Source organism: Schistocerca cancellata, chromosome 9 (genome assembly GCF_023864275.1).
Source record: "Schistocerca cancellata isolate TAMUIC-IGC-003103 chromosome 9, iqSchCanc2.1, whole genome shotgun sequence".
Taxonomy (NCBI): Eukaryota; Metazoa; Arthropoda; class Insecta; order Orthoptera; family Acrididae; genus Schistocerca; species Schistocerca cancellata.
Window position 1 is genome coordinate 38,386,713 of NC_064634.1, and position 72,089 is coordinate 38,458,801.

Here is a 72,089-nt window from a genome sequence, read left to right on the forward strand (position 1 = left end):
TTGGGAATCGTGACTTCTAGGCGCACAAGGCATTTTGGTAATGGATTGGAGGATTTACCGCTTCTCATGAGCGGTTGCGCTAACCACTTGGGCCATCCGGACAATGTCCTTGACTGACAAAGAGTTTCAATTTACAGCAACACAGCGTCTCTCGTCCATTAACCTCTACTCGAAAATTACTGATTCCCGCAGGAGTTCTGACAACATTACCGCATCTGCACTCAAACAAACGTCAAGGAGCCGTCAAGTTTTTACATAAATGTATGTAATTCAATGGTGTCTGTTCTGTAGGATATGTACAAGAGACACCACTCAAATGCACATATCTCGTATACGTCCCTATGATTTATATTGGATCTTATCTCGTTGCCTAGGGATGCCGCTGCCGCCTTCACCATTTTATCTTTTAAAATTACACATTCAACTTTTTTATCTTCCATATATTTCTGTCAGTTGTTGGCTAATGCTCCACTAAAATCCGTGAAAAATCTCTTGTTTCAAATTTTTCATGTCAGATCGACTTAACTTTCTACCTTCTAGAAATTTCTTCAGCTGTACATTGCATTTTCTAACTAGCAAATTGTGGTCACAGTCCACACTTGTTCCTACAACTGTTGCCGTTAAAAATACGGTTTGTAAATCTATTCTTACTGTTATATAAACCACTTAAAACCTTGTGGCGTCTCCAGGTCTTTTTCAAGAACGCAAACTTATTTCACAGATCTAAAACTATGTGTTAGCAATGATTAAATTGTGTTCTTTGCAAAATTCGATTGTGGGGTTTGCCTATTCATTCCTTTCACTCCAGTCTATGTTCACTGTTAGTTTTCTTTGTCTACCTTATCTCACCACACATTTTATAAATGTCTTCATAATCTGTAAAGACAATAGGTGATTAACGTGCAGAATACGGTTGTGGCAGAACCTGGGTTTGTTTCTATAGTACTCTATGAAAATGAAACTGTATCTGCCAAAAGAGATGAACATCGTAAAAATAATAAAACTACAGTGACAAAGTACCAATATTATACAAGCTAACCTAAAAGATGCAGTTGTGAGTCACCAAAAGGCTAAAATATAAGATGACAATGTAAATAACACAATTAAACATTCCCTTAGTTACCGAAACATACTCAGTAGTAGGCGTGCTAATGGATACTTCCATCGCTTCCTAATATCAGTGTTATGCATATGGATGAAAATCAAACGAGTTACCTTTTGTTGCACTAATATTTTTTTCTTTTATTTATCGGTTTTTAGATTGTTAGGTCAACATCGGGTAGAGCTCACTGCTGTCCACAAATATCCTTGAGTCCAAGACCTGAAATGCTGAGATCTTATGAGACTGACGTGTAGTTGCAGCTTAAAGTAAGAATATACTCTCCTGGAAATGGAAAAAAGAACACATTGACACCGGTGTGTCAGACCCACCATACTTGCTCCGGACACTGCGAGAGGGCTGTACAAGCAATGATCACACGCACGGCACAGCGGACACACCAAGAACCGCGGTGTTGGCCGACGAATGGCGCTAGCTGCGCAGCATTTGTGCACCGCCGCCGTCAGTGTCAGCCAGTTTGCCGTGGCATACGGAGCTCCATCGCAGTCTTTAACACTGGTAGCATGCCGCGACAGCGTGGACGTGAACCGTATGTGCAGTTGACGGACTTTGAGCGAGGGCGTATAGTGGGCATGCGGGAGGCCGGGTGGACGTACCGCCGAATTGCTCAACACGTGGGGCGTGAGGTCTCCACAGTACATCGATGTTGTCACCAGTGGTCGGCGGAAGGTGCACGTGCCCGTCGCCCTGGGACCGGACCGCAGCGACGCACGGATGCACGCCAAGACCGTAGGATCCTACGCAGTGCCGTAGGGGACCGCACCGCCACTTCCCAGCAAATTAGGGACACTGTTGCTCCTGGGGTATCGGCGAGGACCATTCGCAACCGTCTCCATGAAGCTGGGCTACGGTCCCGCACACCGTTAGGCCGTCTTCCGCTCACGCCCCAACATCGTGCAGCCCGCCTCCAGTGGTGTCGCGACAGGCGTGAATGGAGGGACGAATGGAGACGTGTCGTCTTCAGCGATGAGAGTCGCTTCTGCCTTGGTGCCAATGATGGTCGTATGCGTGTTTGGCGCCGTGCAGGTGAGCGCCACAATCAGGACTGAATACGACCGAGGCACACAGGGCCAACACCCGGCATCATGGTGTGGGGAGCGATCTCCTACACTGGCCGTACACCACTGGTGATCGTCGAGGGGACACTGAATAGTGCACGGTACATCCAAACCGTCATCGAACCCATCGTTCTACCATTCCTAGACCGGCAAGGGAACTTGCTGTTCCAACAGGACAATGCACGTCCGCATGTATCCCGTGCCACCCAACGTGGTCTAGAAGGTGTAAGTCAACTACCCTGGCCAGCAAGATCTCCGGATCTGTCCCCCATTGAGCATGTTTGGGACTGGATGAAGCGTCGTCTCACGCGGTCTGCACGTCCAGCACGAACGCTGGTCCAACTGAGGCGCCAGGTGGAAATGGCATGGCAAGCCGTTCCACAGGACTACATCCGGCATCTCTACGATCGTCTCCATGGGAGAATAGCAGCCTGCATTGCTGCGAAAGGTGGATATACACTGTACTAGTGCCGACATTGTGCATGCTCTGTTGCCTGTATCTATGTGCCTGTGGTTCTGTCAGTGTGATCATGTGATGTATCTGACGCCAGGAATGTGTCAATAAAGTTTCCCCTTCCTGGGACAATGAATTCACGGTGTTCTTATTTCAATTTCCAAGAGTGTATATGGAGTCAGCATTCAGGTGCGCAGAACATAATTTTTACCGTCAAATTACATTGTCTCGAAAGTCACGTGGCTTTTTGTTACGGCGTAAGGTTTTCCTGTAAGCACTCTGCAGAATTTGTATGACATTGGAACAGTGGTACAGACAACGCTGTTCAAAAGCTTGGAGAATTTTGTAGACATGCTTCTTAATAATCTACAGTCGATATGTGGAATGGACGTGGATTAGACCTTTGAAGAGTTAAATGCATTATTTCTCTTGTTTCTCACAAGCGCAACAGTTCAGGCGCCGTCTTTTCCATCACAGAAAAAAGAAGGGATAACCACCGCTATTTTTAAGCTTGTAATGTTCCCCCACGTGTTAGCGAATTTCGTGACTGTGTTTTCGCGCAGTAGCGCTGAGACGATTTTATCGCTGCTTAATAGACGTTGCGATTACAATAAAACCTCTCTGTAAATTGCAGTATCTATGTAATGATAAATAAACCGGACCGGTAACTTTTTGTTCTCTCTCTTCTTGATCGGCCACTGTCTGGTACGGTCGCAGTTAAGTAGGTATTCTGTTATTTGTCCTCATTTTGCGTAATAATAATAATTATTATTTTATTTAATTGTGTTTGTAATTAAGAATAATCATACCTTTTCTCCTCAGCTGTTTTTTCATGAATTTGAAAAGTAAAAGTGGCTTACTTTGTGTGGGGATGTCTATTGGTGAATGACCGCGTGTTAACGGTACCAAAAAGTGGAATACGACTGGTTTGCTTTCAAAATAGAACCTGCATCTAAAATTTCACTTTTAGCAACACGAAGTCCGATAGCTTTTCGGCGTAAATCACGTCCCAAAATTATACTCGCCAACAGAAAATCCCGGTAGAGAAGCCTAGCTAAAAAAATATGGTGGTAATTAAATTCCAAAATTTCAATATTTAATTTCAAGAAGATAAAAAAAAATAGAAGAAAAATCCGCCACCATAAAAATGGCTCCATAAGTACAGGACTTATTTTTGTATGTATATATGTATGTATATGTGTAAGTAGGCTGTTTATGTTTTCTTATTGGCAACGTTACGTAGCGCTCTGTATGAAAATCACTGGCTGTGCTGTGTTCAGTCTGTGGCTAGTTTGCATTGTTGTCTGCCATTGTAGTGTTGCGCAGCTGGATGTGAACAGCGTGTAGCGTTGCGCAGTTGCAGGTGAGCCGCCAGCAGTGGTGGATGTGGGGAGAGAAATGGCAGAGTTTTGAAATTTGTAAGACTGGATGTCATGAACTGCTATATACGTTATGACTATTAAGGTAAATACATTGTTTGTTCTCTATCAAAATCTTTCATTTGATAACTATGCCTATCAGTGGTTAGTGCCTTCCGTAGTTTGAATCTTTTATTTAGCTGGCAGTAATGGCGCTCGCTGTATTGCAGTAGTTCGAGTAACAAAGATTTTTGTGAGGTAAGTGATTTGTGAAAGGTATAGATTTATGTTAGTCAGGGCCTTTCTTTGTAGCGATTACTGAAAGTCAGATTGCGTTGCGCTAAAAGTATTCTGTGTCACTTTAGTGAATGTTTGAGTACGTTCAGTTTTGTTCAGCTGTTAGAAAAGCAAATAATGGAAGAGTTTTATCAGCACAGTAATTCATAAATTTTTCTAAGGGGACGTTTCATATGTATTATTGTAAATTAGGTATCTAAAAAGAATTGTATATTTCTGTTGTATGAAAAACTACCGTAACGAGATAAGAGACTATTTCAACAAGTTGGGTTATGCGAGACGTGGAGCAAGATTCTGAAAAGAAAAAGCCACGACTATAATTAAAGGCTATGTGTATACATATCCTCAGGGAGTCACACCTAGTGATACGTGGCTGGCGACCACAGGGCCCCGAGCTGAGTCCCGGCATTGCTTCCACTTACTTTCGCCAGGCTCCTCACTTTGGTCTTTCCTACCTGGCCGCCCTCGTCCAGCTCTTGTTCTTTTCCGACCCTGACGCTATTGGGTTTCGAGGGCCAGGGGTCTTTCATTTTCCAACCTATACTTCTCATGCAGCGTCTGAGCCGGAGCGGGCGGCGGCAAAATGCGTCTGTATCCCATGTTAGGGGCGGCATCCAGAACTACGGAAGGCAACGGAATATCACCGCAAATTATCTTCCCTGCATAATACAGTCTCCATTTTATACACAAAAATGCCCTCCACTCATGTTAAATCAGTGTCCGGAGGTAAAATAGTCCCCCCATTTGGATCTCCGGGGGGGGGGGGGGGGACAACTTGAGGCAAAAAATCAAAACGAGAATTGGTACCTGGAATGTTACAACTCTGCTACAAGCAGGAAAACTTGAAAACCTTAAAAGAGACATGGAAAATAACCATATGGACCTCGTAGGAGTTGCTGAGGTAAGATGGAATGGACGTGGAGAGTTACAGTCAGATGAATATGTATTGTACTACTCAGGAGGAGAAGCAAAAGGAATGAATGGAGTAGGAAAGATTATGACAAAGGAATTAGCTAAATGTGTGGAATATGTGGACTATGCAAAGGACTGGGTTATTGGTGTAAGGCTGAAAGGAGCACAACAAGATTTACTGATTGTCCAGGTGTATATGCCAACTACAGAACATGATGACCAAATTGTAGAGGAAACGTACAATATACTAGAGAGAATAATGGATGAAAATAAAAAATGTTGCAAAAGAGCAATGGGAGACTGAAACGTCACTGTGGGAAAACGGAAAGAAAGAATCATAGTAGGCAGTCATGGTCTCGAAAAGAGAAATTATAGAGGAGAATGGATAATTGACTTCTGCAGGGAAAGGCAGCTGATAGAGGCAAACACATGGCTCGAGAACCACAAGAGGAGGCTCTACACTCGGAAATCACCAGGCGATAAATACAGAAACCAAATCGATTTTATACTGCTAGAAGAAAGATACAGGAATGGAATCAAGAAGGTGCACACATTACCAGGTCCAGATATTAACAGCGACCACAATTTACTTATGGCAGAAATAGAAATAAGAATGATAAAACTGAAGATGGCGACCATGGTGAAGAAGTGGCATCTAGAGAAGATAAGATCCAACAAAGAACAAATTACAGAAATACTGTCACGTGAGTTTCTGAACACATTACGAGACAAAGAACCACCTGATAATGTCAGCGAGTACTGTGATATGTTGAAAGAAGGAATTATTAAAGCGGGACAGCAGAACATAGGATATGTAAAAGGAAAAAGGAAAAAAAAAGCCATAGCTCACACAAAAAATGATTTCCAAGATGGAGGAGAGAAGAAAATTTAAAAACAAGAACACTGAAGATGCAAGAAAGATATACCGAAGGTTAAATAATGAACTGCGAAGAGAAACAGAGCAGGCTAGGAGAAAATGGCTAAAAGAGGAATGTGATGCAATTGAAGAACTGGGCAGGAAATGAAGATACGACTCACTATACAACAAAGTAAAGACTATGACATGGGAACAAAACAGAGCAGGAAGTGCTACTATGTAAATTTTGAGTAAAGACTAAGAGGTAGTATACAAAGATCGTGACGATGTCCTCCAGAGATAGGAAGAGTATCTAAAAGAGATATATGACACAAATCGCAAACCAGAAACTCTGGAACTTGAATCACACAACGGTGTAAGTGAAGACGAGAAAGGAGCAACCATCATAATGGAAGAAGTAAAGTCTGCCATAGCTGCAACGAAAAATGGCAAAGCGGTAGGTACAGATACGATACCGGGAGAAATATTAAAATGCTTGAACCAAGATGGAATAAGAGAAATATTGAGGTTATGAAATAAAATATATGACAGTGGTGAATGGCCTGAGGACTTTCTGACAACAGTAATGATTCCATTACCGAAAAAAACAAGGAACCAAGAAATGCAGTGAGCACAGGACAATCTGCCTCATTTCACATGCTGCAAAACTGATATTAAGAATAATTAATAAAAGACTAGAAAAAGTAATGGAGGAGAATCTTAGTGAGGAGCATTTTGGCTGTAGACGGAATACGGGCACCAGAGATGCAGTAGGGCTCCTACGAATCTTGGGAGACAGGTTTATTGAAAAAGGAAGAGATCTATATATGTGCCTCATTGATCTAGAAAAGGCAATTGACAGTATGGTTTGGGACAAGCTGGAGACTATAATGAGGGAAAATAGAGTGGACTGGAAAACCAGAAGACTTGAAAACTCATTATATCTCAATCAAATTGCCTCAGTTAAGGTGGGAGGTGAAAGTACAACCTGGATCGGACTAGAAAAAGGAGTAAGACAAAGATGCTGTCTATCACCTACTCTTTTCAACCTCTACTTCGAAAATATGACTGACCAATGCTCATTAGATGACAAAGGAGTATAAATTGGAGGAAGAAGAGTTGGCTCCTTGAGGTTTCCTGAGGACATGATCCTTCTAGCCACAGGGGAAAAAGAATTACAGGATTTGGTGGACACCATTGAAGTTAACGGAAGAAAAGATGGAATGAAAATTAACACAAAGAAAACGAAAGTATTGGCACTAGGAGAAAATAAAGAAATAAAAATTATGCTTAGCAGGTGCAAATTTTTAAGTATCTTGGAGGCAGGATAGGCACAAACTGGAAGTGCACTACAGAAATTAAAAAAAAGTGTAGCAATGGCAAAAGAGGAATTTTATGAGAAAAGGAGAATTTTCTGTTGCGGTCTGGACAGAGACTCATAAAATGTCTTGTATGGAATGTTTTTCTATATGGCGCTGAAACATGGACTTTGAGGAAGAAAGACAGAGAAAGGATGAAGGACTTTGAGATGTGGACATGGCGGAGAATAGAAAGAATAAGTTGGTTGGACTGAGTAAAAAATGGAGAGGTACTGTGAAGAGTGGGAGAGAAAAGATAGTTACTAGATGTAATAAAAAGAAGAAAAAGAAATTGGTTTGGGCATATATTAAGAAAGAATGACGGACTGATAAAAACAGTTTTAGAAGGTTATGTAGAAGGGAAAAAGGAAGCGAGGAAGGAAGAGATTTCAGATATTGGATGACGTGATGGACGGTACGACATACAGCAGCCTTAAGAAGGAAGCGATGGATCGCTGAAAATGGAGAGTCAAACGACCTGATAATATAGCAGAAAAATGATGATGATGATGATGTATACAATGCAAATAAAGCCTCACGAAACATTTTGCCACTCTACCTATTCTGTCCCGTGGGCCAACAGGGAAGCTGTACCAAATGAAATTCGTCGCATGTTAGAATGGGATAGTATAGGAACAGCCATGTCACCATACAGTAGTCCACTACTTGCAGTGGCTACACCACGTGGACGGGTACGTCTTGTGCTAGATGCAAGAAATGTAAACAAAATTATCGTACACGTACAAACGAGACAAGAGAATTTAGAGCATCAAATTCAGAAATTTTACAGTGTAAATTATCTCACATGAATTGACATGAAATCTTCGAACCAGCAGATGGAGATCTCAGAATGTTCTAGGAAATATGCATCATTCATTTTTGCAGGTAGGAGTTATCAGTTTAATGTACACTCCTGGAAATTGAAATAAGAACACCGTGAATTCATTGTCCCAGGAAGGGGAAACTTTATTGACACATTCATGGGGTCAGATACATCACATGATCACACTGACAGAACCACAGGCACATAGACACAGGCAACAGAGCATGCACAATGTCGGCACTAGTACAGTGTATATCCACCTTTCGCAGCAATGCAGGCTGCTATTCTCCCATGGAGACGATCGTAGAGATGCTGGATGTAGTCCTGTGGAACGGCTTGCCATGCCATTTCCACCTGGCGCCTCAGTTGGACCAGCTTTCGTGCTGGACGTGCAGACCGCGTGAGACGACACTTCATCCAGTCCCAAACATGCTCAATGGGGGACAGATCCGGAGATCTTGCTGGCCAGGGTAATTGACTTACACCTTCTAGAGCACGTTGGGTGGCACGGGATACATGCGGACGTGCATTGTCCTGTTGGAACAGCAAGTTCCCTTGCCGGTCTAGGAATGGTAGAACGATGGGTTCGATGACGGTTTGGATGTACCGTGCACTATTCAGTGTCCCCTCGACGATCACCAGTGGTGTACGGCCAGTGTAGGTGATCGCTCCCCACACCATGATGCCGGGTGTTGGCCCTGTGTGCCTCGGTCGTATGCAGTCCTGATTGTGGCGCTCACCTGCACGGCGCCAAACACGCATACGACCATCATTGGCACCAAGGCAGAAGCGACTCTCATCGCTGAAGACGACACGTCTCCATTCGTCCCTCCATTCACGCCTGTCGCGACACCACTGGAGGCGGGCTGCACGATGTTGGGGCGTGAGCGGAAGACGGCCTAACGGTGTGCGGGACCGTAGCCCAGCTTCATGGAGACGGTTGCGAATGGTCCTCGCCGATACCCCAGGAGCAACAGTGTCCCTAATTTGCTGGGAAGTGGCGGTGCGGTCCCCTACGGCACTGCGTAGGATCCTACGGTCTTGGCGTGCATCCGTGCGTCGCTGCGGTCCGGTCCCAGGTCGACGGGCACGTGCACCTTCCGCCGACCACTGGCGACAACATCGATGTACTGTGGAGACCTCACGCCCCACGTGTTGAGCAATTCGGCGGTACGTCTACCCGGCCTCCCGCATGCCCACTATACGCCCTCGCTCAAAGTCCGTCAACTGCACATACGGTTCACGTCCACGCTGTCGCGGTATGCTACCAGTGTTAAAGACTGCGATGGAGCTCCGTATGCCACGGCAAACTGGCTGACACTGACGGCGGCGGTGCACAAATGCTGCGCAGCTAGCGCCATTCGACGGCCAACACCGCGGTTCCTGGTGTGTCCGCTGTGCTGTGCGTGTGATCATTCCTTGTACAGCCCTCTCGCAGTGTCCGGAGCAAGTATGGTGGGTCTGACACACCGGTGTCAATGTGTTCTTTTTTCCATTTCCAAGAGTGTATTATCATTTGGTCTCAATGTAAGAGCAGGTGTCTTTATTACTGCATTAGATATTGTGTTCGGACCTGATCTGACTAACCGAATCACTATGTATGTAGATGACCTAGTCATCGCTACTGCAACTTGGTTAGAACACAGACAAATATTACAGCAGGGATTAGAAAAATTCAGTAACGTGGGGGTAACCATAAATGTGAAAAAAATCAAAATTTGGTAGAGACATAGTGACGCCTGTAGCCATAGTGCCTGACACTAAGAAAATGGAGGCCTTAAAAACATTTCACCTCCAACGTCAAAAAAGCAATTGCAAGCCTTTTTGGGCCTAGTGTCAATTTCTAGGCATTTCATACCCGGACAGTTGTTTAACAACCTACCGTTGTTAAGCTCACTGAAGAAAAATGTTTTATGGATGTGGACAGCAGAATGTCAGGAAGCTTTTCAGAACATATAGTAAGTATTGTTAGATGCACAGTTATTGCACCACCCAGACACGACCAAAGAATTGTGTTTTGCAGCAGATGCTTTCAGTTACATATTAGGAGCTTGCCTGTTCCAACATTTTGAAGTAGGTGAGAAAACAGGAGTAAGAATCATTGGTTTCGCCAGTCCTACGTTGTCACAATGTGAACGAGTTTACTATGCAATTGAACTTGAGGCATTGGCAGTGGTATGGGCGTTTATTATATTTATGGGCACCATATAAAAGTATATTCTGACCACCAAGCTCCAAGTTTTTTCCTTGGGTGCAAGTTGAACCACAAACGCCTAGCGCTCTGGTCATTTGCTCTACATGAGTATTCCTTCGAGATTATACACGTAAGTGGAAAAGATAACATAATTGCAGATGAACTTTCTCGCCTACCACAAGGGTTGACTGAAACTTCAGATGCTATTGAGGAAACATCAGAATTCAAAATTTTACTAGTGAAAGATCCGACTTATAGAAAGTATTACCGTGACATCTGCAAAAATATGGAGACACTGCAAAACATAGACCCTAGGTTCAGATGGTTCAAATGGCTCTGGGCACTATGGGACTCAACTTCTGAGGTCATTAGTCCCCTAGAACTTAGAACCAGTTAAACCTAACTAACCTAAGGACATCACACACATCCATGCCAGAGGCAGGATTCGAACCTGCGACCGTAGCGGTCTCACGGTTGCAGACTGCAGCGCCTAGAACCGCACGGCCACTTCGGCCGGCAGACCCTAGGTGGAATGAAATAACACAGTTATTGCAGCAAAACACCCTGGTAAAATAGGAACCTATTATAAGTTTACAAGGGAGTACTGTTCCACAGGAGACACCCAATGTCTGACATTTGGTGTGTTCGTATACTAAAAGCCAACCTAAAAACACTTATCTGGCACACACACTTAGTTTGGGGACACTTTGGTATAACAAAATGTTGTGAAAAGGTTAATAGGTATTGCTATTTCCCTAATTTAAGGAGACAGTTACACAAACTGTTAAGAACACGTTTACTATGTCAGAAAGCTAAACCCATGAATCTGAGTTGTCGCCAACCATTACATTCAGTTATTCCTGCCGGCCGCGGTGGTCTAGCGGTTCTGGCGCTGCAGTCCGGAACCGCGGGACTGCTACGGTCGCAGGTTCGAATCCTGCCTCGGGCATGGGTGTGTGTGATGTCCTTAGGTTAGTTAGGTTTAAGTAGTTCTAAGTTCTAGGGGACTTATGACCTAAGATGTTGAGTCCCATAGTGCTCAGAGCCATTTGAATCAGGTATTCCTTGGCAAATACATGATCTAGCATCCATCGATGTAGTAGGACCTCTGTCCATGGAGGAGGAGTAAAGTACATATTAGTATTTCTAGATGTTTTCTCTAAGCATGTAAAACTGTATGACATGAAGTGAATAACATCAGGACCAATCATTACCAGAATCACTAAAGAATACATCCCACAAGTCGGAAATCCTAAAGCCATAGTAACTGATAATGCTTCGAATTTTATAAGCAGAAAGTATAAATCCTTTGTGATTGAAAATAGTATAAAACAAGTTTTCATATCCTCTTTTCATCCCGAATCAAGTCCAGTAGAGAGAACGTTTCGAGAGTTTAACCGTTTTGTGAGAACACATGCTTCTAAACAACAAACTAAATGGGTAGATTTAATTAAAATTTTTGAGGAAGTAGTAAACAACCTACCCCATATGTCAACAAAACATACTCCTAATGAGCTTATGTTTAATGCTGAAGGAAATAATGAATAGCTATCACCATTTCCCTGTATACCAAGAGAAGAATTAAGTTGGAATGAGAAAAAAAGAAATCTGTCATTTATCTAACACATCAGGCACAACTGAGGAAAACTAGATAGGACAAAAAGCTATCAAAAGTACAGACTTATAACGTAGGGGAAGAGGTGAAGCTTAGGGCTCATGTGAAACCCTCACTATTAAAGAAAATAAACAAGAAGTGGCAGATGTTATTTTCTGTACCGTTTAAATAGCAAAACCACATGGTTGCAGATACCTGCTGGCATATGCAGAATAAAACAAAATCAAAGGTTTATATCCACATCAGGATACAAAGAAATATTTTCTAAGTAAACATTTTCTAGAGTGGATGTACCTACGTAAATATTATGAGAATATGTAAATATGTTAGTAAGTGAGACTTTTCACAGTGTACATAGTAGTCTTAAGACAAACATATTTTCTTCATGTGCATAAGTAGATCTTAAGTAAACCTTCTGCTGAACAACAAACTTTTACCTGAGTAGTAGAAGTTCAGAAATAATCTTTTAAGTAAAGTCATTTCATTAATATTATGAAGAGGGAAGTAACAAGACTCTTATTTTGATGGAATCTTAGCACCATTCTCAGGGATGCAATTATTCCATTTCTTTTGCCATGCAATTCTAAGTAAAGAAAGTAAGGCTGAGGCTACGTAGATGATAAAGTTTTTCTATTTGTAGATTTTAAGTTTTGTCCATATGCAACGATTAGTAGGATAAAATAATTTTCTGTTTATGCTTAGCATGTAGTTTGCAGCCGGCCGCAGTGGCCGAGCAGTTCTAGGCGCTACAGTCTGGAACCGCGCGATCGCTACGGTCGCAGGTTCGAATCCTGCTTCGGGCATGGATGTGTGTGATTTCCTTAGGTTAGTTAGGTTTAAGCAGTTCTAAGTTCTAGGGGCCTGATGACCTCAGAAGTTGTCCCATAGCTTTCAGAGCCATTTGAACCATTTTTTTGTAGTTTGCAAACATACCTGTAAACAGCAAGTTACTGTGGGTTGTGTTTTAAAGTGAAGTGATAAAACTATCGAGATTTTAGCCCGATGGTAGTGAAATGGCAACATTGTGCCATACGCAGATTCGTATTCTGCACTAATTCTCGCTACTAATTTAAACGGTACACACCAGTTTGTGTGAGGCGAAAACAGACAGTGATGTGCTTAGCTCCAGTAGTAATGAATAAACTCGCATCACATACTGATAAAACACTGTAAAACTAGGCATCACTACCGTAAACAGGCATACAACAAAATTAATGTGGCGAAGAAATGTAAGAGGAAAAAGTTAGAAAGTTATAGAACACAAACACTATGTGAATGATACAGTTGTTACCAACAACAGAGTACATAGGCTGTGGGATTTTTCTTTCAGCACATTTGTAAGTATCATGACACGAACCGACAGCGCCTGAGTAATAAGATGTCAATGGCAAAAAGATCTGTCAGTGGAATTTGTATTTCACGGGAGGAAATGCAGGAAGATCTGCAGCGGATAGGCACTTGGTGCAGGGAGTGGCAACTGACCCTTAATATAGACAAATGTAATGTATTGCGAATACATAGAAAGAAGGATCCTTTATTGTATGATTATATGATAGCGGAACAAACACTGGTAGCAGTTACTTCTGTAAAATATCTGGGAGTATGCGTGCGGAACGATTTGAAGTGGAATGATCATATAAAATTAATTGTTGGTAAGGCGGGTACCAGGTTGAGATTCATTGGGAGAGTCCTTAGAAAATGTAGTCCATCAACAAAGGAGGTGGCTTACAAAACACTCGTTCGACCTATTCTTGAGTATTGCTCATCAGTGTGGGATCCGTACCAGATCGGGTTGACGGAGGAGATAGAGAAGATCCAAAGAAGAGCGGCGCGTTTCGTCACAGGGTTATTTGGTAACCGTGATAGCGTTACGGAGATGTTTAACAAACTCAAGTGGCAGACTCTGCAAGAGAGGCGCTCTGCATCGCGGTGTAGCTTGCTCGCCAGGTTTCGAGAGGGTGCGTTTCTGGATGAGGTATCGAATATATTGCTTCCCCCTACTTATACCTCCCGAGGAGATCACGAATGTAAAATTAGAGAGATTAGAGCGCGCACAGAGGCTTTCAGACAGTCGTTCTTCCCGCGAACCATACGCGACTGGAACAGGAAAGGGAGATAATGACAGTGGCACGTAAAGTGCCCTCCGCCACACACCGTTGGGTGGCTTGCGGAGTATAAATGTAGATGTAGATGTAGATGTAGAGGACTCTTTATACAAGGGCAAAGAGAAATATGTGTTATCAAGAGACGTTATGTGCCTGATAATACAAATTCGCCTGGTGAAATAAATACAAACACGTTGCACTAATGTCGATTGGACGGCACTCTTAGTGGCAAGTGATCTTAATTTGCGTACTCACCCAGACGACAGCATTGAAGCGATGTGATGATCCACTGAAGTGGAATACAGTGAAGTGTAGTTATTTGGAACTCAGTTAGTGGGTATCGTGCATAAACTGCGGAACAGACTGTAGCGCTGGAACTTTATGAATGTGGCATCACGTGTGACTATTACACGCCGACGCGAATCTAAGCGCTTAAGAAACGAAATCTTTGATAAACATTTTGCAAACATGTGTAATGTACGGTATTCTGCGCACATTGATGAATGTGCGGAAACCGAAACTAACATGAACGTGTTTGTGCAGTAACGGAGTTGATGTCAACTGACAGTAAAGTGCATTAACAAAAACCATACGTTAGACCTTTTGTATCACAATGCAAACACGCATACTATGTAACCCACAGCTATCACCGAACAAACTGATGTACATTAGTGTTGCAAGTGATTACGACTACCTACTAATAAAATTCTTTTATGGAGTGTGCACTAAAAATTTTGTAACTGGCCCCAAATCTCCGAATGTTTCATGTAATTCCGCATCCTGCGCTGACTGGATCCTGTCGAGCACAACCGGTCCAGAACTCCGCATTCTTCTTGTCCATCACAGACAATGCACATCGTCTTAGCACGCACGTATGCAGAATAGACTTGGCCACTGTTTCTATGTTTCGATACAGTGTATCGATACCTGGAACTGTTTCAGTGTTTCGGAACGGCTATGGTTCACTGTTTCGAAACAGTGGTGTTTCATTCCGCCCCTGTCTCGGATCTCGAGCCAGACACAGAAACTGTATCGTTGTTTCAAAATAAGACTGTTTCAGTCCACCTGCGCCTGGAACGGACTAATTGTATCGAAACAGTGATGTTTCATTCCGCTCTGTGTCGGACGAGATTCGGGCTCGGCACAGGTACTGAAACACAACATACCACTTCATGAAACACTTTCAAGGGTGTTAAATCTTTTGATAAGCAATAGCATGAAGCTTAAGATATCCGAAAATAAAGCTTCGTTTCTAGCTGACTGTCCTATTCCTAAATGGCGTAACATCTGCTTTATAAACACTAACCAAACAATAAAACAACGCATACTATTCGCATTCAAAATAATAAATATGTGAAAATCATTCAGTTAAATTACACTTTTTTTATAACATAAGCTTCTCTGTTCATGTACAGTAATCATATTAAGAAACTCAAGTAAGACTACAACATTTTAAATAAAAAAAGGCGTAGAGTGACAGTTATTAGACATGTACATAAATTTGATGTAGGTATAATTGCAAGCAATCTGTTTGACATTTCACTGATAGTGTAATGGTGAACGGGAAGCATCGTAAATTTATAGTAACGGTTCGAAACACCTTGAAACACAAAATTTTTTTCTGTTATATTTTGTTATTTATTCGAATTATTTGGCGTTATTTGTGAGTCTATAGTCACTGTGTCTATTATCCACAATGATTCCCTTTGTGTGCATGGAAATTAGCAGGATGGGTATATTAGCCATACTAATGGAATGTGGGAATCCCAGTAGCATATCTGTTGTTTCTGCAGTTTGCTCCCACCTCCAGTTCCGTTCGTGGTGGTTCATCTGTCTTCAGCTAAGGCTTTCCTCAGCCAATTGAAAAGTATGAAAGTCACATGACACAAAAGCAGCGCATTTGCTGCAGGAAATACGAAACTGCCAAGACGCCTAAGTGATAGTTTCATACTTTCTGCGTTATGATTAGCGCTCTCGCACCTCATTTGTGTTTATATGGATATACTTATACAGTAGACATTCAAGATGATAAAATGTGTAGGTTTATTAGATTATAAAACAAACTGTTTCACTGTTTCGAAACACCGTATCGAAACATTACATTGTACTGTTTCATTTGTTTCGAAACATTGACGTGTTTCAGTTTGCCCATCTCTACTGCAGACGTGTCAACATCGCAAGCACGCTGCTGTGACCGCTCTACACCACAAAAACGGCGGCTGCTGTAGCCCGACTGACTTCGCCTACAATGCGTCCGTCGCCTTTACAACCGTCGAGCAAGAATGAATAATGATCAACTGAGGGATTATTGAAAACTGTTTCAAAAAAAAGCCACGTATTTCTATAACGAAAACTCATACTATGATCCCTAAAAATTACTATCTTAATGTTTTTCACAACGATGTAATTTGTTCATCCTGATTAATTGTACTAAATACCCTGATTTTGTCAATGTGTAACGTTTTTAAATTCTATGTGAAAGTAACTGGATGCCTAAGCGTTTGCTGTCGTTTCGCCAGGTTCCGGCAGGATCGCACCCGAAGGGGGAGGCAAATTACAATCCTGGCAAAGAAAAAACAGGCTCCAGCTCAAACGAATGAAATGAAAAAGAAAAGGACAAGCTAAAGACTAACACTTAATGAACAGATGTAAATTTTGAAACTTCTTACAACTTTTAAAAGTTTTAAAAATTTAGGGGGCTGTGTAATGTTCCCTAAAGTGTTAGCGGATTTCATAAATCTGTGTGTCTTCGCGCAGTAGCGCTGAAATGATTTTATTGCTACTTAATAGACACTGCGATTACAATAAAACCTCTCTGTAAATTACAGTAGCTTGATCAGGCATTGTCTGGTACGGTCGCAGTTAAGCAGAGATTCTGTTGTTTGTGATCATTCTGAGTAATAATAATAATAATTGTTTAATTTCATTGTGTTTGTAATTAAGAATAATCATACCTTTTTTCCTCAGTTTTTTCATGAATTTGAAAAGTAAATGCGGCTAACTTTGTGTGGGGATGTCTGTTGGTGAATTACCGCCTTTTAAAGGCACCAGTCAGTGGAATACGACTGGCTTGCTTTCAAAATAGAACCTGCATCTAAAATTTCACTTTTAGCAAAACGAAGTCCGATAGTTTTTAGGCGTGAATCACATCCCAAAATTATACTAGCCAACAGACAATCCCGGTAGAGAAGCCTAGCTAAAAATATATGGTGGTAATTAAATTCCAAAATTTCAATATTTAATTTCAGAAAGATAAAAGAGGAAAAACTGGCACCATTAGGTTTTGTCCTACACTTCATCATAGTGCCTAGTCTCGGCCCTAATAAAATAACGAATAGAAAAATAGAATAAAGAAGCTTCATGTGCACTAAATACTGATAGAGTTAAAGGTAGTATCAATTTACTTCATCAAAATAACATGGGCGTAAAAAATGAAGTAGGTGAGCTGTTAGTGTGTTTAGATAACCTCAAAAATGAGAATGAGATTGATATACTTCCTCTGTGTGAACACCATGTAACTGCTGGGATGGAATTTGTCAGTATAAATGGGTATAATTTAGCATCTTACACTTGCTGATCTAGCATGGATAAAGGAGGAGTTGCCAGTTACAAAAAACAATGATATTAGCACAAAACGGTAGAAGTAAGCAAATTTTGTGGCGATCATACTTTGAAGTTTATGCAAGTGAACCACAGCTAGATAATGTAGCGTTCATATTAGCAACAGTGTACAGGTCCCCATTAGGAGATTGGGAGCTATTCATAGAAAATTTTTACTTCCTATTATTCAGTCTGTTAGAAAAAAAGAAGTTGTTAATCTTTGGTGATTTCAGTATAAACTTTCTAAACAATTCTGACAGTAAAATTGAACTAGAAGTGTTATTAATGACATAACTTAGAATCTGTGATCAACTTCCCTACAGATGTAGCTCAAGGCACTAGCACTATAACAGATAATGTACAGCTAGAGGATGTAAAACTAACAGATGCCTTCCCTGTGATAAATGGATTATGAGACCACTATGCACAATTGATTAACTTACAAAACCTAGCAGGGCGTACAGTTCAGAAACCGTGAAGTAAAAATGTAGGGCCAGTATCTATAGAGCACTTCAGAGGAAGTTTAAGAAATGTTAATTGGGGAGATGTATATAATGAGGAAAATGCTAACGAGAAATGCAACATATTTATTGATAAATTTATATCCTTTTTTGAACATTGTTGCCCCCCAAAAAATTACTAAATGTAACACCAAGTCATTTGCAAGGAAACCTTGGATTACTACACGTATTAAAGTGTCTTCAGAAAGAAAAAGAAAATTTTAAGAGCCAGCACGAATTAGTAAAGACCCAGAAGCAATTTTACATTATAAAAATTATTGTAACATTCTGAGAAAAGATGTCAGAAAGTCATAAAGTATGTATATCAGAGATGAAATTAACAAAGCAGGCAATAAAACCAAATCAATAGGGAATGTTGTTAGAAGAGAGACAGTAACAGTAACCACTGGGGTAGATAGTATTACTATTAAGGAGAATAAAACCGTATTAACCAACAGTACACAAGTAGCTTACGTATTTGAGAATCGTTTCTTAAGTGTAGGTGAAACAAAAATGGTGAGAACTGTTCAAAAGAAAAAGCCAAGCAGTACATGGAAGAGACAGTTTTGAAAAATCCTTGTCAGATTAATTTTCATCTAACAACCTCTTGTGAAATAAGGAAATATCATTAAATGTTTGAAAAGTAAATGTTCTACGAGAGTAGATGACATATCTAGCAAGATATTAAAACAACATGGAGCAGCTACAGCTGATGTTCTGAGTACATCTGTAATGTGTCACTAAAGTTCTACGAGTCGCCGGTTAAGACGATATTGTCGATGTGCGTATCAGTGCTATGTATGCTATTTCGAACATGTGTTCGAGAACGTTCCAGAATATTTTAGAAAATTCAATAACATTCGTTAACATTCGAGAATATTAGCAAAATCCCGAGAACGTGATAGAAGAATGTCTAATTTTTTTCCCTTGAAAAATACCTTAATGTATGAGACAAACAAAAAATGTAATGGTGGCCACTTAAAACATTCATAGCTCCTAAAAAAAATTAGAATTTCGAGTTATGAATTGCAGCAAATCACCAATTTACCGCACATTGAAATCCTAAAGGGACGAATTTTTTTCCGTTCTTATTTTTTGTTGCCAAATTTTTAATCTTCGTTCATCCTTAGGAAATTAGAACATTAATCACAGATATCCATTCTTCATGTCATGGGAGCCAGTTGTACAGTTTGCTGTTCTGAGTATTTTAGAATAATCATAATGGACTGAAGGTCAATTTAATGTGAAAGAAATGACTGAGCCTGCATTATAAAGGTTATCTGCAGGAAAACATTGCTCAAAATCGACATATGGACAGATATAAAGGTAATTTTCGTTGTACCACAGGGAAGTGTGATAGGGCCGTTATTATTTACAATATATATAAATAATATAGTAGAAAGCCTATGCATTTGAGTGGTACTGACTGCGTGAATGTAATTCCACTTCATTTAACTAAATTGTAGGGTTTTGTTGGTTGGAGATAATGAACTAGCTTTATGACTCATTGCCACTTTTTGGAGTCCTCAGAAGACCATTTTGTTTAACTTTTTGATGGTTTCTGATTAGTTTTGTGTAACTTAACAAAAATCTAAGTGAATTTGAATTTTCTTAACAAGTCTTTCTTATGAGGACGGAAATAAATAAAAAATTGTTATGTGGCCTGAAATTATATCCAGTGTGTTCGCAGATGATTGTCTGTAACAAAGTAGCAATGCCAGAATATATTAACCATTGGCAGAATGACCTCCAGAGAATTGATGAGTGGTTCAGTGTCTGGCAGTTGACCCTGAACCTAAATAAATGTAACTTATTGCGGTACAATGGGAAAAGAAATCCGCCACTGTACAGCTACACTATTGATAGCAAACCGCTGGAAACAACATCGGCCGTAAAATGTCTAGAAATAACTATCGGTAGCGATTAAGTGGAATGACCATATGAGACAAATAGTGGGGAAATCAGATGCCAGACTCAGATTCATAGGAAGAATCTTAAGGAAATGTAACTCGTCCAGAAAAGAATTGGCTTTTAAGGCGCCTTTTCGACCCATTCTTGAGTGTTGCTCGTCTATCTGGGATTCGTACCAGATAGGACTGATAGAAGAGATAGATAAGATCCAACGGAGAACGGTACATTCGTTACGGGATCGTTTAGTTGGCATGCGAACGTTACGGAAGTGCTCAACAAACTTCACTGGAAACGCTAGAAAAGAGGCATTGTGCATCAGGGAGAGGTTTGCCATATAAATTTGGAGAGAGCACTTTCCGGGAAGAGTCGGACAACATATTACTTCTCCCTGCTTACGTCTCGCGTAATGACGATGAGGTGAGAGTTCGAGAAATTAGAGCGAATACAGAGGGTTACCACAATCATTCTTCGACGCACTATTCGCGCGTGGAACGGGCTTGGAGGGCTCAGTTAGTGGTACAAAATGCACCATCCGCCACGCACCATTAGGTGGCTTGCGGAGTATGATGTGGATGTAGAAAATGTGTGAACATACATTCAACAGGCTGACTGACACCACACTCCCTTATTACGTAATTTATACACAACTTGCTGCTTAAATACACAGTCATTGTCTCTTATAAATTAGCTCTGCAACATTAACACTCTATTACAGTGTCTCTCGATGTTTTACAGAAAATAAAGAGCTTTCTACTAGTGTAATCATCGTAATTACACCTTTATGGTATTTAATAATCAAAGAAGTTTTCCTCCTTTGAACTAGGATTAGTATTGACGTATTTCGATTTGCGTCCACAGCTGCAACTATTATTCACGATTGCTGTTATTCATAAATAAATATGTAAAACAGGAAAATACTTTGAATGTACAGGTTTCGGTCTTAGCGCAAAACATAAAACACGTTCTATGAAAGACACGTAAGACGCTTTATAACTGGGATAAAAATGTTTTCGTTCGCAGGCCGTATAGTCCAGCATCGGTATGCCAATCAGGCAAAATCGCCGTGAGCATTGAGACAATCGCCTCATTAACGCATAAGGTTGAAGCTAACCGTTTGGTAAAACACCGTACTTTGCTACGTTAAGAAGTCGGTAACTATATATGTGAAGACAGTAACTGTTCTACCGAGCGAGGTGGCGCAGTGGTTAGCACACTGGACTCGCATTCGGGAGGACGACGGTTCAATCCCGCCTCCGGCCATCCTGATTTAGGTTTTCCGTGATTTCCCTAAATCGTTTCAGGCAAATGCCGGGATGGTTCCTTTGAAAGGGCACGGCCGATTTCCTTCCCAATCCTTCCCTAACCCGAGCTTGCGCTCCGTCTCTAATGACCTCGTTGTCGACGGGACGTTAAACACTAACCGCCACAGTAACTGTTCTCGAAAGAACAGAATACTGTTGATGACCATGCAGCTTCTTCCTGGAATAACTGATGATTAACTGAAACCCTCAGCCGCCGACAGGTGTTGTTGATATACCTCGATGTGGACAGTTGAAAATGTGTGCCCCGACCGGGACTCGAACCCGGGATCTCCTACTTACATGGCAGACGCTCTATCCATCTGAGCCACCGAGGACACAGATGGATAGAGCGTCTGCCATGTAAGCAGGAGATCCCGGGTTCGAGTCACGGTCGGGGCACACATTTTCAACTGTCCACATCGAGGTATATCAACAACACCTGTCGGCAGCTGAGGGTTTCAGTTAATCATCAGTTAAGTCGGTAACTGCCTGCCGCACATCTTCGTTCTTCAGTAGTCGTCGACTAACTTACAAGGCCCTTTATTAAGGGACGGAAGGCGTGATAATCACATTAGTAGAGGTGAGGACTGCAGGGCGGGTGCTCGAGTGCGTCCCACTTGCGATGATGTAACTTCCGCTTTACATTTCCGATATGGGGACGTGCGTTATCATGAAGCCCAGCACAACTGTGGTTTTCAGCAGACAAGCTGCCAGTTCAAGTTTCCGCATTTACCGCACGAACGTCGGAAAGAAACGACTGCCACACTAATCCCTTGGCTACTTCTTGATACGTGTGTACTCGCATCGCTGTCGCGTTGCGTTGCGTATACGATGAGGCAATACCCTCGAACGTAAACTTTTCGATCACCCCCTATAGTTCGATTCTGGCGTCATGCGCAGTGCATTATGCTCTGTCCATAGATATTCCTATGAGTTCACTTCATACTATGTTTTTGTTACTTGTAATTGGGTTGGTGGGTTGTTTTGGAGGAAGAGACCAAACATCGAGGTCATCGATCCCATCGGATTAGGGAAGGACGGGGAAGGAAGTCGGCCGTGCCCTTTCAGAGGAACGATCCTGGCTTTTGCCTGGAGCTATTTAGGGAAATCACAGTAAACCTAAATCAGGATGGGCGGGATTGAACTGTCGTCCTCCCGAATGCGAGTCCAGTGTGTAACCACTGCGCTACCTCGCTCGGTGTTACTTGTAATATCTTAACTTTACATTGTTTGGTTTCCTGCCCACTAATATCTTTCTGGACGATAGTCACCTGCTGCTTGATGATTGTCTAAACTGCTGAAAATTGGTTGGTAATAAATAAATTAATATTAGTGAGACAAGATCTGAGTTCGTTTGCGTTTCACTTTCAAACACTTGTTTGTTCCTTCGACGAATTCGAATAGTGCGATGTAATCAGTTAGCTCAGATCAGAACTATTGTGTTGACATTATATACTATCTACTATTGAGAACTCATCACTGACAGTGACTTTCTCTCATGCCAAACATATAATTTTTCGTGAAGATGAGGGCTAAGAGCAAAATGTTTCATTCTGGGACGTTATTCTGCGTCTGTGTCGGTTTGGAACAAAACGGCAGTTGGACCCTGATAGAGAGCGGAAAGATTACACAACGAGATGAAATCTTATCTGAGAAACCAGTTCCTTAGAAATCCGGCGGCACCTTCAAACATTCCTGGGCGTAACGTGGTTAGATAAGCATGTACCTCTGAAGAATAGCTGCAGCGGGAGATAATTAATTTTCTGGTTTTACAAGTAATCTAAAAGATAAGCGCAGAAAATAAGACTGATCTTCCATTGAAAATGCTAAACTTTGATCCACAGAAGTGTTTCAATATTTTACTGTTATTTTAGTAACTAACAAATGAAGGGATTGCAGATTGTTTCCATGTGATCTTTTAAACTTCAAAATTCTTGCAAACTGTTAAAGAGGGACGGTTTGTTTGAAGCCCGTGTCTTCGCAATTATATCTTCCATTTATTTTTGACTGATTCTTACGGGCTAGTACAGTGGACTCGCATTTGGAAGAACAACGGTTCAAATCCGCGTCCGGCCATCCAGATTTAGGACTTCCGTGATTTCCCTAAATCACTCCAGGCAACTGCCGGGATGGTTCCTTTCAAAGGGCATGGCCGATTTCCTTGCCCATCCTTGACACAGTCCGTCTTTAAAGGTCTCGATGACGACAGGACGTTAAACACAATCTTCCATCCTTCCTTCTTTGATTGTTAGGCGCAGTTATGTATTTGGTGAAGAATATATATATATATATATATATATATATATATATATATATATATATATATATATGTGGTGGCTATAATTTCGCATATACATACATACACACACATATATATATATATATATATGGTGGTTATAATTTCGCACCTTACAAGCACTCGTCTACCTACTTTTCCGTGATTTCCAACCGAAATTAGATATCATTTGATAGGTTGTACATCGTATGTATGAATATTTATAGAAAAAATGACATTGTCACGTACACCTTGTGTGACAGTGTCTTTATTATCAGAACGGCGTGTTGAATGATTGCCTACACTAGTAGAGTTTAGAGCACCAGTGGAAATGAAACGGCAGGCGTAACTCAAGTCCTGGGTGGAAAAGCCTGCCAAGGTGTGTTGGTCCTGCTTGACACAGCAAGTAGCCAAGGCGGACGGGGGGGGGGGGGGGGGGCACCTGAGCGCTGGAGCTCAATACAGCGGCGACCGGCCGGTTTTGTAGCGGGGCCGGAAGGATAACCGGATAATACTACAGAAACCCAGAAAATATTGGACGCAGCAGAGAGGAACGAGGAAGTGTTACCTAGGAAATCACGCAGGCTGGGTTATTTCTGAGGATATTTACTCTGAGAAGCGTACCGCTGTATGCATTCCTAATTAAGGGGGGTAGGTATTTCCTCGCAAACTTTCCGCGCTGGACGGCAAAAGACTAAAATATGGTTGGTCGGCGTTCGGAAGAATCTGTACACAGGGAGAATATTCCGTGGTTTCGAGAATATGATTCGCTTTCTGCAGTTACGAGGGAGGGGAGCCGAGCTTTGCTGGGAAGCCAGTGGTGGAGAGAAAGTAGTCTTCCGTTTAGAGCGGCCGTGCTTGACGGTCGCTCGGTATCTGCTTTTGTTGGTACAGACGGACTGGCTGTCTTTGCTCTCAGGAACGGTTAGGCACTGTACTGTTGCGAACTTACACGATCCTGGACTTAGCCTCCGGGTAGGGAGCCGTCATTGACTATGCAGCGTTCAGTGATTAAGAGCACTTCTTCTGTGTATACTCACGTAGAGACGTTACCTGAATTCCGTCCTTGTGGCTGGGAGTTCGCGTTTCTTGTCTGTAGGACACAGAGAGAAGAAGACAATATTAGAGTATACTAGTCAGAGGACCGCCTTCTGCCATCCTAGTGTTTGGATGAGTTGATTTTGTGTCTGGAGTTCTTCCATCGTCACAGACGTGTACGGGAACCATCACTCCGATGCACCGGACGAAGTACATGCGGTGATATTGCTAACTGCTTCGGCTTATTAGGGCAATAAGGCTAAACAGCTGTGATCACGTAAGTTTTATTTCCACTAAGGTGCACACCACTGTAGATCATCTCTGAAAGTAGTGTCTTCTAGTGTTTGCTACATAGATGACGTCAGTCATTTTGTGTTATTTGTATTAGATTGCGTAGCCATAAAAAAGGCGCAGATTTGGGCAATTGATCAGTAATATTAGTTACGAAATATAAACATTTGTAATATAAAGAGTTTTTTAATCTACAATAAATCTATAAGCAGAAACAATATTTATCATTTAGTAGTTACTAGTTCCCTTAATCATTCATTTATGGCTCTGAGCACTATGCGACTTAACTTCTGAGGTCATCGGTCGCCTAGAACTTAGAACTAATTAAACCTAACTAACCTAAGGACATCACACACAACCAAGCGCGAGGCAGGATTAGAACCTGCGACCGTAGCGGTCACGCGGTTCCAGACTGAAGCGCCTTTAACCGCACGGCCACACCGGCCGGCCTCATTCATTTATGTTTAGGTTGTTTATATATTAGATTAACTGTTATAACCGCAGATATTTTTATGTATGGTACCTTAAGATGTACACTCATCAGTTTCTTCATCCTTTTTCCTCTCTACGTTGAACAGTCTTCCTACAAACATATTACATAGTTTGTTACCTGGTTTTCTGCATGGTCGTACGTGCACCACTCAGTGGACTACGCCTAACGTTAAAGACCAACCGTTTTGCGTCGCAGATCACACTTCAACAACTGACTTTCGGCCCAGGGAAAATTAAGCGCCGACCGGTATGGCCCAGCGGTTCTAGGCGCTTCAGTCTGGAACCGCGCGACCTCTACGGTCGCAGGTTCGAATCCTGCCTCGGGCATGGATGTGTGTGATGTCATTAGGTTAGTTGTCCGCCCCAGGTAGCTGAGTGGTCAGCGCGACAGACTGTCATTCCAAAGGGCCCGGGTTCGATTCCCGGCTGGGTCGGAGATTTTCTCGGCTCAGGAACTGGGTGTTGTGTTGTCCTAATCATCACCATTTCATCCCCATCGACGCGCAAGTCGCCGAAGTGGCGTCAAATCGAAAGACTTGCACCAGGCGAACGGTCTACCCGACGGGAGGACCTCGTCAAACGACTTTTCATATCATTAGGTTAGTTAGGTTAATTAGTTCTAAGTTGTAGGGGAGTAATGACCTCAGATGTTAAGTCCCATAGTGCTCAGAGCCATTTGAACCATTTTTTTAAATTAAGCGTTAATGGCTTGCAATTGCCACATGCACTTGGAGGTAGTAACTGACACAAAACACTATCATTTCTGTGTGGTAGCATTGTGAAATGTGACGTTTTAAGGAAAGTATGCCAATGGAAGCATGGAAGAGGCAGACACTGTAGCCTACAAATGGCAAGTTCACTTACATAAGTGACGCTGACAATGGACACATCGTTATATCCCAGTGCCTGGGATCTAGCAACTCGGAAACATTGAAGATGGTCGACTGTCAGCTGTGGAAATTGGTTGAAGGTCGATGAAACCTTGAGAAGTCGACACGGTGTAGGACACCCATGCCTCATTCGGGAACACTCTTTGAATCAGAATAGGCAGCGGTTTGTGTCCCGTCTGACGACAGAGCACGGAGGTGACGCTGGCCCAACTGTTGAGGAGCACACCGATCAGTATACTTTGTTGAAGACGGAGCTCTGCAGCCAGCATCCTCTGCATGTTCCGAGGTGACCCAACGACATCGCCAGTTACCACTGCAGTAGACACGGGATCATCAAGATTTGACCAGGGGTCGTTGGCAAAGACTGACGAATCATCTTTCCTGTTACACCCGATAGACGATCCTTTGTGGAGAAAGAGTCATCCAGAAAAACGACTGGTCCAAATGTGCTCTGCGCCTCTTCTCAGGACGGTGGAAGCAGTATCATGCTGTAGGTGAGATTCCGTGCGTTACGTTGAAGCAATCAAAGGCGCTGTTACAGCTTTGGACTACTGAATATATCATCTTTCTTCCTGCTTTATGTCTTCCCTGACAGCGATGGCATCTCCCAATAGGACAACTGTCCGTGTCAAACGGCCAGAATCGCGCTACTATGGCGTCATGAGCAAGACAGTGAATTCATGCTGATGTCTTGGCCACCAAATTCGCCTGCTCTGAACTGATGCAAAACATTTGGTACGCCATCGGACGCCAGCTCCGCGACTGGAAATATGTGTCACATACGTCCGAAAACGAACCAAGTACTTGTTGAATCTATTGTATGTCACGCAGAGTCACTGTGTTATTGCGCTCCAGAGGTGGACAAACACGTTTATAAGCTGCAAATCATAGTATTTTCTTTAACCAGTGTACGTGTTCCACGAGGCTTGTGGTAAAATTGTGTTCTCTAGGACATCAGTCCTAAAACTGACTGTAATAATTCATACTATTGATAACTTCTTAGCTTCTCTTTTATATACACTTTTACTGACAATCGAAATTGTCTAGATACATTGCAGTTCCAGAGATGAAGTGTTTACTGCTACGGTTATCCGATTCTGTATGCATGAAACAGTTAAACTACGGAAATAAAGGAAATCAGCTTGTTGTACGTAGCCATAACAGTATCACCACAAACGGTTACTTCTTCAGTAATGTAGTAGGTCTGTATTAATTTACGACGGTAAAAATAATGTGTATTAGTGTATCAGTGAACTACAGTGTTGGGCAAGTTGCCAACTGTGTAGAGGCACCAAGACTTGTGAAACTCAGTTTCATTTAACACTTTGAAATTTCCTTTCACATTGGCTGTGTGGCTCGGCGAGTAACTAAACCGAAAGTACAAGGTATTTTCGCGGGGATAGGTTGCCACATCTGGCGATTACATCTTTTATAGGTCTCTACCGCAACCACAGTGTTGATATGAAGTGTGGAAACTTTGGAACTAAAAACACTGGGGCACGCCATATCACCATCCAGATTAAACCCACTGAAAAGATTATGTCTGACTCCTTAGTTGAAGGTCAGCACATCTGACTAGGATCCAGGATCAGTTTCTTAGCTAGTCGCACCGTATCGGAGTGCAGTCAGCCTCTTGAAGCGATTTAAAGAGCTACTTGAGTGGGAAGCACTTGCTACAAGGTCTGGAAAACTGACACCAAGCCGATTAGAAAAGCATCCTAATAAAGTCATATGGCAAAGGACTGGGACCATTGAGATGCCCTGTGGCGTACACTACAGCAGGTGACACTAAAGGTCTTATGAGTTGCAGCGATGGTCTTCAGCGGGGAGACCACTTTTATAATTCCTAGCTGCGCGTCATGGCATGGGAACAATGAGGCCTTGGCAGGTCGCTGGAGAGATTTGGCACCACATTCGCACACTCAAGCCACCTAATTCCCGTAAAATCTGGGGAGGAGAGCGGTGAGCTCTGACGCCACGTTCAATAACATCCCAGATGTGTTCGATCGATTAGATTCGATGTGGCGAGCTGGGGGCCAAATCATCAGCTGGCACTCGCCACCGTGTTCCTCGAACCACTCCATCACACTCCTGACCTTGTGACATGATGCATTATCTTGAAAAATGCCACTGTCGTCGGCAACCATATTCGTCATTAAGGGGTGTACTTGGTCTGCAACAAGTGTACGATGCCGCTAGGCCATCATGGTGCCTTGCACGAGCTCAACTGGACCCATGGATACCAACGTGAATGTTCCCCACAGCATAATGGAGCCGCCGCCAGCTTCTCTCGGGCCCACTGTATGTACTGTGACGTGCGACACAGGGCCCATCAAGGAGCTGTTTCCCTGGAAGTTGACGGATTCGCGCCCTTCCATCGGTATGATGAAGATGATGTTGGGATTCATCAGACCTTACAACACTCTGCCACTGCGTCCTATTTCAGTAGCAGTTGCCTATGTCATGGTTTTAACGTTGGCACATGCAAGGATCGTCAGCTGTGGAGGCCCATAGTTAGAAGGGTTGGCGCACTTTGTGTTCAGACACACTTGTACTCTGACCATCATTAATGTCTGATGTCAGGGCCACCGCAGCTAGCCACCTGTCCTGTTTTACCAGTCTGCCCAGCCTATGACGTCCGACATCTGTGATGAGGGATGGCCGCCCAAGTTCACGACGTCTGGACACGGTTTGACCGTGGTTTTGTCACGTGTGAAGATACTCACCACAGCACATCTCAAACATTTTCTGAAATGCTCGTGACGAGCCCCTGGGCCATCACAACCTGCCCTTGGTCAAGCTCAGATATGCCGCGCGCCTTCCCCGTTCTACATACGGACAGCACACTCACTGAAACAACAGCACCATACCTGTGCCTGACTAGCCAGGTGACGCTGCTATGGTCTGGATGGGCTTCTATCGATAGTTGGTCGGTGGTCATAATGTTTCTGTAAATCAGTGCGTATGACAAAGTTAAAGACTTTATGGGTACCTTTTCAATGACATAATGATTTCCGGCCTGGCCCCGGACGTAGCCGAGTGTTCGAGATTCGTGTCCGGCAAGGCTATTAATGTGACGTCACAAGTTTTATGGTGGACCGTGTTTCCCGAGGGTCCTGGCAGCTGACAGCCAGTGCCACATGAAGCTTGGGGCCTGATTTCGGAAAAAGTAATAAGAACATAATTGGCATCCAGATCTGCAACAGCAAAACACTTTTCCTAAAACTCAAAGTACGGACCATGAGTCCTCCAAACAATGTAGCTCCGTTTAGCATGCAGATAATATGCGTGGACAGTATTATTTAGAACCAAGCGAAATGAAGAAGGAAGATACGAAATATATCACCGCACACGAAACCATGAAATAGCCCTTACTGCTAACATTGCTGAGGGATCACCTCCTTTCCCAAGCCCCGATCTGCTGAGGTACGGCTACATTAGTTTTTGATTGTTTACAGATTTTCTGTATTATTCTGTTGTTCGCCGTGTTTTCACAGGCACGAGTAGCTTACATGTGCATTCCCCCAACATCACTTGCGTAAATCAACTTAACACGTTGAAAGCTAAAAGGTGTTTAACTTTCTTGCATGACGTCACTTCCCCGACCATTGCCTAAGATCATCAGCAGCTGCCGCTAGGTGGTTCTGCTCTACTTTGTAAAGGGGCAAAATGTTCTTTATCCGCGCGACTGGAACCTAATTCTAGCATTCAGCAAATCCTTATAATCATTTATTTGTAATAAACTAGCACAGCATCGTTTCAAGGGATTTATGGGTTTGAAAAATATTATAAGTCAGTGTGTAGACATACTGAGATTCAGCCTGATGCAGAACACTCAATATTAAAGATGTACTTATTATTTTAGTATGTCGATGTTCTTTTTTCTTTTTCGCTGTAGTCACTGAGTGTAAATATTACTGTGAAGTGGAAACACAAAAATTATTTGTGCTTTTAGAGGTTTAAAGCTACGATACTCTTGACTCTAATTAAAATCTTATGTAAATACAATAGTGTTGGTATTGGCGCTATTACTATGTGATGATTGTTCCGCTTTGTAGTAGAAAGTTCGGTTGCAAAATTAAGTACCATACCTGTAAAGGAAACGTTATAATTACAGAACCTGTGGCTTACTCTAAAAATAAAAACAAAGCATAACTACTGAGGCAAAATCTTACTTTCAAATGTGCCTACGGTGCATCGTAGATAGCATCCAAGTACATAACGTGTGACACGTGTACTGCAGTGATGATAATGTCTCCAGCTACCTATGTTAATTGTAATTTGTTTCGAGCTCGCACGGCACCCCACATACCTTTATCAGATTTTTGTATCGAGCTGGATGTGGGACTCAGAATTAATTGAAAATTGATTTGATATTCGAAACTGAGTTTCGTCCTCGGCATATAGCTCCCTTATTAGCGTACTGGATGTTACACACATTTCCAAACCCCAACACCTGTGCTTTCGTTTTTCTGTCGTCAACGTCAGTCCAAGGTCTTCGGCTAGCTGTGCAGTAATCTTAACTACCTTGCGAATAACGAACCTTACTGATAAACGTCGGGTGAAGCTTACTGTTATGCTTCGGATGACACTATCTTATCCCTACGAATAACTTCACTTGTAGCCATCTTGTAAGTCGCGTAAGTCGTGTGTTTACCGTCGGCGTGTGGAAACGCTAACTTGATTGTAAGGGTACTGGTTGGAGGAAGCCCGTGCAAGTATTTCATTCCTGTGGAAACATGGCTTTATGCAACGAGTAAGTCTCCAGGAAGAGGAATGCAGACTCAACAGCTGCAGCGAAATAAAGATGTGCGAAATAAAGCCTAAGAAGGCCAGTCTGCGGGTGAAAGTTTGAACAAATTGTCGACAGGCTTCACAACGGTTTGATGCGAGGCGGCACGAATTCTTCGCCAGTGCCAGCTTCTTCGTTTCTGAGTTCACAGTAGCACTTGCTCCAAACATCCTAATATTTATAATCTAATATTTGTCATACCCTGCAGGTTTTACCAAACAGAGTTCGCTGAAGTACCAAGGACGTTATCAATGTCTTAACAAATGTCATGCTATCTTGTCGTTTCTTCTTCTCAATGTTTTCCACTCGTTACCCTCTTCACCCTTTCTGTGGAGAACTTCCTAACTTTTTATCTTTTGAGTCCACCTAATTTTCCACATCCTTCTACAGCAACACATCTTAAACGGTTGGTTCCTCACTTTTTCCTATTTTCCCATAGTCCACAATTGAGCTCCGTATCATACTGTGCCCCAAACGTACATTCTCCCAAATTTCTTCCTCAAATTAAGGGCTATATTTGATACTAGCAGACTTGTCTCGGCCAGAAATTCTCTCTTCGCTTATGATAGTCTACTTTTTATGTCCATCTAGCTCCGTCCGTCATGTGTTATTTCAGTTCAGATGCAACACAATTGCGTCACTTCGTTCAGCTGTCCCCAGTTATCATCTTAAATTTATCGCTAATTTCACTTCTACTGCTCCTCTCTACTTTCGTCTTTCTTAGGTTTACTGTGAACCTGTAATGTATGGTGGTTAGACTGTTAATTCCATCAAAAATGTCCTGTAATTCATCTTCATTTTCACTCAAGATAGCAATGTCATCAAAGAATTTTCTGTTTGATATCCTTTCACCCTAAATTTTACTACCACTCCGCCGGCCGGTGTGACCGTGCAGTTCTAGGCGCTTCGGTGTGGAACCGCGTGACCGCTACGGTCCCTGGTTCGAATCCTGCCTCTGGCATGGATGTCTGTGATGTCCTTAGGTTAGTTAGGTTTAAGTAGTTCTAAGTTCTAGGGGACTGATGACCACAGATGTTACGTCCCATAGTGATCAGAGCCATTTGAACCAGTACCACTCCCGAACCTGTCTCTATTCTTCGTCATTGCTTTTTTGATGTACGCTGCGGCGAGAAAAGTCATGGGATATCTCCTAATATTGTGTCAGGCCTCCTTTCTCACGGCGTAGTGCAGCAACTCGATGTGGCGTGGACTCAACAAGTCACTGGAAGTCAGCTGCAGGAATTCTGAGCCATTCTGCCTCTGCAGCCGTCCATAATAACGAAAGTGTTGCCCATGCAGGATTTTGTGCACGAACTGACACCTCGATGTTGTCTCACAAATGTTCCATGGGATTCATGTCGGGCGATCTGGGGGCCAAATCATTCGCTCGAAGTGTCCAGAACGTCCTTCAAACCAGTCGCGAACAATTGTAGCCCTATGGCAAGGCGCACTGTCATCCATTGAAACTGAATCGTTGTTTGGGAATATGAAGTCAATGAATAGCTGAAAATGGTCTCCAAGTAGCAGAACGTAACCAAGTCAATGATCGGTTCAGATCGATCAGAGGACTCCGTCCAGCCCATGTAAACACAGATTACACCATTATGGAGCCACCAGTAGCATGCACAGTGCCCTGTTGTCAACTTTGGTCCACGACTTCGTGGGATGTGCGTCTCACTGGAACCCTACCATCAGCTCTTACCAGCTGAAACTGTGACTCATCTGACCGGGCCACGGTTTTCCAGTCGTCTAGGATAGAACCGATATGGTCACGAACTCTGGAGAGGCACTGAAGGAGATGGACTGCTCTTAGCAAAGCCACTCAAATCGGTCGTCTGCTGCCACAGCCTGTTAACGCCAAATTTCCCCATAGTGTCCTAACGGATATGTTCGTCGTACGTTCCGCATAGATTTCACCTCTTACTTCACGCAATGTTGCTTGTCTGTTAGCACTGACACCTCTACGCAAACGCCGCTGCTCTCGGTCGTTAAGTGACGACCGTCGGCCACTGCGTTGATCCGTGGTGAGAGGTAATGCCTCCATTTTGGAATTTCCCACACATCACTGACGCTGTGAATCTCGAAGTATTGAATTCCCTAACGATTTCCGTGTTGGAATATCCCATACGTCTAGGTCCAACTACCATTCCGTGTTTAAAGTGTGTGGAATCTAGTCGTGCAGCCGTAATCACGTCGGAGACATTTTCACACGTGAATGCAAACGACAGCTCCACCAAGGTACTGCCCATTTATACCTTAGAAACCTTCCCGTCTCCTCTATATCTCTTTTGTTACGCAACCTACCCTTCTACAATGACCTATGAAACCTTTCCTTAGGATTTCTGTCTCTTGCTTAGTAATAACAAATGAAAGCTTCCTTTTGAAATTAATTCTCTTGATTGGCGACTCCATGGAGTGTTCTGTGGACCACGACCAAATATTGGATAGAATTGGAAGGAGAATCAGCATTGGTCGTATTTTTTTTTTTTTTTTATTATCCGCAAAATCGATTTTCGGTCACTTAGTGACCATCCTCAGTGCTGTAATATGCAATTAAAATTGTTAGGCACTGGTATCAAGAAGCGTAGAGCGATCACATAAACTCCTTGTGATCGCTCTAAGCTTGTTGATACCAGTGCCTACCAATTTTAATTGTATATTTTAATTGTATATATTATTGTATATATTAATTTTATATCGATTTTGCGGATAATAAAACAAAAAAAAAAAATACGACCAATGCTGATTCTCCTTCCAATTAATTCTCTTTCTCATTTTTCGCATGCAAATTTAAATGCTGCTTACTAAAAGTGATTTTCTGATTATTTCGACTGAACATAGAATGTGTCGTCGTCGTAGCCCTCAGTCGTTACCTGCAAGAACCCAAAACTGTTCCTTACCTTTTTTACTGTTACCGGATCGCCATCTGACTGCTACATCGAACTGCGACATGAATATACTTACTCCGTTTTACTATACTGTATTAGCTGCTGGTGGGCTGTCATAATAAGTGGCTGTATTTATTACCAAAGCTGACGTTATTCTCTAATAGCAAGGCTGACGTTATTCTTTGATTAATTTGAGTGAAGTTACGTAATTCATAGTTACACTTTTTCGTGACAACAATAAAATTTTTGCCAAGTTTTCCGTTGATGGTTTTTGGGATGGATTATAATCAGTAATGCAACATTGCTGGCAAAAATTAATTATATTATGAAAACGTTTCTTCAAATATTTGCTGCTGGTAATGAAATGATTTTACAAATGTTCAAATGGGACTTAATTTTTATAATAATCATACGACTAGCATTGCGCAAACATACCTTCAGTAGTCTTGAGTTTCTCAAAAAAATAATTCAGTAATATTAGTTCCTATTATGATAATAGTTAGCTGATGACTCTGTACGTCGGTTTATAATCTCTCTTAAATCATAGCTGGTGGCTGGCAGGCACACCGCTCCTTTCAACCTCTCGCTTGAGACCTGCTGCCGACTCGTTTCACTTCTCGCTTACTACTGACTTCCTACGAACGCTAAAGTGCGGTCTGTCCCGCCAACAATACTTTGGTGCAGACATTCCCTGCTACCACAATTATTTCCAACATGACAAATATTAATTATTCCTACTTAATCCTATTAATAAAATATAAACATATTTCATAAATTGTGGTTTGACAATAGACCATAGAAATATACACGTCTTACACCTTGTGTACGAAGTAGTATCGCCATCTTAACAGGTTCATGTCGCTATTCTACGACTTGTCACCTCAGTGAATTGGTTGAACAGTAGGTGCAAAAGATGACATTCCTGTCTTACGCCTGTCCTAATTCGAGCACTCATTCTTGTTCTTCCAATCTTATTTTTACCCTTTACATATTGAGCATTTACCTATAGCCTACACTTTTTTCCTGAGTAAGGACACCGAATAACAGAGGTGAAAACACAACACGAGCCAATCTCGTAGTGATTCTTCCCGGAAGAACTGCACAACGAGAGAACACAGGATAACACACCGCAGCTAACAAGAGCGTGTGATAGGCAGGCGTCCGTCTCACGGCTGTTGGAGTAAACTTATCAGCGTGCTGCAACTACGAACTTTGTGCCACCATATCCGTTGGTCTCAGCACGGGACTCACAACCCGAACTACACGCCGCTGTTAAGCAGTAATGAAGGACTGGGTCCCTTACTTCGATTGCACATAATTCATTAAGGTCAATCCAAAATCCAACACATTTATTTCAAATAACATAAATGAAGTTACATTTGAATCTGACTGACATTAAACAGGAATTTAAAAAATAATTTCAATATCAGCTGACTTAGTGCGTGAAGCGCGAGTTAATCCAATAACCAGATAAACTAAACAATTCTCCGTAATTCAAAAGAAAGAGAAAAACAAAATTGAATCGATACACCCCACTGACAAATATCCAAAAAACCTTACAATACTACTGTGGAGCAGTCATTCACCCGACAGAACACTTCAAAATGAGTTCAATAACACAGCTGCGTGCCCCAGAAAACTGCAAGACATTACATACACTTAATTTGACGAATAAAAAGTTCTCATTCACATTACACCACTCCTGTTTGAACTGCAGTGTCCTAAAGAAGCAGGTGCTTATTCTGAAAGAACAATTTTTTATATGATTAAATTACAGCAGTAAGGAATTCCAAAAGATGTCCAATTGAAGCCCCCCCCCCCTTTTCAGTGGAGCCACAGATCTTTCCCCTTTCTAGGCGGAGGCTGAGCCGGGAACACAGTTTTGCTGTGAAATCTTACAGGACACCCGGAAGCAGTAACAGACAAGGGGTCGGCACCCACAAATAACACAGGCTAAGAGGCAGGCTGGGAGCACATCCTACGAGAACTTGTTCACACTATGCTCACCACAAACTGTAGACATTCCGGCCGAATATCCACTTACGGTGGCTGCCAGAAGGATGAAGCAATCAACAGGCCCACGCCGTGCTTCTCACACAGGCACCTCTATTTGTACAAACATCTAGACCAACACCAACTCCGGACTCCCCTCTCACTGCGAGGCTTGGCACAGTTTATATGAAATGCCTTCCAGGCAACCAGTAACCGCCGCAGGAATTTCACGATTAGCAAACAGCCCCAGCGTAACAGACATCACACATGTGCTTACGCCCGAGCCACAACTCCGCCAGTCTCACCGGCCGCCACAAACCGACTGCCTCTCGCCGTCCCGCGCGCCACCAGCCGAAAACGCAAAGATGCTCATGCCCGGGGACGCGCCAAAGATAACAAGCCGATCGCTGATGATCGACTAGCGATCTGGCTCACCCTTGAAGGAGACAGCGACACTTTGCAGTAGAATAGTGATAACTGAGATATAGCTCTGTGATTTACACTGAAAAATAATGGGAATATACGAAGACAGTAACTTGTTCTCGAAAGAACAGTTACTGTTGATGACCGTGCAGCTTTTCCCTGGAATAAATGATGACTAACTGAAAACCTCAGCTGCCGACTGGTGTTGTTGATATACCTCGATGTGGACAGCTGAAAATGTGTGCCCCACCCGGGACTCGAACCCGGGGTCTCCTGCTTACATGGCAGACGCTCTATCCATCTGAGCCACCGAGGACACAAATGAATAGCGTGACTGCAGGGACTTATCCCTTGCACGCTTCTTACGGGAATCGCCAAGGAGTACGTGAGTAATGAGTGAGTGGGCAAATGTCTATAAGGTACAACACATACAGTATGTAGAATTGTGGACAGTTGGGAATGTGAGTCTCACGGGAAGCGTGCAAGGGATAAGTCCCTGCAGTCGCGCTATTCATTCGTGTCCTCGGTGGCTCAGATGGTTAGAGCGTCTGCCATGTAAGCAGGAGATCCCGGGTTCGAGTCCCGGTCGGGGCACACATTTTCAGCTGTCCACATCGAGGTATATCAACAACACCTGTCGGCAGCTGAGGTTTTCAGTTAGTCATCATTTAAATAATGGGAAGTTGATATGGTTTTCAAACCAGCATGCTTCACAGAGTTAAGAGATCCGGCAGCAGTATTGAGCCCCTGATAAGACTCACAATGACGCCTCTAGAGGTGTCCCCGCCGCTGGAGAGGTGTCGGTGCGGTTTCCTCGCGGAAGGCCAGCGCTGCTCTTCCTGAAGGCCAACGGACGCCGCACAGGCTGTGCGGGACACGCAAGGCGAGCCGAGGCGAGTTGCCCACAATACTCTCTACCTGCCCGCCTGCTATCTGACGCCTTCCTTCCTGCCACGACGGCCATCGCACTCCAAGGGCCCTGGAGGCTGTGCGGTGCCGAGACACTCTCACAAAAGGGTACGCGGGCGCTAAAGACTACACTGTTGAGCGCCCATAACACCATATCCCTCCATCCATCCACAAGGGTACGGTAAAAGCTAGTTTACTTACTTAATTACCCGCCTGTGTGGCAGAGATCGAAAATGCACATGTGTGCACTGGCGCTCGACTCAGAAGTAGCCTGTTCGAATCCTGGTGCTGGGAAAAATCTTCTCACCTTTGTTATTTGCCCCAAAAAGAAGGGGAGGGGGGAGGGGGCAGGATGTAGTGGCCTACGCCTCTTGGGCACCAGAATTTACTTCAACGTACTGGATTAAATGTCAGTTCCTCCGGCAGTTTCTCATCGAGTGACGGACGTGACATTGTTCGTAATCCGTCCGTTCTTTGGGGGATTTTACAGTCGGCGTTCCCCTCAATGATATTCGAGAGAGATAGGCTAAGAGCCGGTACCGTGTGTGATCCTCCCCTTTCCATGCGTTCGTAATAGCAGAAACTCACCACTGGAGAAGTACTCAGCATAGTCATTCACATGTCACGTGAGGCGCTGGTTGAGTATTTAGAATACCCAAGATGCTACAAGATCAGAACCCAGTGATATATTCAGTGAACCGATCACTTCCTACGATATCATGTGAAATAAAAAGCGAAGTCACGCAAAGGATAACTTAGTGAATATGTTAATTAAACAGAGAGGGCCCAATTCGACAAAAAATGTGGGTGGTAAATTGAACTTGAACAAACCGGAAACAGTTGTACACACACACACATACACACACACACACACACACACACACACACACACACACACACACACACAAACATTCGCTATCTGTCTGTCTCTCTCTCTTTCTCTCTCCCCTCTCTCTCCTCCTAGTCGGAAAATGTAAACACTCACAGAGCGATAGCAGTGTGAATATGTTAACTGGACACGAAGGGCTGTGTGAAAATACTTAACATATACAAATGAAAGACGAAGAAGAATGCAATAAAGAAAAAAAAAAATAATCACGCGATTGCGAATTCATCTGATCTGCTGCAGTTTGTCCCAGTTCGGCGGTGCATGCTCTTAACGAGTGAAGGAACTGGTAAAGGTTGTTGACCCCGCCATCGCCGAGTTTTCATCCGGGCACGGGGAGCACAGGAAGGAAATTTCGCCTACCAAAATGTTGATAGCTTCTGGTGCAGATTGAATAAGCTGTTTCCTCACACAGTTCTGGCAGCTATCGGAAGCCGTTATAAAAAGTGTACCGTTGCACTGAAAGAAAAACCTGTTCGCTTCAGTATCTCTTAGATACCATCACTAAAAGAAATCAACAAAAAGAAACAAACGTGCCCTTCCACGTTCTAAAATTTGTCGAAAACCGCGTTTCGTGGAGCCGTTCATGAAGTAAAAGGGGTATTACGTGTTACCTGAGGCACCCTCTATATGCAAGACGTCCTCTTACACTGCACGGCAATCACAATATTGAGGGGGCTTTACTTTAGTTAAGAACTCTGTTTTGTGACAGCCAGGTGGCTTGCTCTTAAGCTGTTAGTGGAGACAACTTTCTTTCGCTTGCCACTACAATATTAAGGAACGGTTGGTGGTGTATTAAGTATTGTTTGATAGCTCAGTACCATGTTTTGAAGTTAGTATCCTTGTTATTTAGCGTGGACCATTTTTAGGTACCCTGCTGAAGAACACGTTTAGTTTCCGCTAAAACGTAGGTTCGGTTTACAGCATGGTAACTGACTCTGGTCACAGATGCCTATACGCATAAAAAGGTAATAATGATAATAACTTTGAACAGGTTATATTAAATCGTTCACAGTAGTTGTAAAAAAAATAACTGTAGTGTTTTATACATTTCATACCATATAAGTAAGTACGACGAGTCAGGACTGATGAGAAATGGATCTACAATGATAGGATCTGTTAACGGGAGGAATGAAAGTAGTTTCAATACAAAACCCTGCCAGAGTGAGGCTTGTGACAGCAGGGATAGCTGCAGTGACGTGGATAGCCTTGGGGGAGGAATTGTTCTTGTGACAGGCGAGGATCCGTTAACTGTCTTATCAGCCTGAAATGCTGTGTAACTTCTCTGAAATTTCGCGGAAGATTGTTTAAGAATCGCGTCCCCGGGAGAAGAAAATTGAAAAAGTGTCTGTTCTGTGGAGTGCTACCAAGTGAATATTGCTTTGTTGCCATATTGCGCAGCTCGAGGACTTAAGAGTAGAAGATAAGAAGAAAAGCCGGCAGAATTTAAGTGAAATACAGGTAGAGGGAAAATTATTAATATACCGAAGACACAACACATTACCGTGTCGAATACCGAGCAGGAAAACAGCTGTCATTCAAAACAGCTTCGATCCGTTTCGGAATGGATAAACACAGATTATGTATGGTTTAAAAGCAGATCTTATATGAAACTTCCTGGCAGATAAAAACTGTGTGCCCGACCGAGACTCGAACTCGGGACCTTTGCCTTTCGCGGGCAAGTGCTCTACCAACTGAGCTACCGAAGCACGACTCACGCCCGGTACCCACAGCTTTACTTCTGCCAGTACCTCGTCTCCTACCTTCCAAACTTTACAGAAGCTGTCCTGCGCAGGAGAGCTTCTGTAAAGTTTGGAAGGTAGGAGACGAAAGGCAAAGGTCCCGAGTTCGAGTCTCGGTCGGACACACAGTTTTAATCTGCCAGGAAGTTTCATATCAGCGCACACTCCGCTGCAGAGTGAAAATCTCATTCCAGATCTTATATAATTATTCCTGCAACATAGTGGGAAGTTTAGGTAATGATGGTGGAGGTTGGTACCGATCACACACGCATCTCTCTTTAGCAGACGACGAAGGCTCAATAGTGTTGAGATCCGGTGACTGTAGTGGCCAGGGGAAGTGGCGATTCATTCTCGTGCTCTCAAAACCAGTGCTGAACTGTGAGACCCGTGCGAACAGGGCACAGTCTCCTTGATACATAGCATCATCATTGGGGGACAAACGTTGTACCACGGAATCAGCCTGATTACTCAAAAACGTTCACATAATCCTTTAGCTACATTGCAACCTTACAGAATATCAATGGGACCCATGGAATACAAAGGCACGGCTGGCCAAATCATCATCGAACCTTGCCTTGGTGGAGCACTTGCCCGCGAAAGGCACAGGTCCCGAGTTCGAGTCTCGGTCGGGCACACAGTTTTAATCTGCCAGGAAGTTTCATATCAGCGCACACTTCGCTGCAGAGTGAAAATCTCATTCTGGAAACATCCCCTAGGCTGTGGCTAAGCCATGTCTCCGCAATATCCTTTCTTTCAGGAGTGCTAGTTCTGCAAGTTTCGCATGAGAGCTTCTGTCAAGTTTGGAAGGTAGGAGACGAGGTACTGGCAGAAGTGAAGCTGTGAGTACCGGACGTGAGTCGTGCTTCGGTAGCTCAGTTGGTAGAGCACTTGCCCGCGATAGGCTAAGGTCCCGAGTTCGAGTCTCGGTCGGGCACACAGTTTTAATCTCCAAGGAAGTTTCGAACCTTGCCATGTTTCACTCTTGGAACGTGACCTCGGCCAGGAGTTGCAAACATGTCCAAATTATTTTCTTCCATTGCTCCACAGTCCAGGTTTTACGGCTTCGACACAACATTTTCCTGCCATGACCATTTGCATCACTCACGAGTGGTCTTAGAATTCCAGCTGGCCTGCAGTTCCCTGATTATGGAGCCGCTTCGTGTGGTTTCGGTGGTGGTAGTGTTCACAAGTGCGATATGCAGTTCTGCAGTGACTTTGGCAGACGTTGTCGTGCTTCTTCTGTTCTTGTAGATGATCTTATACTTTGGACAGAGCTAGTGCTTTTATTCCTATTTAATTTTAAATTAGTTATTAGGTCGCGTACCGTATGGTACTCGCAAGATCGGCACGAATTACTTCGTTGAAAAGGTGCAGGAATTGAAGGTGTACACCCCGTCTCGAGCAGTAGTCCCCTCGAAAATATGTGGCAAGAGTCCATATTCCCAGTGGGTCGCTCATAAAACTCACAGCCGCGATTGTCTAATTTCCAACACATTACAGTACTTTTCTAGTTGGAAGATATAGTACTGATAATAGCATTTGCAGAAGTAGGCCAGAGAAAGCACCAGTGCCTACAAAGCCAGCGGCGGTCACGACAGCTCTCTCACTTGTGCGCAGGCCTTACCTCAGTTCAGAATCGAATCGGCGTGCTTGAATAAAGACCATTAGTATGGCACTTTCGCCATTTCAGGTGAAAAGGACAGCATGTGTTCATACAATAAAATTAAAAAGAATTTCCAAATCATAGGTCTGTTGTCATACAGCGTTAACAAACCTTGCCACAAGCCCGTAAAAATGATGAGGAGCGCGTAGAAGAGTATCTTCTACAAAACAACAGGACTCCTCCAGAACGATTTATATCTCATTAGGAATTTCTACAAATAACTCACTAAGCCAGACCCTATACACTGGCAGCAACATCAATCAAATGTTCAGCATTCTTGAGTATTACCTGTCGTTCGATGGGTTTCAGCGGAAGCGGGAGGGACAGAGGTTCCAGAGCTTAGTCAGCGTGAGAACGTCACTTACACGCTCGTCCGACTCCAGTGAAGCACGTTACGAGAGAGGCACTTTACGTCACGGACGCTCTTGCTGTTGAAATAGTGAGTGAGAAGTGTTCAGAACGACTCAAGTGATGTATTCTTCCCCCAGTACGCAACTCACGAAATGACAATGGCGATAAAATCTTACAATCTTGAGTTTACACCACGTGCAACGGCAGATATTTGTCCAGATTGGTGGCAAGAATAATAAATATCAATTTTTTATGTAACTGTGTATTATCTATGCGATCAATCACACTACAACTGGGTAAACGAGCGGTTAATCAGGGATATTTACCTCTAGAATTGCCCGCACCCGGGCTGAATGGTCAGCCCGACAGCATGTCAGTTCTAAGGGTCCGTGTTCGATTCCTTCCTGGGTCGTACATTTTCTCCGCTCAGGGACTGGGCGTTGTGTTGTCCTATTCATCATCATTTCATCCCAATCGACGCGCAAGTCGCCGAAGGGTCGTCACATCGAAAGACTTGCACCCGGCGAGCGGTCTACCAGACGGGAAGCCCTGGTCACACGACATTTACATTTTACCTCTAGAACTACATGAGGGTTCTATGTAACTTCTTTCGAATGTTTTTGTAAGCTACACTTGACTGGTTTCCTGTACTTAAACCTCCTGTGGTCCTGAACAATGTAAGCGGTGTTCAAATGGTTGAAATGGCTCTGAGCACTATGGGACTTAACTTCTAAGGTCATCAGTCCCCTGGAACTTAGAACTACTTAAACCTATCTAACCTAAGGACATCACACACATCCATGCCCGAGGCAGGATTCGAACCTGCGACCGTAGCGGTCACGCGGCTCCATACTGTAGCGCCTTTAACCGCTTGGCCACAACGGCCGGCGTAAGTGGTGTGATAACCTAAACGCTATCCGACACAAGAACTCGCAAAATGTCTGAAATTTTATAACTGTATTTGACTTAACTTTTAGAAAACGCAAACTCTACTCTAAGAAGATGTATTGCATATTCTGTATTGTGCATCGCAGCGAACAATGCTTGACGTTACAGTACGTGACTTATTTCCAACACACAGAACTAATAGAATAAAAATTCTACATAGAATTACAAATTCGAATTTTGAACGAAAAACTGTCAAAACTGTTCTATTACAGTCCGCTGTACGTTAATCAACGCAAACTGACTAAATAAATTTCCAAACATTAAACGATACGCACGCGAAGGTAACATTACTCTATAAAAATAAGACTGTTTGTCAAATTAAATGGTATCTGAACTCAACTTTACCTAAACTGATCCTAACAATAATTTTGAAATGCAGTACCTTAATGTGAGAGATATTATTGTCCTGATTATGACGTAAAACAAGTCCTAACAAATTTTCGCGGCTTACCTGCGGCCCAGAAACTCGATATTGTTTCGAAATTGTTGAAAATACAAAATTCAGCGCAGCAGAAAACCAGGTAAAGAAAATAAAGTCTTGCACAAGTGAAGTACAAGAACGTGAAGCTTTATGCCTTGATTTTTACCGACTGTGTTCCGCGAAGTGCAAAGTGGCGAAACAATTACAAAAGTGGCGCAGTGGTTAGACACTGGACTCGCATTCGGGAGGACGACGGTTCAATCCCGCGTCCGGCCATCCTGATTTAGGTTTTCCGTGATTTCCCTAAATCACTCCAGGCAAATGCCGGGATGGTTCCTCTGACAGGGCACGGCCGACTTCCTTCCCAATCCTTCCCTAATCGGATGAGACCGATGACCACGCTGTCTGGTCTCCTTCCCCAAACCAACCAACCAACCAACCAATTACAAAACAAAATTTTCGTGAGGACATCGTGGTAGAAATTCGGCTTATGAAATGATTGAAGGAGACTAGCATTCCAAAACTGTATTGAAAATCTGACTTTTAAACAACTGAGCCGGCCGGGAGTGGCAGAGCGGTTCTAGGTGCTACAGTCTCGAACCGCGCAACCGCTACGTCGCAGGTTCGAATCCTGCCTCGGGCATGGATGTGTGTGACGTCCTTAGGTTAGTTAGGTTTAAGTAGTTCGAAGTTCTAGGGGACTGATGACCTAATTAACTCAGAAGTTAAGTCCCATAGTGGTCAGAGCCATTTGAACCATTTAAACAACTGAGACCATATTTACAAAAATCACTTATATAAAAATATACTACTCTGCCATGAGATTAGTTAATTGAATAGCAAAGAAGTGGTGAATTCTTAACTCTTATCGCAAACCACGTGAACAGAAAATTTTACTTGATCACATCTCGATGCTCTTGCTAACTGACCCAATCCAAAAACGAAAGAGCACCGAAAATTATTCTTCCGCAAATACATCATAAATTACGAGCATGGAACCAATATGGTGACAAAATTAACTGAAAATCTTCACGCTTTTCATATCAGTCTTCAGAAAGTTATATTTCCAAAATTCCATGTCCTGTGAATTAGTATCTCTGTTGTGCTAGATTTTAAAACAACTGTTTCCCTCATTTACTTCTCACAGAATGCTCCTGACAACGGTAATGCTACTGGCAAGCAAAGACCAAATTGCTTGTACTCAGAGATTATTGAAAACTCCAGTTTACAGGTATGAAATATGACGCATCACATTGAAATAGAGCTCACCCAAACTGCTTTCACTGAATATCAAAAATAACCTAGAAACCTTACATCTGTGATTAATGAAATCGCTTTATTCCAAATTCCAAATGGTTCAAATGTCTCTGAGCACTATGGGACTTAACTACTGTGGTCATCAGTCCCCTAGAACTTAGAACTACTTAAACCTAACTAACCTAAGGACATCACACACATCCATGCCCGAGGCAGGATTCGAACCTGCGACCGTAGCAGTCGCGCGGTTCCAGACTGCGCGCCTAGAACCGCTAGACCACCGCGGCCGGCTCCAAATTCCAGGCAGGGTGGGTGGGGGTATCTGTTATCCCTTTTCTCCGCCTCCTCCACCATTCCACCCATCCTTGCGCACACCTATGACTTACATAGAGGTTTACTGACATCCGAATTTCTCGTGTACAATTTACATATCGGAAACGAGTGTGACACTTGGCTAGGGAGGAGAATCAATGTGTTATTTGATATACTCTCAGCCACACACCGTAATTATTATTATTATTAATACGTGCCCGTGAGAGCAGAGCGGGCTACTGCAGAACTCCATTCTCTTTAGTGCAGTTCCAGAAAGCTTGTAGATGAGCAAATGATTTCTAATTGTTAAAAGGCACTGATGGTCAAATCTTTATACGCACTGAAAACTGGCTAAAGCCGGAGAGCAGTTCAGCCAAAATTTTTGCGATGGATCTAACGGTGTTCCCTCGAAAGGATAGGTGGAGTCGTGTTTTTTGCTGATAGAGGTAGTTTATCATGCAGAGAAACTGAAGCAAATGTTTCCTGTAAGTTAGTATGGATATAGGTCACTCTAGCCTACCGGAATAAAATAATAATTGGTTCCTTTCACCGGCCTCCCAACTCACATGATTCTGTTTCTGAAAAGTTCAAAGAAAATTTGAGTCTAGTTTCAAATGCGTACTCTATTCATACAATTATAGTTGGTGGTGACTTCAGTTTACCCTTGATACGTTGGAGAATCCGGAGGTAAGCAAAAAAACATCATCCGAAATTGTGCTAAACACATTCTCTGAAAAATATTTTGAGCAGTTACTTCATGAGCCCACTCGAATAGTAAACGATTGTGAAAACACACTTGACCTCTTAGTGACAAATAATCCTGAGCTAATAACGGATACAGGAATAAGTGAACACGGGGTTGCCGTAGTGAGACTGAATACTGTAGCTCTCAAACTCTCCAAAAATAAAAGAAAAATATACCTATTCTAAAAAATCAAATAAAAAAATCGCTTGACGCTTTCCTCAGAGACAATCTCCACTCCTTCCAAATTAAAAATGTAAATGTATACCAGATGCGGCTTGAATTCAAAGAAATAATATCCACAGTAATTGTAAAACAGTTATGTAGCCTTTCTCCCCCTCTCTTCAATCTTTGAATTGAAGAAGTAATGACGGAAATAAAAGAAAGGTTCCAAAGTGCAATTAAAATTAAAGGTGAAAAGATATCAGTGATATGATTGACTGATGACATTTCTATCCTCAGTGAAAGTGAAGAAGAATTACTCAGTGCTGAATGGAATGAACAGTGTAATTAGTAAATAATGTGAATTGAGGACAAATTCAGGAAAGACGAAAGTAATTAGAAGTAAGAGAAATGAGAACAGCGAGGATCGGTGGTGATCAATAAGTAGATGAACTTACGGAATTCTGCTACCTAGGCAGCAAAATAACCAGTGACGGACGGAGTAAGGAGGACATGAAAAGTAGACTAGCACTGGCAAAAAAGGGAGTTTCTGACCAAGCGAAGTCAACTGATATCAAACAAAGGCCTTAATTTGTGGAAAAAATGTCTGAGATTGTATGTTTGGAGCACAGCATCGTATGGTAGTGGAATATGGACTGTGGGAAAATTGGAGCTGAAGAGAAAGGAAGCATCTGAAGTGTGGTGCTACGGAAGAATGTTGAAAATTTGGTAGACTGGAAAGGTATGTAATGAGGAGGAGAGGAAAGGATTATACGGAAAACTCTGACAGGAAGAAGGGAAAGGATGATAGGACTTATGTTGAAACATAACGGAAGAACTTCCATTGCACTAGAGGGAGCTGCAGAGGGTAGAAACTGCTGAGAAAGACAGAGATTGGAATACACACAACAGATAATTGTGGACGTACGTTGCAAGTGCTATGACATGAAGAGTTTGCCACAACACAGGAATTCGTAGCGGGCCGCGTCAATCCAGTCTCAAGAGCGATGACTGAAAATAACCTTTCATCCTACGCAAAAATGTAATCTTCACACCCACATACAATCTAGGCCAGTGATAAAGAACGGAAAGGGAGCGACGATATGTTGGTAACACTTACGCACACAAACCAGATGAGGGACGTCAAATAAAGAAATTGTTAGAGCTAATTCATCACAGTTTTCGCTCCATAATTTCGAATTTATTTCCAAATCATCAGTGAAGTGTTTTCTCAATTATTACGAAAGAACCGCGTATGTCAGACTAAAGATATGGACGCAAATACTTCCAAATGCTTGTAATTGAAGTGGAAGTTTGTCTCCCATGCTATAACCATTTGCGATGAAACGTAAAATTTTTGCAGCGTAGTGAGGTGAATATGAGTAAAATTTAATTGATGTGAAAATTACAGTGATAACTGTTTCGAATCTAGAAGTATCGTACGTAAAAGCACAACTGTACTATTCCAGAAAAAATTCAGTATAAAAGGACGAAAGAGTCGTGTAAATCAAAAACGTTACTCGAAAAGAAAGCGTTTGAATTTATAAAACGAATATTTGTGTCCTAATTGCGGAAAATGAGCATACTGAGAAACCTGCTACTCGTGGTGTGGTCTGTCACAGGTGACCCTCAGCGAAAACGCGGAACCTCCCCCACCACCTGCCAGCAATTTGTCGCCCACTTGTTGCCGGACTGCGCCACTCCATGTTTCCCACGCGGCCACCGGCGTTTCCTGAGGTGCTGCTAACAACGGCAGATAACGATCGACTTTGTGTTCCACTGACTAAGATCTTACCCGCCCCACACTGCATTCCCCTCACCAGCGTTAGCTCCTGTCTCTTTTCCACAAGAGGCTGCCAAGAACTCGAGGCTGTAACATGGGCTACGATGAGGAAGTTTCTGAAGTTCGGCTCCGAAACACAAACTTTTTAGGATGATCTGCAGCTTCCCAACCAATTTATTTTCCTCTGACTCACGTGGATGCCATCAACCAACCTTTTAGTACATTTGCAAACCAACTAAACGCCCCAACATATCAGAACTCAAACGTAAAGACAGTAATAAGCAATGAAGGAAAAGTTGGAAGATCAACGAATATAAAGACGGCATTAATGAACAGCCACTCGAGTTATTCACGTGTTACAGTCCACGGACTATAATAAAGAATATATTAGCAAGAGGAGAGGCTATTTATTAATTCAGAACACACAACCCTTCTCCCATGAATCCTCTCCCCTCCGCGACCCCCTCCCATGAATCCTCCCTCATGAACCATGGACCTTGGCTTCCATGAAACGGCGCAGATAGCTGTACAGTAGCTCAACGACAACGGGGTGGTATTTGTGGAGAGGCCAGACTAGGCTTTGGTTGCTGAAGAGAGCAGCAGCAGAATCTTCAATAGTTGTAGGGACAACTATTTGGATGATGGATTTGTTCTTATACCATCAGCCAATTTGGTCTTATTGTGCTGGCACTGTGCAAGGGGAAACTAGAGCAGTTATTTCTTTGCAGAGGGGTACAGCTCTACTGTAAAGTTAATGACGGCGGTAAACTCTTGGGTAAAACATACCAGAGATAAAATGTCCCCCATTCGGGTCTCCGGTTCGGAGTTACTAAGTAGAATGTTTTCATCAGGGAAAACAAATCTGACATTCTATGGGATGGGATATGAAATGTTAAACCCTTTAATTGGGTAGATAGAGTGCAGATTTTAGAAAGGGAAATAGGTAGGGTGAAGTTAGATATAATGAGAATTAGGAGAGTGGGGCGAGGAGCAGGACTTCTGGTCAGACAAGAAAAGGGTTATCAACATAAAATCATATACTGGTAATGCAGAAGCAGACCTAATAATGGATGCCGAAATAGGAATGTGAATGAACAGCATAGTGAACACGTTACTGTAGTCAAGATAAACACGAAGCAAACACCCAACACAGTAGTACAATTTCAAATGGCAACTAGTTCCATAGATGAAGAGACTGAAAGGATGTATGATGAGATACAAGAAAGTATTCAGATAGTTATCGGAGACTAAAATTCAATTGTAGAGGGTGACTGGAATTTAGTGACAGGAAAAGGAAGAGAGAATGAATCAGAGATACTGGACTGTTGGAGAAAGAATAATAGAGAAAGTCGACTTATTTTGAGCAGAGCATAAAATAATCATAGTCAGGATTTGGTTTAAGAACCATGAACGACGACTGTATAATGGAAGAGACCTGAGGACAAGAGAAAAATTTCAGACTTGATACAAAATGGTAAGACAGAGATTTAGAATAATTATTTTAAAGTGTAAGGCATTTCCAGGGGCAGGTGTGGAGTCTGACATAATTTATTGGTTATGAGTGCAGTTCGAAACTGAAAAAAATTACAAACAGGTTGGAATTTAAGAAGATAGGACCTAGATAATTTGAAGGAGTCTGTTGAAGGATTTAGACGGAGCATCAGGCAACGTTGGACTGAAGCAGGGGAAATAAATACGGAAAAAGACGAATCGTTAGGTTTGAGAGATGAAATTGAGTAGACAGCACCTGAGGATCCCATAGGTAAAGTGGCAAAGACTAGTAGGAGTCCCTGGATGACGCAGGAGATATTGAACATTTAGCAGACGAAAAGGAATAAAGACTTGTAAAAAATGAGAATGACTAAAAGTATATAGCACCTATGCGGGAATAGTTAGAGGACAAATGCATGCATACAGAGGCACGTATAACCAACGGGAACATAGAAGTCGCCTATACGAAAATTAAAAAGACATTTGGAGAAGGCTGCTACGGTCGCAGGTTCGAATCCTGCCTCGGGCTTGGATGTGTGTGATGTCCTTAGGTTAGTTAGGTTTAAGTAGTTCTAAGTTCTAGGGGACTGATGGACTCAGAGCCATTTGAACATTTGGAGAAAATAGAAACAACTCTATGAATACCAAGAGCTCAGATTACAAATACATACTAAGCAAAGAAGAGAAAGTTGAAAGTTGGAAGGAATATACAAAGGGTCTGTGTAAGGTAAATAAACTTGAGGACAGTTTTACAGAAAAAGAAAGTTGGTGAAGAGGAGATTACACTGTGAGGAGAATTCGACAGGGCCCAGTAAGATCGAAGTAGTAACTACGCCCTTAGATAAGACGACATTCCCGCAGGATTATTAAGATCTGTGGGAGAACCAGCGTAATAATGTTGTCCCACATAGTGTGCATTATGTATGAGGTGAAAAACTATCAGCCTTCAGGCAGAATGTAATAACACCAAATCAAAAGAATACAAGTAGCATCTGTTTAATAACCCATGTTAGCAAAATATTGACGTAAATTATGTACAGAAAAATGAAAGAACTGGTAGAAACCGACATCGAGGATGATCAGTTTCGGGTACATGAGACCCTAGAAGATAGGCGAACTTACGTTTATATCACGTTTAGATTCAGATAAAACATTTGGCAATGGTGACTGGAATAGTCTCTCCAATATTCTGAGTGGAGCACTGATAAAATACTGGGAGTGAAAGATTATCTACAGCTTGTACAGAAATCAGATTGCAGTTATAAGAGCTGAAGTACATGAAACAGAAGCAGTAACTGAGAAGAGAGTGAGACAGGATGGTAGCATATCCCAGATGTTTTCAGTCTGTACAGAACGTAAGCGGTGGGAGAATCCATGGAGAGATTGGGAAAGGGAATATAAGGTCAGGGAAAAGAAATAAAAGTTCTGAGATTTATTGAAGACATTGTATTTCTGTTGAAACTGAAAAGAACGTGGAAGAGGAGTTAATGCAGTCGATTTAAATCAGGTGATAGTATGGGGATTGGATTAGGAAACTAGACGTCAAAAGGGCAGCAAAATAACTGACGATGGTCAAAGCAGAGAGGATGTAAAATACAGATTGTCAATAGGAGGAAAAACATTTGTGAAAAAGAAGAATTTATTTACATCGAATGTAAATTGAAGTGTTAGAATGTCTTTTGTGTGGTATATAGGTTTCAGTAATTAAGCAGAGATGAACAGACTTGTAGAGGATAGGCTAGCACAGAGGGCTGCCTCAAACCAGTCTTCGGACTGAAGTTTGGAACAACTCAACACTAATATCTCAGCGAATGACGCTAGTTAATCCAAACTAGGTGGACGAGTAGAAGAAAGTGGCAGCCAAAATTATGGCACACCGTTAAGCTGCACGCCAGTGACGAGTTTGTGTGTGTTGAGCGAATTCTGAGCGTGGGAGTGGGAACGTACTGTCGTATGTAACCAATTTCTCAGAGGGCGATCGTTCAGCCTTGTCTGAACTCACTCACACGGTGACTCGCTATCGTTTCTCGTAGACGAGGCAGCCCTGGGTTTTAGTTGCATGCATTTGTTGAACTCCCCAGTAAGGTGTGCGCATTGCCGAAGAGTATAGAATATACAAATGCTTTTAAACGTCTCTGTACTTAGATATTTAAGTGATTAAGATCAGTTGAATGGCGAGACTATGCTATTGGACCTCCTTTCCAACAGCACGTTAAACATTAGTGTTAAATGTTGCAATATCATGCACAGACAACGGAATCGTACTACATCATTCATAAACTAAATCCATTGTACTGCTTCAACTTGACCCACACCCATGGATATATACACGGTGTTCAAAAATAAATTGCCCCATGGCTTTACGAGAGATGCTACTAGTCAAAACTAGAAAAGAAGAATTCTGTAAATATAATTGAGGAAGTAAATACTTGTCAAGATATGGACCATTTTATTTTCGTCAGCACATCTGCACAGAATTTTATACATTAGTCGTCTATGTTCTTTTCACTTACGCTGATTCCTCCATTTTTATGGGAATGTGATGATGATGAAGTCCCATACTCTGAGGAGCGGAGGGAATGATGCGGGAGACCCGCACCGCCAACTAGGCAAGGTCCTAGTGGAAGTGGTTTGCCATTGCCTTCTTTCGACCATAATGGGGATGAATGATGATGATGAAGACGACACAACACCACCCAGTCATCTCGAGGCAGGGAAAATCTCTTACCCCACTGGGAATCGAACCCGTGACCCAGTGCGCGGGAAGCGAGAACGTTACTCTAAGACCACGAGCTGTGGACTTATGGGAATGTAACTAATTTAAAAGTACTTCACTGTTGTAATCTCAGGCGAGTGTCAATTTACATAGTTGGTATAATTATTTACAATAAATATCATCGAGTTTCGTGTCTACATCCGTAAATTTTTGTATGATCACCTAGCCCCAGAGAAACGTAAGAGTTACAGATTTCAGGAAAATTTTATACACAAATTAATTGCACACATGCGTACATTATTAGCGCTACACATTATCGACATTTATGAGGTTCTGTTGGCATGGTTGACTGATGACACGTCTTTAGATTCGTAACACGCAATATTAATATACATTCTTGGTTCAAAATACATATTTCACTTCAGAATTGCAAATAATACTTATCTCGGAGCTACTGCAGCGGTCTGCACTGATGAATCAAACATTATGAGCACTGCCCACCAAGAAATTGAATGCGACTTATAGTTGAGTCTGTTTAAGTTGATACCTGACACTAACAGTGCGTGAGGCGCGGCAGCCTTGTGCACCTAACTCAGACTACAATGGCACGTGATTTTGTAAACATCTCTATAGAAACGTCTCAGTGTTGTTACAGGTCAGCCTTTGAAAGTTGGCAACAACATTGTGAGCTGTTAGTGATCTTAGGCCGTCTCGACTATAGAGGAGTTAAGTGCATTTGATGTGGTAAAGAAGGTATATGAGGGCGTAGACGAATGTGAAATCATGTTAGCGAAAATACCAAAAGGCAGTGTGGAAATCCACGACACAAGCGACTTTGTCAAAGAGCAGATTGTTATAGCCCAGTGCCTAGGAACGAATACACCAGTGAGCCAAAACGTTGTGACCAACCGTTTAATTACATCTTGGTCCACAGTGAAGACACAATACATTAACGAGTCTGCCTGCTATGGCTTCTTGACAAAATTCCAGAAGTACGTGGCATCCGATGTCTATGGTTCAAATGGTTCTGAGCACTATGGGACTTAACTTCTGAGGTCATCAGTCCCCTAGAACTTAGAACCACTTAAACCTAACTAACCTAAGGACATCACACACATCCATGCCCGAGGCAGGATTCGAACCTGCGACCGTAGTGGTCGCGCGGTTCCAGACTGTAGCGCCTAGAACCACTCGGCCACTGCGGCCGGCCGATGTCTAAGCACAGATCAAACAATTCCCGAAAACTGAGAGATGGTGGTTTAGGGGCATGCAGTTGGCACCCGATAAGTGTTCCAATGCGTGCAGATTAGGCACATTTTCTGGCCAAGACATCAATGTGAGTTCATTATATTGCCCCTCAAACTTCTGTAGCACTATTCGGACTTTGCAACACAGACAGTTATCCTGCTGGAAAATATCATCATCGTAGGGGAGACTTCAAGAATGAAACGATGCAAGTAGTCTGCTATAATGTTCACTTAGTTCACTGCTGTCATGTGGCCTTCGATTACCACCACAGGTCCGATGGAAGCCCAACTCAATGTTCCCATTAGCATAATTCTGCCCTCACTGGCATGCATCTGCTGCACAGTGTGTGTTTCGTGCAGCCATTCACCTGGATGACAGTGTGTAAGAACCCAGCCATCGACCTGATGTAACAAGAAGTGTGATTCATTCGGCAGGCTGTGAGATGCGCAGATCTACAAAACATCTGAACTGTCTTCTCAAGCCCAGGGTGTCAAACAGACATTCTAAATAAATATGAACCTGGCCCTGCAATACAACTAATATTAGGTGCAATTAGAAATGCTGCTGTCACATAACTAGAATGCATAAATTAATAAGAGTGAAAGGTAGGGATCCATTCTAGAAAGATAAAACAGCTATTCCCATTTTCATTCTACTTATAATATATTACTGTGCTTTCAGTGGTCAAGTGATACACAACAATCATGATCAATTACTTCCAACTCTCAATAAAAAATTATTTAACTCTTGGACATATTGAATTGGCGATTATTAAATTCGTTATCTCTACAGATGAAAATTTTTTATCACAGACGAGAATGATTAAATATCTTCATCAGCTAACTTATATCTACGATGGCGTATCTGGTCAATGCACTGAGTTGGTGGAGAACAATTTTAGTATTTAAACCAATTAAAAACTCTCATGTACTCAATGTGAGGGTAGATTAGTATCCTAGCTTTTGATATTCAATTGTCAAGGCGTACACAACTTGGAGTGAGCAAAATCTCGACTCAACATTTACAGTGATCTAATGTGCGATGGTACTTTACCAAGTGGGATCTGCAACGGTGTTGTCTCCACGCTGTATCTGAAACGCTAATTCCCTACTCTGTCCTTCACTGAATTCACTCAGTCTCAACTTTCCTGCATTCTGTAGAACATTAATTTTTCCCTAGTGTCCCACCGTGTCGCATCTGCATCACCCAGTATGGTTTCAGCCAATTGCCATCTCTTTAGAGGTGAATACATTTTTATTTTTCTTGCCGGGTCAACGCCTAGCCCTGTTAAAACCGTCCAGCCACTTACCCTCGGTTCCAGTCATATTTATGTTAAATAGAGTAATGTATTGTTCTGACCTTATCCCTTTCTGTGGTGAAGCTCGCCGTTCTCTTGTTAAGTGGGGTCTTCAAATACCACTAACCACCTGCTCATTCTCGTCTCCAAAATGCGTTTCATTTTAACTTTCTAATGCATGCCCCTGTCCTTATATTGGTAGATATTGTTTTGTTAGTTTTTAGTACATGAGATTAATGCAGTTGCTTTTTGATGATATAATATAATTTTTATTTTCTGAGGATGTCATACTATATCATACTCTCATTATGGATCAAGCTAATGTAAGGTCCGAAAAATCCGGACACCTTTCAAGGCAACACGTTTCTATTGATCCTGGGTCAGCACACATATGGGTTGTGTGATGTGGAGCTCCTTATTCAAAGATGGCCTCTGAATGGTGTGCCCTGAAACACTTGTACCTGCACCAGCTTTGTACTCTGTTGTCAGATCTGTGACAGATAGCTCCCTATCCACAATTACACACTAGGGTATCCTCTGATCTCTATGTTTTTTGATGAATCGTGGACGTCCCATGCCATACTGGCTGCTCGTTATTTCAGCATCCTTCAGCCACTTTCCATAGGTGCTCACGACAGTAATATGCTAACAGGCGACCAGATTCGTCGTTTCAGAGATTCTCGGTTGCAGCGGTCGCGCCACAAAAATGTGCCCTTCGTCAAAACCGCTCATGTTTGTGAAATCTTAAGGGACTTAACTGCTAAGGTCATCAGTCCATAAGCTTACACACTACTTAAGCTAAATTATCCTAAGGACAAACACACACACACCCATGCTCGAGGGAGGACTCGAACCTCCGGCGGGACCAGCCACACAGTCCGTGACTGCAGCGCCTTAGACCGCTCAGCTAATCCCGCGCAGCAAAACCGCTCATGTCAGTGGGTTTCCGCATTTTCGGTCCTTATCTTCCTTATAATGACTGCCCATTCGTCTTTCTTCCGCTCACATTCTTTTCTTAATGTGTCACGTGACCGCAACACCACCAGGAGGTATTCAGTCTCGAGGTGGGCAGTGGTCATAATATTTTGGCTCATGAATGTATCTCGGGAAAATGACGCTGGTTGGCTGTTCGCGGGGTACTATCTTGAGCATCTACTGTAAATGGCTGAAGGATGGCGAAACCATGTGTAGGGGGACATCGAAGAATGGGGAGGTTGGTGGCTTGTCTGCTCTAAACAGCATTTTCAGCATTCTCTAGCACATGTGTCGATAGAGCGCAGTGCTGATGCAAGCGAAAGTGTTTCGGAACACACCGTTTGGTGTACATAGTTGTACATGGGGCTCCATAGCAAATGACCCTTCCGTGTTCTCACGATGACCTGACGACGTCGTCATGTAAGATTCTAACAGGCGTGGCATTAGTGACATTGAGTTGTATATCAGTGGAAAAGTGTCTGGTGGGAATCACGTTTCTTGTTACAACAGGTAGATGACGATGGTCGTAAACGCCTCTATTGGAGGTGAACGGCTAGTGGAAAACACGTTCCATTCCACCAACACTATCAAATGGGGGCAGAATTCTACTTCGCCCGGCATTCGCGTGGGCTTCCATGCGACCTGTGGCAGTAATCAAAATCAACATGACAGCTGTGGAGTACTTGAACATTATTGCAGACCACATTGTTTATGTCTTCCCTGACGGCGGTGGCATCTTCCAGGAGAAAACTATACGTTTTACAATACCAGAATCGTACTATCATGGTTGGGAGAGCACTCACGTTATGTATTGGTCATAAAACCCGAAATTTACGCTAATTGCGTGATCTGTGTGTAGGCATCTGGTGCCACACACTTTGGAGAACGTACCAAGGTGTTATCCAATCAACGTCAAGCAGCATCGCTTCAGTATTGCGCTGCGAAGGTGGATCAGCACGGCATTTGGTAAGTGATCAATACAGAATTCCACACCTGTAAGAAATTCCGATGCTGAAAATACAAGCATACTATACTGGATTCAGTCACATTAATGTGACAACATGTGAAATCCCTGAATAACCACATTTTCCAGCGGTGACAGCTACGGGACGTGCAGGAAGGAAATCAGTGAGGTTCTGGAAGGAACGTACATCGAAGTGAAGCCAAGCCTGCTGCTGTGCCGTGGCCGCTGCGCGAGGTTTCCCCGTCTAGCATCCGTGGCGCCAACAGACTGATCGAGACGGTTCCACAAATTTTCGATTGGGTTTATATCCGGGGAAGTTAGTGGCCAGGGATTGTAACCTCCCCCTCACTTATCGACCTTAATGACAGTGAAAAATTAAACCACATGTTCCTAATGGAAATTTGGGAGAAGCAATCGTCACCGAAGTTAATCTGTTGGTAAAGAGGGGGAAGGGTTACATCCAAATGAAAGGAAAAATGCGAATGGAATTGGTGGAAATTAATTTTGAAAAAGGGTAAAGTTAATAAGAAAGTAAATGTGCGGTCGTTACATTAACAATTGTTGTTGTTGTGGTCTTCAGTCCTGAGACTGGTTTGATGCAGCTCTCCACGCTACTCTATCATGTCGAAGCTTCTTCATCTCCCAGCACGTACTGCAGCCTACATCCCTCTGAGTCTGCTTAGTGTATTCATCCCTTGGTCTCCCTCTACGATTTTTACCCTCCGCGCTGCCCTCCAATACTAAAATGGTGATCCCTTGATGCCTCAGTACATGTCTTACCAACCGATCCCTTCTTCTAGTCAAGTTGTGCCACAAACTCCTCTTCTCCCCAATCCTATTCAGTACCTCCTCATTAGTTATGCGATCTACCCATCTAATCTTCAGCATTCTTCTGCAGCACTACATTTCGAAAGCTTCTATTCTCTTCTTGTCCAAATTAGTTATCGTCCATGTTTCACTTCCATACATGGCTGCACTCCATACATATACTTTCAGAAACGACTTCCTGACACTTAAATCTATACACGATGTTAACAAATTTCTCTTCTTCAGAAACACTTTTCTAGCCATTGCCAGTCTACATTTTATATGCTCTCTACTTTGACCATCATCAGTTATTTTGCTCCCCAAATAGCAAAACTCCTTTACTACTTTAAGTGTCTCCTTTCCTAATCTAATTCCCTCAGCATCACCCGACTTAATTCGACTACATTCCATTACCCTCGTTTTGCTTTTATTCATATTCATCTTATAGCCACCTTTCAAGACACTGTCCATTCCGTTCAACTGCTCTTCCAAGTCCTTTGCTGTCTGTGACAGAATTACAATGTCATCGGCGAACCTCAAAGTTTTTATTTCTTTTCCAGGGATTTTAATACCTACTCCGAATTTTTCTTTTGTTCCCTTTACTGCTTGCTCAATATACAGATTGAACAACATTGGGGAGAGGCTACAACCCTGTCTCGCTCCCTTCCCAACCACTGCTTCCCTTTCACACCCATCAGCTCTTATAACTGCCATCTGGTACAAATTGTAAATAGCCTTTCACTCCCTATATTTTACCCCTGCCACCTTCAGAATTTTAATGAGAGTATTCCAGTCAACATTGTCAAAAGCTTTCTCTAAGTCTACAAATGCTAGAAACGTAGGTTTGCCTTTTCTTAATCTAGCCTCTAAAATAGGTCGTGGGGTCAGTATTACCTCGTGTGTTCCCATATTTCTACATTAACAATTAACTGGCTTTAATTAGATATTTGAGATATGGGTAAAATTACAATCGCCAGTCCTATGGACAGCTACTATAATAACTGAAAAAGAAAAATTAATGCACATATAATTAGCACTAAAAGCGTGGCAACTGAAGGTTGAAACGTGTTGTGTGAGAACTGAATGTTTGTCAGAAGTAATAAATTTCCCTACACTCTGACTTAATTTAGCAAAAGAATTAATAAAACTGGAAAATTGAAAGTTAATTTAGTGACTGAAATTATTAGTGAACTTTGTTTCTGAAGCACTACGAAATTAAATTAAATAAGGTTAGTTTTGGGCTACCTCAACAATCATCTCAAAAGCAAGAATGTACGCAATTTAGAAATAAGAGATTTAACTTTGAACTTGAATTAAATGATTTTGAACAATTAACAGTAGTAAAATTTACTACGTACCAAGCTGAGCTGCAGTCACAGGTAAGCTAAAATATGATAACAAAACTCACACTCTTAATTTGTGCTTGTGTAGTCTAAATATAGTTCTGTTTGGTTATTGTACCCAGCTACGAATACTTTAAGTGAACTTTGAAATTAAAGCAGTGATATGGAATGATATTACTTTAATGCTGGAGTTTGAATTTCAACGACACTCGGGTTCATTTCGGAAAAGGAAGGGACGCTGCTTGGTAATGCAATTGGGATCATGGTAAGTTGCTGTATGATGCAAATGGAACAGTTTGAAAAGTTGAGGTCTGCCATACAGTTCTAAAACTTCACGCGCTTTCAGTCTTCCTTGTTGGTTGATTGAAGGTTTGAAGTGGTCGATCGAGGAGGTGGCGACAATCGTTTATTGTCGGCCGTTGCTGTTGCAGAAGCTGGATGTTGGCGCGCCTTCTTCTCGACAGTCACCAGACGAAACGGGCTCTTGATGTGTGCCAGCTAATCATAGGAAGTTGAGCGCAATTACATGCTGCCAAACAACGAAAGTGCGGCAACTCGCAAGAGCGTCTCTCAACACACCTGCTCCACCGCCCTACTCCAGACAGACTCTGCTCTGCCCGCGCTCCACACGGCAGAGTTAACAATACCCAAGATCCTAAACGCTTTGGTTCTCCACACGACCTAGCGATGTAGTCGTTCGGTAGCATAGTTTTCCGTAGGCAAGACCCAGCGTAAAAATACAAATAGTATTTACAAAAGAAACCAATTATACATCGACATATACACTCCTGGAAATGGAAAAAAGAAAACATTGACACCGGTGTGTCAGACCCACCATACTTGCTCCGGACACTGCGAGAGGGCTGTACAAGCAATGATCACACGCACGGCACAGCGGACACACCAGGAACCGCGGTGTTGGCCGTCGAATGGCGCTAGCTGCGCAGCATTTGTGCACCGCCGCCGTCAGTGTCAGCCAGTTTGCCGTGGCATACGGAGCTCCATCGCAGTCTTTAACACTGGTAGCATGCCGCGACAGCGTGGACGTGAACCGTATGTGCAGTTGACGGACTTTGAGCGAGGGCGTATAGTGGGCATGCGGGAGGCCGGGTGGACGTACCGCCGAATTGCTCAACACGTGGGGCGTGAGGTCTCCACAGTACATCGATGTTGTCGCCAGTGGTCGGCGGAAGGGGCACGTGACCGTCGACCTGGGACCGGACCGCAGCGACGCACGGATGCACGCCAAGACCGTAGGATCCTACGCAGTGCCGTAGGGGACCGCACCGCCACTTCCCAGCAAATTAGGGACACTGTTGCTCCTGGGGTATCGGCGAGGACCATTCGCAACCGTCTCCATGAAGCTGGGCTACGGTCCCGCACACCGTTAGGCCGTCTTCCGCTCACGCCCCAACATCGTGCAGCTCGCCTCCAGTGGTGTCGCGACAGGCGTGAATGGAGGGACGAATGGAGACGTGTCGTCTTCAGCGATGGAGTCGCTTCTGCCTTGGTGCCAATGATGGTCGTATGCGTGTTTGGCGCCGTGCAGGTGAGCGCCACAATCAGGACTGCATACGACCGAGGCACACAGGGCCAACACCCGGCATCATGGTGTGGGGAGCGATCTCCTACACTGGCCGTACACCACTGGTGATCGTCGAGGGGACAGTGAATAGTGCATATAAATTGCAAATCAATTACAATATATAAGGACACAGAAATGTCATATCTTCAGGTAACAAAATAAGTAAAAATTTTATAGTACAATAGATGGAAATAGAAGGATATGCATTTCCGGCGTTAACGGGTCTGCACCAAATTCATTCTGGTGCTTTTCGACCGACACATGTTAACTGCAAGCTGTGTGACAGGTTCTTTGTCCTGCAGGTAGATGCCATCCTGCTGAGAAAAAAACACACTACGTGTAAGGATGGACGTAATGGTGCCTAGGTGCCGGCTTTGGATAGCGCCATTTTGTCATAGACAGTATGTTTCAACAGTGATACGCTCGCGAACGGTTTACAGACTTAGTAATTTCGGAAAGACTCCAACCCTTGGCATGAAAGCCAACGATCATACCCTTTTGAAAGTCAGATAAATCATTCCGTTAGCGTATTATTACAACGACCGGACTGTAATCTGTGTCCTCCTGATACATATTACATATCCTCCATTGCCAGAGCTGCAATCTGTCGCCTGTGAGTCGTTACTGCGCCTTGACGTGGAACACAGGCTGCTGTCGCATTAGTGTGACTGCGCCCTGTGATCTCCAGTTTTTCTCGCAGAGGGCAGGAAACGCGATTTTGGGTGAGCCATCAGAAAAAACTCCGGGCAATAGTTCCAGTCAGAACTGAATCGTTTCTGACTCGCCTTAGTGTCACCGGATCGCTTTTACTGAAGTTAAGAAAATAGACGTTTTGTAAATATGTTTGTTATTTTTAGAACGGAATGACCAATTATACACTCCTGGAAATTGAAATAAGAACACCGTGAATTCATTGTCCCAGGAAGGGGAAACTTTATTGACACATTCCTGGGGTCAGATACATCACATGATCACACGGACAGAACCACAGGCACATAGACACAGGCAACAGAGCATGCACAATGTCGGCACTAGTACAGTGTATATCCACCTTTCGCAGCAATGCAGGCTGCTATTCTCCCATGGAGACGATCGTAGAGATGCTGGATGTAGTCCTGTGGAACGGCTTGCCATGCCATTTCCACCTGGCGCCTCAGTTGGACCAGCGTTCGTGCTGGACGTGCAGACCGCGTGAGACGACGCTTCATCCAGTCCCAAACATGCACAATGGGGGACAGATCCGGAGATCTTGCTGGCCAGGGTAGTTGACTTACACCTTCTAGAGCACGTTGGGTGGCACGGGATACATGCGGACGTGCATTGTCCTGTTGGAACAGCAAGTTTCCTTGCCGGTCTAGGAATGGTAGAACGATGGGTTCGATGACGGTTTGGATGTACCGTGCACTATTCAGTGTCCCCTCGACGATCACCAGTGGTGTACGGCCAGTGTAGGAGATCGCTCCCCACACCATGATGCCGGGTGTTGGCCCTGTGTGCCTCGGTCGTATGCAGTCCTGATTGTGGCGCTCACCTGCACGGCGCCAAACACGCATACGACCATCATTGGCACCAAGGCAGAAGCGACTCCATCGCTGAAGACGACACGTCTCCATTCGTCCCTCCATTCACGCCTGTCGCGACACCACTGGAGGCGGGCTGCACGATGTTGGGGAGTGAGCGGAAGACGGCCTAACAGTGTGCGGGACCGTAGGCCAGCTTCATGGAGACGGTTGCGAATGGTCCTCGCCTATACCCCAGGAGCAACAGTGTCCCTAATTTGCTGGGAAGTGGCGGTGCGGTCCCCTACGGCACTGCGTAGGATCCTACGGTCTTGGCGTGCATCCGTGCGTCGCTGCGGTCCGGTCCCAGGTCGACGGGCACGTGCACCTTCCGCCGACCACTGGCGACAACATCGATGTACTGTGGAGGCCTCACGCCCCACGTGTTGAGCAATTCGGCGCTACGTCCACCCGGCCTCCCGCATGCCCACTATACGCCCTCGCTCAAAGTCCGTCAACTGCACATACGGTTCACGTCCACGCTGTCGCGGCATGCTACCAGTGTTAAAGACTGCGATGGAGCTCCGTATGCCACGGCAAACTGGCTGACACTGACGGCGGCGGTGCACAAATGCTGCGCAGCTAGCGCCATTCGACGGCCAACACCGCGGTTCCTGGTGTGTCCGCTGTGCCGTGCGTGTGATCATTGCTTGTACAGCCCTCTCGCAGTGTCCGGAGCAAGTATGGTGGGTCTGAGACACCGGTGTCAATGTGTTCTTTTTTCCATTTCCAGGAGTGTATGTTTTAGAGTCGTGAGTTTGACAATAGGTGAAGATTCTAAAATGTTTTTTTTTTTAAATTGGAATCCTAAAACAAAATTAATACACCAACACAATTTTTATTACTTACCTAACTTTACAAGGTTACGGCATCAAGACCTCTTTTACGTCTAACCAGGCATTCTTGATATTTTTTTATTCTACTCATTACGGTATGCATAAGTTAAACTTAGTATGAAACTTTTAAAAACTTTATTAATAGGTACATTGCAAGAGTTGAAAATAAGGCACAGTTTACATTCTTTGATGATTATAACCTTAGAGCAAAGGTACAGGGAGATAGTTTTGAACTACGCGGGCCAGCAACAAAGGGCGTGTGAGAAGAGGCAGAAGAGAGAGAGAGAAACGTGATAAATCAAAATACTATGAAGGTGAGGTAAACAAACTGACGTGACTGATGGAGACATGAAAAGAGCAAGAAGTGTAGACCGGAGAAAACGAGAGCATCACACACATTACTGCTCAATGGTGTTTTTTTGGGTACGCGACATTTCCCGCATTACTTAATAAAAAATTAATCATTGAGGCCTCATTGATAAGATTTCGTTCATGACTAATGACGTGTAGTACACAAATAGTTTAAAGTTGTTGTTTTCGGTGAAAAAATTATTTTGAAAACTTTTTAAAAAGATAATGTAGAAGCTTCCATCTACTAACACTGACGATAACTGCTGCATTTGCTTAGATACTTTACGCAAGCGTCATCTGTCGCGCTCTTTCAGTCATACATGTGAATGTAAAGAATTTAGTGGGCGCCATCTACTGCCAACAGTAACCTACAACTCAGAAGAAGAACATTCGAACAGCAAGATAGCTAACTAGAAGCTGAAAGAAAAACAAAAGGCAACAGCCGAGGGAGTCTCATATTCAGTTCGAAATAATATTCCCAATTGTTACTTCATTGGTGGACTGGGAGACTGCGGTAAAACATTTGTGTACAATATTGTGTCACATTTTACGAGGTGGAAAGAACGTTGTTTAATACTTGCGTGACGGGAATTGCTGCCAATTTCCTACCAGAGGGATGCACGTCACAATCGATTTTCGAGTCACCTGCACCCATTTTGAACACATCGACCTCAACGATGCGCACTCACGCCAAGGATACACAACTTTTCCCTGACTCTGATCTCCTCGTTTCGGGCTCGATTTCAATGGTTCTCAAAGTAGCGTTAAGCGCTCTCAGTCGACTTTTGAGGGACATCGTGAATAATAACCTCCCTCAAGGACGTTTCCGTTGATTGTTACCCATCCTTAGGTATGCTAATAGAACAACCATTGTGAGAACTACAGCTAAACGATTACCCTTATGGTCTCATGTTAAAATTCGTAAGTTGACTCAGAAATGAGCCCAAATGGTGATCCATTTTTCAGAGACTGGTTTTTTGTGTTGCGCAACGGTGATTTAGAAAATCAAACAGCAAACGTGTTACTTCGATGGAGCGAACAAAATTGATAAACATTCTTACCGTAATTGCGATAGTTTTGGTACCACCATATTGAGTGGCACAGAAATCAATGGCGAAAATGTTTTGCAGTACTATTAGACAGCGATTCTCTGTCCATAAAATGATGATGTACAGTAATTAATGAGTATGTCGTTTCAACTTTGTCACCTGGTGCGGCAAAAGTTTTCCTAAGTTCCGATTCTGTCCAGCTTGAAGTAATAAACAACGTTCAATTGGACCCAGAAGAATTCTTGTTCTCTTTAAATCCGTCCGGTTTGTCACATCATTAATTGCTTTTAAAGAAAAAGTATATTATCTTAATTAGAAAGGTTAATGATAATCAGAGATTAATTACTGGTGTAAGATCAGTGGTAATTTACTGAAGCGAGTACATCATCCCCGCTAAATTTTTGATTCCGATAAAACTGTGCTCATACTCTGCACTAACCTCATACATTCTCATCCAACTATGCCTTTCCATTTTGGAAATTTGTAGTAAGGTCTTACGGGACCAAACTGCTGAGGTCATCGGTCCCTAAGCCTACACATTACTTAATCTAACTTAAACTAACTTACGCTAAGGACAACCCACACACCCATGCCCGAGGGAGGACTCGAACCTCCGACGGCGGCAGTCGCCCAGACCGTGACACGACGCCCCAGACCGGGCGGTTACCGCACGCTATGCCTTTCCAAATGATAAGAAAACATATTCCCAATAAAAGTAGCCTCCGCTATGACCGTTAATAGGCACAAGTTCAGATGCTTCAAAGGGCAGGTTTTCATTTACCAAAACCTGTACTTTCGCATAGACAGTTCTACGTCCCTTTTTCACGAGTTCGCACATTCAGTTATATTTAAGTTTGTGACGAAGACACATACAGCCGAAACGTAAACGATAATCTCATTGTAACTACTAACATTATTTTCAAAGTAGTTCTGAAAAATAAATAAGTTTAAAAAGCGAAATTAATCTAACAAAGAGAATATCTGCTTTTTATATGTTTCAGAATGAGCTACAATGTGTATAATGACACCGACGTTTTACAATGAGACTAGTATTTGTTACTACTGTTCAAAATATAATATTTTTATTAATAAAGACTTGCATTTACTTACTTCTCCATTACTATATTACCTATCGGTGACTACTCAGAATAAAGTGGGAATTATTGCCACGGGTCAACTAGTTTGTTTTACTGTTTGACAGGCAGAAAACTGGCCATACTAGCTAATTTTTTGAGAATCGTTACCAGGGCGTCTTTCAACTTCTTCTTAAGAGGCGAAGGACGTCAAACGGGCCGACTTGGAGCAGGAGAGGCACCACATGACATTTTAATTCCCACTGTCTATACTTTTACAAGTAAATCCATAAAACTTTGTTACCTTGACCAGGAAGGATTCAGGATTAACACTCATAGCAGTGGAAGTTCGAAAACATGACAAAATAAACTTTTTTTATATGTGAAACTTCATCAGTTTTTCACTTACTATTGGCTGCATTTTTTGCTTCAGGTGCACTTTTCTTCATAAGTAAGAGAGGTTCTTCGATGAATTTTGCACAGATTACAAAGCATTCTTACTGGTATATGAAACACCAGAATTTATTTAATTTATGAGGAAATGAATGATCTGTTACATTTTAAACTTCACTTTTATAAAAGCTCATATTTATAGTTAATTATTTCAATTTTTACCATATTTTTAATAGATTTGGAAGATTCTTGAGTTTCATACACCTGTGAGGATGGTTTGGATGCTGTGCAAAATTCATCTAAGAATCTATATTACTTACAAACAAAAGCTTACCTATAGCAGCAAATGAAACCAATAGTAAGTTAAAAAAATTATGAAATTTCACATGTAAAAAAAGTTTGTTTTGTTATATTTAGAACTCCCACTGCTAATAAGTGTGAATCCTAAATCCTTCCTGGTTATGCTGACAAAGTTTTATGAATTTATTTGTAAAACTATAGACAGTGGAAATTAAAATGTCTGTAATGCCTCTCTTGCTAAAAGTCGGCCCGTTTGAAGCCCTACCCGCCCCCCCCCCCTCCTCTTTAAAGCCACAGGACTTTTTGTGCGGAGTGGAGGGTAGCTTTTCCAGATGATGGGCACAGCTACTGTACCAAATAAGTAAGGCCTAGTGTTTTGATTGTGATGGAATGTTATGTACTTCATCTCTGATGCAAACAGTGTGGTGCTTGTACACTTGGCGAGCCCCTGAAGTAAACGTAGTGAGTGGTGGTCTCTTAACTTGTCTGGTCACTATCAGTCTAAATATGTGTATGAAGCACTGACATGGCCAAATAGATGGATGTTACAGATGTAACGAGCCCAAGTGTTAATGGCTAGTTTTAACAGTCTAGTGTTCTCAATATTTATGCCGCGCTGGACTGCATCCCAAACGTAGAGATCCGGTGGAACGAGTGACTGCGCGAGTTTATGGTTCACATCCTTTTTAAATTTGTTCCTTGGATTTTTGAGCGCATAGGAGCGAGTAAAATTCTCCCTACATGTGGTTAGATGCTCAACCCAGCTCCCGCCGAAGTTTTGATACTTGGGCTGCATTACCTAGTCAGCCTAACTTCTACATTATGTATATCAATGATCCACTAGCCACCAGGCTGTGTGTGGCATAGGTTACTTCTGGTACCACTATATGATACCCTGTACCCTCTACTATTCGCTAATGGCACTTGGGGTGAATGATTTTAGGTAAATTTCTATATTTGCTCTAATTTCTCGAATGTTCTCGTTGTAACCATGTCGCGAGGCGTATGTGGGAGGAAGTTATACGTTCTACGGCTCTTCCCGGAACGTACTCTCTCGGAATTTCAAAAGTAAATATTGTGCAATACATCTGCTGTAGCGTCCGCTAAGTGAGTTCGTTAGTCATCTCTGAATGGTCTTGGGCCGACTAAACTACTCTGCAACGAAACGTACTGATCTTAGTTAAATCTTCCGTGCCTCTTCTATTAGTCCTAAATGGTAAGGGTCACAGAGTGATGAACACTACTAAAGAATCGGTCGAGCAAGTGTTTCGAAACCAGTTATTGTGGATGAGTTAAATTTCTTTAAGACTTTTCTTACGAGTCTCAATCTAGCATCTGATTTTCCTATATTTTTTGTGGTCATTCCACTTAAGGTAGCTCCGGATAGTTACTCCTAGATATTTTATGGTAGATACTGTTTCAAGCAGTTTGTCATCAGTGGTGTGATCGTCCAGTAGTGGATTTCTTCTCCGACGTATTCGCATTATGTTATATTTATTTACTTCCAGTTTTAACTACCAGTCCATCATGTTGGCATATTCCAAGTGGACGACTGCACGATCACTTTCGCATAAGAAATTGGTTGCGAGAGGCTAACCCTCCTCCCCCTCCCCCCCCCCCCCCCCATGTTCCTATTTTACTTCCACTGTTTTGATAAATATAACTATAGCTTTCTCACAGACTATTTGAAAGCCACCGGAATCCAGATTTAATTTTTTGAGTTGCCGAGGTCTTCAATTTTACATGGCATCAGCCTGGTTCGTAATAGGGTGCGTAATTTTGGTTTTAATTTGCGTGAAGACCTCTATTTGTACATTAAAAATCCATTATTGCTCTCTTGTGCATTTTATGTCACTGTTCTACTTAACACTATTATGCATACCGTTGGTTGTATTGTGTTTGCCATTTGGGGTTTTCCTTTTACTTTAGGTACATCTGTCTACAAGCTACATTTCTCATACTGTTATATGATGTTATTTGGAATTTTGTTCTTCAGCTATTGTTGTACTTATTGTATGATGTATGGTGTTTCCCCTTTCATATTTTGTCCTTTATTTTAAGGGCACTTGAATGTTTGTCATAATCTTGCTGTATAGTGCTGTTCGTAATTCTGCTCCAATGTCATTGTTATCACAGTCGCTGGGTGTCTGATGTTTGTCTAACTGCGCTTTCATTTTATTTTAAGAGTGTGTTTCTATGTCAACTTCGTAATTTTGTTCTATTCTTCTTCTTTGTAGTTATGTTTCTTTGGCACTTTATGCCCGTTGTAGCCTGTATGGTCCTTGTCACCCAAAGCCAAAATAAAGAAATAAAAAATAATAAAAAGACTACCAGTCCCTGTACTACTCCTCAATCCTCACCAGGACCTTTTGCAAATGCCACAGTTTTCAGACGTTGTCACCTTCTCGTAGACAACCGCATCATTTGCGACTAGCCTCGTGTAGTTTCCGATATTTTCTATTACATCATTTACATATATTGTAAACGGTAACGGTTCTATCACTGTTCCTTGGGGTACTTTAACATGGACGCCGAGACAGTGCACACACCCAGGGGGCGGGTAGGCTAGGGCCACCTGTGTTGTCCTAAGACTAGTGTATTAATTTTTGTCACATGGCCAAATCTGTAGCTACTTGCAGAGAGGAAGTGTATGCGTAGAGTTGCAAACAATACTAAACGAATTTCGTATACTCAAGATACGGTGATCGCTGCTGACTTTGACCGCATTTTTGAGGGAGAGAAATCGTCGAATACCTCACCAGCGGAGATCGTAATCTCTGTGGCGGAAGGCTGGCTCCGCCAACCATTGCCTCACTCCTTCATTACTGCCCTCTTAATTGTAGCTTCGGACTTCACTCGGTGCCCTGTCCTTTTGGCAGGAACAATTAATACGGGGAGTACAAACGTGGAGGATTTTACGCTCACGTGCCCACCAAAGGAATGATTTTATCTCGTCTAGAGGAAACGCTGCAAGTGTGCATAAGGTCGAATTAGCGGAATTGTTTTGAAAGAAAGAAGCGCTCTTCTATGGAGTCACAGGGGACGTGAATCAACGTAACTTCGCTTCCTGTTCTGCAGTTAGCAATTTCTTTTTCCTCTGTAAATGAGGTTACAATTATTGCAGTTGTTTTTACCGCTCAAAATATCTGTTCGTACCAATTGCAACGACCATATCGACACAGGAATATTAGCGGTTCTATTTATCTCTAGTAGCTTCAATGTCCAGCGCAAGTTTCTGCAATAGTTTGAGCACGATAACATGCTGACTTCTTCGACAAGGACCCAATTCTGTTCTCTCATACTTATTGTCAGTATTGTCACTCGTAAGGATTCCCGTACTCAGTGTTACCTACAACTAGGGTAAGATGCACTAATGTGGGAAACGTGCCTACTGTGAAATACCATTGCGTTCACTCTGTCTGAAGGTGACATCTGCTGGAAAATAGTGTACCTGCCACTACAGCGATAATGGCGGAGAATGCATTACCGTTCGTTCCTGGGTTTTCTGCTTCGCAGTAAATGGTTTCATAAATTTTGAGTTTTTCTATCTTCACAATAGAATGGACAGTAAAAATGTAAACATAAATAAAATTAATATATAATTATTATGCTCTGATAAAGAAATAATTGTGGGATTCTTCTGCATAGACTGCTAAAACAGCACTGTCTTTCCATTGGAAGGACAACACTACTTGGTCAAGACTGCATGGAAATCCACTACTTCCGTGTGCATTTTCTTTCACTGCTCAGACTTTGAAAAAAAAAAAACACTGAAATTTTACTGAGATAAACAATCAGGACTGTCTGTATGGACTGTGAGAAAATTTTAGCTTTTGACCAACATTGTATTAATAAGGGTGTGCATTTGATATCTTTCTTACTGTAATTATGAAAAATTTTTTCAAATCTGTATTGGCCAGTGTCCAAAACAATTTGTAAAATTTTTTGTGGGAAGCATGGGGGCTATGTAAGTAGGCTGTTTAGGTTTTCTTATTGGTAACGCCACGTAGCGCTCTGTATGAAAATCACTGGTTGTGCTGTGTGCAGTCTGTGGCTGGTTTGCATTGTTGTTGGCTATTGTAGTGTTGGGCAGTTGGATGTTAACGGCGCGTAGCGTTGCGCAGTTGGAGGTGAGCCGCCAGCAGTGGTGGATGTGGGGAGAGAAATGGAGTTTTGAAATTTGTAATACTTGATATTATGAACTGCTATGTATATTATGGTTTTTCAACACTATTAAGGTAAATACATTGTTTGTTCTCTATCAAAATCTTTCATTTGCTAACTATGCCTATCAGTAGTTAGTGCCTTCCGTAGTTTGAATCTTTTATTTAGCTGGCAGTAGTGGCGCTCGCTGTATTGCAGTAGTTCGAGTAACGAAGATTTTTGTGAGGTAAGCGATTTGTGAAACGCATAGTTTAATGTTAGTCAGGACCATTCTTTTGTAGGGATTTCTGAAAGTCAGATTGCGTTGCGCTAAAAATATTGTGTGTCAGTTTAAGCACAGTCCTATATAATTTTTCAAAGGGGACGTTTCACTATGTCGATCTCAATGTTGACAATGCCATATTCAGAATACTTTCACATGGTAAATATTGTCTTTATATTTTTGCATGTGGGAACCCGCTTAGAATAAATTTCTAACTTTATTTTTCATTATTTTTTCTGCTTTAACTCGAATACCTTTAAGTCTTGGTTATTACAGTGAAGAGGTACTTTCTAATAAAAGCTTTTGCCCGTGTATGTGTTTTCGATGCCGCAAAAGTGTTGGGACGTTCCTGGTACATGGAAGCAGCAGTAGAGGCCGTGTGGTCAAAAATAAGGATGTCTTTAAAGCGTACGTAAATGTTGAAAAGTAACAGAAATTTAAATGTTGGCGACCCTGTTAACGTACTACTAGGAAGACAGTCTACTTTACCAGTCAATATGGGAAAGGATCTTGTGGATCATTCTATGGAGATAGAGAAGAGAATTTTTAGCCCGTCCAGTAAAGATGCACGCTGGCCCGCTTTTCATTTCTCTCGGGCCAACAATAGAATATAATCCCCATCCAAGAGTAAAATGAGTCTGCCGGAAGTGGTGAAAGAGGAATCAATCCATATCTTTAAGAACACAAGAATTAACATCACTGTCCCGAGTGCGGGGGTACAAAAAAATATTTCTCTATTCTCTGCTATTTCAGAAAGAGAGCTTAAACGATGTTCTTACAAACCTGACAGAAAATACCGTTGTGATAAGACAGGACTAACCGTTGTACAATAAAAACAGGCGAAGGTCGTAGCAGGGAAAGGGAAGAAGCAAGTACCTTCGCTTTCTTTGGCTGAACAGCATAGTCACGGTCGTCATTAGTTCTAATTAAGTAATCTACATCTACATCTACATTTATACTCCGCAAGCCACCCAATGGTGTGTGGCGGGGGGCACTTTACGAGCCACTGTCATTCCCTCCGTTTCCTGTTCCAGTCCCGTATGGTTCGCGGGAAGAACGACTGCCAGAAAGCCTCCGTGCGCGCTCGAATTCTCTACTTTTACACTCCTGATCTCCTCGGGAGGTATAAATAGGGGGAAGCAATATATTCGATACCTCATCCAGAAACGCACCCTCTCGAAACCTGGACAGCAAGCTACACCGCGATGCTTATTTCGGAAAAGAAGTGATTTCACGGATAAATTTTTTTGCCATCAATGTTTATAAGCACTGAAGGAAAATCTGATTGCTATGCAACAGAGCCCCAACGAATATTTCTAAGCAACTTTGAAAGACGTATACATTGCCGGCGATGGCGAGGCATGACGGAATCTCTGACCAGAGAGTAGTTTATCCTTAGCTGTTGCTAGTCTGCGCTTGACCGTGCGAGTCGACAGTAGTAGTAGTAGTCAGTCGACAGTAGTAGCGATTGAGTCTGTGTAGTCTGCGGGAGTCGGCACGCGTCGGCTGTGTGCTCTGCTCGCGACTCTGATCAGGACTCTGGTGGATGAGTACTATTGTAGAAGGTAAGGAAGCAGCCTTGCGCATATTAAATAATGTATGTTAATTGTAATTTAATTTGTTCCAAAAAAATGCCCCAATAATAATTTTTATAATATAAAGCAACTCTTTTAAAGAAAAGCATTCATTTCAATTTAAATAATATTTCAAATGCATGATCATTCTTTCCAATAATCAAAAAAAAAAAAAAATATACGCCAGCATTGCACGAAGCTGTGTCGAAAAATTCCAACTTAAGAGCAGATATAATTGCAGTTTTTATTGAGGTAAGAATTTTTGTTTTTTTTTTTTATTCAGAATACAGGGCCGAAGGGCAGCGCTGCTGTCCTCATAAAATTTATCAGGTTACTAAACTTTTTTTATTATTTTTGGTGTTTAGGAATTTTTCTATTCCGAA

General features: G+C 42.7%; 3 non-coding genes across 3 annotated transcripts; 1 reads left to right on the forward strand and 2 right to left on the reverse strand.

Moving 5' to 3' along the window:
- Nucleotides 1-21,723: 21,723 nt before the first annotated feature.
- Trnat-ugu (transfer RNA threonine (anticodon UGU)) lies at nucleotides 21,724-21,797 on the reverse strand. The gene has a single exon. It is a non-coding gene; the product is annotated as a tRNA-Thr (tRNA).
- A 14,988-nt stretch (nucleotides 21,798-36,785) lies between these two features.
- On the reverse strand, nucleotides 36,786-36,859 carry Trnat-ugu (transfer RNA threonine (anticodon UGU)). The gene has a single exon. It is a non-coding gene; the product is annotated as a tRNA-Thr (tRNA).
- Nucleotides 36,860-37,063: 204 nt separating this feature from the next.
- Trnat-ugu (transfer RNA threonine (anticodon UGU)) lies at nucleotides 37,064-37,137 on the forward strand. The gene has a single exon. It is a non-coding gene; the product is annotated as a tRNA-Thr (tRNA).
- Nucleotides 37,138-72,089: the final 34,952 nt, after the last annotated feature.